At 45.7% G+C, this 71,811-nt stretch overlaps 1 protein-coding gene across 2 annotated transcripts; it reads left to right on the forward strand.

Moving 5' to 3' along the window:
- Window positions 1-593: 593 nt before the first annotated feature.
- Window positions 594-28,936, forward strand: MTURN (maturin, neural progenitor differentiation regulator homolog). 2 transcript variants are annotated; one of them, XM_087429151.1, is made up of 3 exons: window positions 594-1,010; window positions 11,657-11,779; window positions 15,690-22,297. In XM_087429151.1, exons 1-3 carry the CDS (start codon window positions 849-851, stop codon window positions 15,747-15,749), a joined length of 345 nt encoding a protein of 114 aa, XP_087285277.1. In that variant the 5' UTR covers window positions 594-848; the 3' UTR covers window positions 15,750-22,297. The 2 variants fall into 2 exon arrangements, with proteins under 2 accessions (XP_087285277.1, XP_004418925.1); XM_004418868.3 differs by lacking the exon at window positions 15,690-22,297 and adding an exon at window positions 23,596-28,936 and having other exon boundaries at window positions 607-1,010.
- The last annotated feature ends 42,875 nt before the right edge of the window (window positions 28,937-71,811 follow it).

Below are 71,811 nucleotides of genomic sequence, written 5' to 3' on the forward strand. Positions count from 1 at the left end.
CTTTCGTCTTCCTTTCCAAATGGACATTCATATCAGTGTCTAGTAAATGTATTTAGGGGAAACATTTCTTTACACCAATCAGAGGACAGAAAAGAAAAGCTTCTGAAAAGGAAAAGCTCCGTTTTCCTTCGACTTTCTCAGCTCCTCCATTGCAGCCTCAGACAAGGCACAAATTATCTGCAATTCTGTGGGCGTCCCCTGCATTTAAACCGACTTCCATCTCCAGGTAAACGCAAACAGGGACTTCGAGTTGCCCCTGATTCCCTGCAACCCGGGACGCCGCGGATTTCGGCCCCGCGCTGTGACGTCACCGGGCTCGCTGGCCGCGGCGCGGGTCTCAGGCTCCGGTGATTGGCCGGGGCCCATGACGTCACGGGCCGGGGCGGCCGTGGGCTCGCGAGGACACAGGGATGCTCCGGGTTCGTTTGTAAAAAAGGTGTGGGGGGACCGGAGGAGCCCGCGCAGCGCCGGGCCCCCCGCCGCGCCCCGTCCCGCCGCGCCCGCCTCCAACCGCGCCCGGCCCGCCCGCGCCAGCCTCCCGGGCGGCCCGAAAGGGGGCGGGCGGGGAGGCGGGGCGGGGAGGAGCCGGGCGCGGCGCCGCGCCGTCCCTGGGCGCCGCCCGCCCCGTTACACACAGCATGTAAACAGTCCCCGCCGGGAGGAGCCCCGGCACCGGAGGGAGCCCGCGCTGCCCGGCCCCGCCGCCTGCCCCAGAGCCCGCGGAGCCGCGCGCTGCCCGCCCGGGAGGAGGGCGCCCGAGGAAAGAGGAGGGCGGGCGGGCGGCGCAGGGAGCAGGAGGCGGGCGGCGCGAGCAGAGGCTGGGGGAGCGGCGGGCGCGGCGGGCCAGGATGGATTTCCAGCAGCTGGCTGACGTTGCGGAGAAATGGTGCTCCAACACGCCCTTCGAGCTCATCGCCACCGAGGAGACCGAGCGCAGGATGGATTTCTACGCCGACCCCGGCGTCTCCTTCTACGTGCTGTGTCCGGACAACGGCTGCGGGGACAATTTTGTGAGTGCCTGGGGGAGGGAGCGCTGCAGCGCGCGGGAGTGTGGACGCGCGGCCGCCTCCCTGCGCCCGAGCTCCCGCACGCTGGGGAGGCTGTGGGGCGCGAGGTGGGGGGCGTAACCGGCTCGCCGCCGCGCACTCCGCTGCTCCGCCGGGAAGCCCCCGGGCCCGGTGCGGTGGTGTCAGCGCTCCGGGTGGGGCCGGGTGGGCGGCGGGCAGGGGCGCCCTTAGGATCTTGGGAGCCGGGCTGGGGCGGGCTCTTTCGAGGACGTGACCCCGCGGCTAGGGCGCGGTGCTCCGCTTGGAGCATCTCCGGAGTGTCTCCGCGTCGCACCATCACGGACCGGGGCGCACCGACCCTCCTGCAGGATCCGGAGTCCGGAGCTTCCAACACCCAGGCGTCCCGGTCCGGGTGAGGAATCCCGTTCCCTTTCCAATGCGCAGACACAACTCCTCGAGTTGTCCCCGCGCAGGAGAACCTCCCGTCCCCCGTGTTAGTCCCCGCGCTGCCTGTTTGGACACAAAGCCTCTGCCCACACTAAACGATGCCCCATCTCCTGGACCTTCTTTGCGGAATTACACCCCGGATCTTAAAAACGCACGCGCGCGTGCGCGCACACACGCGGGCACGCCTATCCCCCTTTTCCTCCTGTGCTTCCATTGCGCCTCTGTGAGCTTCCAGTGAGGTGTGTGGGGCCCGAGCGGGTTCTGTCCCGCTGAGGCGGTGGCCGGGGCCCTGCCAAGCCCTTAGGTTTTCGCAGATGAGGAATTCTCCCTCCCCACCCCGCCTCGGGCTAGGAGGGACCGGGACCTGGAACTGCGGTGTCCAAATCTTGGACTTTGCATCCTGCGCCCACCTGGGATCTTGGCGCTGGCAGTTTAGGAAGGGGATGCGGAGGGCAGGGGAGTTGAGGGGGGAGGTGCGGAGACTGGGCGAGGATGGCGCTCCATGAAGTGTTTGTAAGGACGGGGAAAAAATAATGGTCCCCAAATGTAAGATGGAGGCGGCCGTAGGCTCGGGTTACCGTGTGGTCGCCGGCTTGAGCCGGGAGCTGGCGCTGCTGCCGCCCGTGCGGACGGAGGTGGGGTGGCGCCGAGGCGCGGCCTGGCGCAGGCTCCTCAGGTGGGGGCTGGGCCGAGGTCCGGGACGCCGCTCGCCCCTGTCACCCATGGGAAGTTCACGAAGGAGTTAGAGACGGCAAGATCGCCTGTCTTGGTCCGGGAGAGGTGAAGGCGTGTGTATGACTTGCCAATAAAGCATGCCCCTCCGGCCACCTCCACCTCACCCCGCAGAGGAGAAGAACCCATCTGGGGCCCAGCTGTGGGATGCTCTAGAAGAGGGACGGCCTTGGGTGACAACCAGATTAGAGTTCTGGCTGTGTGACTCTGGTCACATGCTTTCCCCTGAGCTCAGGTTACACATCAAAAAAATGGGTATAATGCCAGCGCCCAGGTGATGGGATAGAAAAGGCACCTAACAGTCTCCACTCACAGCAAGCGCCCACAAATTTGAGTCAGAGATCTGGAGTTCCCCAGAGTTTAGCGCTTGTCTCTTTTTTTTGAAGAGCCTCCATTTTGTCACCTGTAAAACGAGGTTAATCAGAATGTCTCCATCACAGGTACTTGTGAAGAGCAACTAAGCTATAAATAGATGTAAGAACACTGTTAGCTGTAGTTAAAATAAGGAAATGTGTTGTTATTGAGAGGAGTGGGAGATCATTAAAAAGGGATTTGCTCCACTGTAAAAGTGTGAGAAAGCCCCAGAATATAGTGGAAAGGACACCAGGGTCCAGCTAACTGCGAGGGGGTTTGATTAGGAGTCCCTTCTAGCCCTGGGCTTCCTGAGCCTGTCAGTGGCCTTTCCCCTTGCTTACTATGTGACGTAGATAGATAGGAATCACTCCTGGTTCTGGGTTTTATGGGGGAGAGTTCCACACAGCCTTCCTGCTGGAGACATACCCAAAGAAATTACTCCAAGGAGAATAAGTGGGTGGAGAAAATGCAAAGCTATTCTCTGGCCTTGATTGTGTATATCAAACCATCATTCAGAAACATTCTGTACATCAGGCCTTTTTCAAGGCCACCTGTATGAGTAAAATGCTTGAAAGTAGTCATTCACCCACAATGAAAAGAAATAAATAAGGAAGAAAGAAGATGGTGGGAAAAGTAATTCCTTGGGTAAACTGGAACTTTCTCAAGGTTTCTGGAGGCCATAATGGACAAGATGCCAACCACTGGAGTTTTCTTAGCCCAGACCTCTCCTGGAATCTGTCCCAGGCCAGTTTTGTCAAGCTGCTGTTTGCCTCTACTAAAGGAACTCAGGCACAAAGTAAATGTCCTACCTCTGTTCTTTTCTTTTCCCCCGGAAAATCTGTTAGCATTATAAGAAATTTGAGATGAGTGGAATCCCTGTAATCTGAAGGATTTGTTAACAATAAGAATGTTTACATAGCGTTTCTCAATTTACATAGTGTATTCACATCATTTGTTCATTCAGCAAACATTTATTGAGGACTTACTTTGCACCACGCCAGGGCTACCTGGAATACTGATAGGGTCTCTGCCCTGGAGCTCCTGTGGCCATTCATCCCATCTAAGAGGCAGTGTGCATAGTGGTTAGTAGTGCACAGACTCTGGGGTCAAGCTACTTGGCTTTGGACCCCAGCCCCCTATGTCTTAACTGTATGCCTTGGAGGAAGTTATTTAATCCCTCTGTGCCATGATTTCCACATCTGTAAAATGGGGATGATAATATTAGTACCTTCATAGCAGGCTTGTTTGGAACAGTGCCTAAAATGGGAGTGATGGTATTAGTGACTCTCCAGCAGAGCCCCACACAGCTGTCACTCTGGATCTATTTAAAATATAATCCAGGTTTTGTCTCCACCACTCCCCACCTCACCTAAACTGACTTCCCAGTAACCCCTGTGTCCTCACCCTGGCTTCAAGCCCCCGCATGATCTGTCTCCTGCCACCTCTCTGACCTCGTCTTGGACCATTCTTCCACCTTGCTTACTATGTTCCTGCCACACTGGCCTTCAGACATGCCAAGCTCATTCCTGCCTCAGGGCCTTTGCACTTGCTGTTCCCACTGCCTAGAACAGTCTTCCCCCATATCTTTACATGGCTAGTTCCTTCATACTATTCAGGCCTGGGAGAAACCTTCCTGACCACACACTCCCTCACCTCACCCTCTTTCATTCTTATCATGGCATTCATTAGTACTTGCTAGTCTCTTTATTTTCTGCCTCCCTGACTAGACTATAAGCGTCATGAGAGCAGTGACCTTGTCTGACCTATTCATCACTGTATCCCAGCCCTTGGGACAGTGTCAGACACGTGATGGGTGCTCAGTCCATGTTTGTAAGAATGAATGAATGAATGCATGACAGTCTAGTGTAGAAGACAGATGTTAAATTTCAAGAATGACAGCTTCAAAGAATGATAACAACTAACACTTGTGTGCAGTTTACTATGTATCAACCCTGCTCTAAGCACTTGGCGTATATGAACTCATTTAATCTTTGTTTAGCTTTTTTTTTTTTTTAATTTTTTGTTTATTGCAGTAACATTGGTTTATAACATTGTAAAAATTTCAGGTGTACATCATTGTACTTCTATTTCTGCATGGACTACATCATGTTCACCACCAAAATACTAATTACAACCCATCACCACACACATGTGCCGAATTATCCCTTTTACCCTCCTCCCTCCCCCCTTCCCCTCTGGTAACCACCAATCCACTCTCTGTCCCTATGTGTTTGTTTATTGTTGTTATTATCTACTACTTAATGAAGGAAATCATACGGTATTTGACCTTCTCCCTCTGACTTATTTCACTTTGCATTATACCCTCAATGTCCATCCATGTTGTCACAAATGGCTGGATTTCATCATTTCTTATGGCTGAGTAGTATTCCATTGTGTATATATACCACAGCTTCTTTATCCATTCGTCCCTTGATGGGCACTTAGGTTACTTCCAAGTCTTGGCTATTGTGAATAACGCTGCAATGAACACAGGGGTGCATGTACCTTTGCAAATTGGTGTTTTCAAGTTCTTTGGATAAATACCCAGCAGTGGAATAGCTGAATCATATGGTAGTTCTATCCTTGATTTTTTGAGGAATCTCCATACTGTTTTCCATAGTGGCTGCACTAGTTTGCACTCCCACCAGCAGTGTATGAGAGTTCCCTTTTCTCCACATCCTCTCCAACACATATTGTTTCCTGTCTTGTTAATTATAGCCATTCTGATGGGCGTGAGGTGATATCTCACTGTAGTTTTGATTTGCATTTCCCTGATAGTTAGTGATTTTGAACATCTTTTCATGTGTCTGTTGGCCATCTGTATATCTTCTTTGGAGAAATGTCTGTTCAGGTCTTTTGCCCATTTTTTAATTGGGTTGGTAGTTTTTTTGTTGTTGAGATGCATGAGTTCTTTATATATTTTGGAGATTAAGCCCTTATCAGATGTATGGTTTGCAAATATCTTCTCCCAATTGTTAGGTTGTCTTTTCGTTTTGTTGATGGTTTCCTTTGCTGTGCAGAAGCTTTTTAGTTTGATGTAGTCCCATTTGTTTATTTTTTCTATTGTTTCTCTTGCCCGGTCAGATGTGGTGTTTGAAAAGATGTTGCTAAGACTGATGTGGAAGAGCGAACTGCCTATGTTTTCTTCTAGAAGTTTCATAGTTTCAGGTCTTACATTCAGGTCTTTAATCCATTTGGAGTTAATTTTTGTGCATGGTGTAAGGTAAGGGTCTACTTTCATTTTTTTGCATGTGGCTATCCAGTTTTCCCAACACCATTTGTTGAAGAGACGAACTCATTTAATCTTAGTGATCTCACAAGGTACTCTCTATAATTACCTCCATAACTTTCCCACGGCTAATAAGTGTAGAGCAACTTGAACCATAGTCTGTCCTGAGAACATAGCATCACAGGAGTGACAACTGCAGACCCAGTTCAGACTGTGGGTTCAAGGGCAGCTTCTTACTGGGCCTCACAAAAATTCTGTGAGGTAGGTGTTATTATCCCCATTTCATAGGCGAGGAAACTGAGGCTCAGTGAATTTAAGGCACTCATCCAAGACTGTACCACTAAGCCCAGAGGCCTGTCCTTTTCACCGTGCGGAATGTCCTGCAGGCAGGATCAGGCCAGCAGCTCCAGAGGCCTCAGAACAAGGACTTCTTTTTCTTCCCCTCTGCTCTGGCAGCTCCTGGGTCCCTTGTGCACTGTTTGCCCTTCTCGCTTCCCAGGCCATCCTGTCCATGCCATCCGTTTCCCAGCTGCTGCCCTTATTTGGGCCTCTTTCCGTGGACGGCCTGCGAGGTCAGGTCCTGGGCTAAAATGAAGCTGCCAGTGCCCCATGTGTGCTGGGAGGTCAGGCGCCTGGCTGCCCTGCCTGGCCCTACAGGTGTGACAGGGAGGGAGCTGAGAGCGCACACAGGTGGCTCCCTCCCCTCTTCTGCCAACTCAGAGGCCCTGAGGGCTCCTGTTGGGCTTGAAGAGTCGGTTTTGGCAGCTCTAATGGACCAGACGGGCAGGGGCACGTGTGCTCGTGTGTGTGCACTCCCGGCACGGCAGCGGCAGCTGCCTCTCCTCCTTGTCCTAGGCCAGGAGAAAGCTCTCTACACAGGGCACTGCCCCGCCCTCCCTGTGCCCGGGCACTAACGACTGGAGGAGGGGAAGACTCCCTCACTGTCCTACTTTTTCTGCCAACCCATCAAAAACATGTTTGGATCTTGTATAGTTTAGTCCCTCCTCAGTACAAACACAAAGATAGCAGTTGTCATAGTATTAAAGAAAAAGGTTTTATTTATAGAAGGACTATGTGATTTAGTTCTATATGTGTGTATGCCTATGTATATATTTTTCCCCCATTTTTGTTCTAGGCGTGTCTCTCTTCTTAACCTTGTGATCGAATAACCACCTTTTCATTTTGGAGAAGAAAATATAATGTGTTTAAATGAGATTGCATCATGTTTATACGGTGGTATAGTGGAGAGAGCACTTTCTTGTCTAATTGAAACTCTACCCTCAGTTTCCTCATCTGTCAAGTGGGATAATCATCCCTATGTTACATTATTATTGTGAAGATTAACTGGGGATTAGTGGTGGACGGTAAAGCTTTCCACAATGGCTGTGCCTTATTCATATAGAGAGATTATTTCAGGGAAAAAGATATGTCCTTCACATACCCATGGAGTGGTAATCCTGAGGAGAGAAAGATTCTGCTAATATGAGTTCAGATAACTGGGAATAAACACTTACTGGGTCCCTGCTAAATGCGAGTCCACAGGTTCTCTCCTGTAATCTTTGTACCCATCCTGCGAGTATTATTACTTTCTGTGACTTACAAATGGAGGAGCTGAGGCTCGGGTTGAAAGCATGCACACCTCTGTGGAGTCCTGGCTTTGCCCTTGGCTCCCTGTGTGATCACAGACAAGTTGCTTAACCTCTCTGAGCCTCAGTTTCCTCCTTGGTAAGACAGATCAGTGGTTGACACGAAGAGTGGTTCGTAGGTATGGCCGGCCATGCTCTTCCCACTCTCTGCAGAGATATGTTGGGTGGCATGGGATGGCTTGTAGCTTTTACCTTCTTCTACCATCTCTTCTGTGGACAGCAGGCAGGTTTGGATTAAGCTGCACCAACTTAAAAGGGACTCCTCAATAATGATGACAGCAGATAACCCACATGTCAGTACTACAGTGAGAGTGAGACCCACGGCAATGGCCCTTTGACTCGGATAACTGAGTCCAGGGAGGAGAAACGGGTGTGTTCCTAGCTCCCCTGCCACACCCGCACTCTGCCTGCTCCCCTGCCACCCCCGACTCTGCCTAAGCACCAGGAAGTCATGTGCCATCCCCAAAAGTGTTAAAACAGTAGGAGCACACAGACTGCTCAAAAAGATGTTTGTAGGATTGAATTACCTTAATGATCTAATACCATTTTTGGATAAGCTGGATGTTCTCATCTACACTATAGAAAACTGAAAGGTGCTCGTTTGCCTGTTTGCAGATGACATGGTTATATTGTCTTAGGCTGGGCAAGCTTTGACAATAAACTCTGGCCCAACTTAATAGCAGAAAGAAGGGTTGCAGATGGCCTGTTCTAAATCACAGTTCTCACTGTGGATTTTGAGCTCCTGATAGGCAGGAATCTATAGGAAAGAGTAGGCTGCCCAGGGTAGTTACAGCATGGGCCACTTCACCACCACCCGTGCTGTCCTGAGATTTGGAGTTGGTTTAAGTCAGTAATGACATTAAGACTTTTACATGTAATGCTCACCCCGACGCCCCCGTCCCCAAATATGTAGTTAGTCAAAGTTCTGCTCTGGTTCAGGTTCTCAGAGTGTGGTCCCAGCACCAGCTGCAGGAGCATCACCTGGGAAGTTGTTGGAAAGGCAAACTCGCAGCCCCACCCTGTCAGAGACTCCAGGGATGGGGCCCAGCAGTTGTGTTTTCAAAAGCCTCCAGGTGATCGTGGATGCAGGCTGAAGCTTGAGCACCATTGCCTTGCCCTCCTTCCTGAAGCCCTTCCGTGGCATTTCTCCTATTACAGCAGGTGAGGTCTGCCATCTGCCTTAGCCTAAGTACCCTACTGGAAAGTCAATACATTCTGTACCTGGATTTATATTTGCCAGGGAGTTACATTGTTCAAAGCCACAGGTTCTCTGACTGCTGCTGTAGTTTTTTCATGGCCAGAGTGGGTGTTTGGTTACACATGCTTCAAATACTTTCCAAGTCGAAGTCATTGTGGCCACGCCCTGTGGTGCAGGCCTCTGGGTCTTCATCCCCCATTTGTCTTTGTACGAGACTAGACCCCAGATCCTATTTCCAGGAGCTTCAGCCCAGCCACCAGAGGTTCTCTCTGCCCTCCCCTGGTTTTGGAATGGGCCTCTCTCCTTTTTCTGAGAGGTAACCATCCTGTCCCTCAACCCCTTGCCTGCTAGTTCTGAAGAGCTGGTCTGTTTTGTCTGTGGGCGCTGCCTCTAGAAAGTGATGGAGGCAGATCTGTGTCCCGTTTGTAGCAAGTGGCCAGGCCCGTTAACCTTGCACTGTTTGTCCTAATCTCACTTGGTTTTATCTTTTCTTTCCATTGTTTCCCCTTTGTCCCTATTTTCCCAACTGCAGACTTACTTTTTATTTCATCTTATTTTGTATTCTGTGGATTTTTGCTGACTGCCTTGATTGATTTTGGAAGGAAGCAGTTTCAATAAATAAAACTGAATACTTTTTGTTATGAGATACAATGGATATGAAACAATTAGCATTAATTAAGTGATGTCTTTTAAGTGGCCATGTACACCTAGGTCTGTCTGATTCCAAACCCCCTGCTCCTTCACATATCATATGGGCACAGAGTCAGTAAAAACTTTTAAACCCACAAAACCAACATGACTGGGAATCCAGGGTGAGTTAGACAGCCAGATGAAGGAAATTTAGGCAGACTAGACAGAAGGCCCTTTAGCAGGTGTTAAGTCTTTCCTCAATGTAGTCACAAATCAGCAACTCCAAAAGTGGAGTAATGAAAACTATGGCATGAACAATCTTCTCGTGAGGTTAGAGATGCCCCAGAAACACTGAATTAAAGAAACTGGTTACGAGGCAGTGGTGGATACACTGCAATTCTGTTATTGTTTGAGTGGTAAACTTTCCTTAGTTTACTTTGTAATTTAAAGTTCAAATGCACTTTGAAAAGAATGGGTATACAAGGTTTTCATAGATACCCCTACTTCTGAATTACCTTTAACCCGAGTTGGCTTGGATGGTGGTCTCAGTGAAATCACATTGGGCGTCTGATATGCTCAGCATGTGACCTTAGCCTTGTGGCAGGTGGAAAGCCCAACCCCCCATTCTGCAAATGCAGAAGAGGAAAGAGGGTACTGATGTCACCATTTATTGAAAATCCACTGCGTGCCAGCCAGACACTTAATAAACTTTTTCCTTTTTCTCTAATCTTCACAACAAGTCTAGGGAAGGCAGGCTTAAAGTTTTCTATAATGTGGTGCTAGATGTTAATCCCATCTTTAACTTGGATAAGAATTTGAAATACACTGGAACTTTTTAAAATTTGAGTATGAAAATGGGAACTGAGCAGAACTTACATTAAAATGGGACTTGATCGTTCTTGCTAAATCCCCACTGATTAAGAATCAAGTGCAATAATGGATATAAAAGCACTTTGTACTATTATACTTTTGTACAATGTAAGAGACTATTGCATAAATGGCATTTCAGTGGCTTGACAACTTTAAGGGTCTCTAGTTAATAGGGAATCATGTTTGAGCTATTCACTAAAGTTAGAGAATCTAGAAGTTATCTTTGTCAGGTCAAGGTGGAAGCTACTCTAGAAGTCTCCTGGAATTAGAGCAGCATGTGTCGGAAATGGACCTATACATCTGTGAAACACAGATAATTAGCGTGTGAAGATGGCACATTAGCACCTAGTTAGGTCTCTCTTGGATCTGAGCAGTATTTTAAGACTATAGATCTAGTTCTTGGAAATGCTACCATGAGAAGGAAGGAGGTGAAATGTGTTTACTGAGTGATGGGCATATAACTTTCTGGGGCGATGCCCTAATGGTTTGTATTAATAGAAGGGAACAAGTATGTGCTTGACATGGACCATTTCTCCAAATAGATCCTGTCTCCTGCCTGGTCCCTGCTTCCTGCTCTCGTCTGCCACATGTCTTCCTCTCTCCCATGCCTCTACACTTTTTCACCAGTGTTGAGCTGTCATTGATCAACCCCTCTAAACATTCTTGGTACCTGAGATATACCCTGATGTTATGCTGGTAGCCCAGTGCCCCTCCCTGCTCACATATGCAGAGCAGGGGGCTTCTGCATCTAGATCTCTCAAGCCTGTCTCTTGGGCCTATTCCAGATCCTTGAACATTTATGGCAGAGACTTGTCTAGTCTTAAAGATGTGCTAAAACCCATATCCTCAAGTGAAAAAAAATATTCGTCTAGCCTTAAGAAAAAATAAAACCTAAAACCAATCTCCTCTTGGTGCATGTTAACATTGTGAAGTGATGCTTGGGTATGATGGCTCCCTTAAAGCATTTTAATGGAAGGTGAGATTTCAGGAGTCTTTGTTTCCCAGTGACTTGTAATGACTTTTTTGTGTGTTCTCCTAAGTTCATTTCATTTTGAAGTAAATTTACCCTCACCCCCACTTTCAGGCCAATCTGGGTAAAGAATGTCTTGTTCCAAGTTAGTGGTTACAAACTATGCTTAATTAATCCTTCAGCCAGCAAGTTAAGGATCATACAGGCTCTCAGTTTCTCCTCTCTCCTGTTTTAAAACGACCCTTAGTTTGCACTAGAAGGAGGGCAATGGAAATCATGGGTGGGGGACTACCAACCCCACTGCCCATTTTACTCCATATGAGCAGATCTCATGACCAATTGAGCAGGTAAGATTACGGACCAAAAGCATGGGGATTTTCATAGGGTCTGCATTTTCTCATCCCCGTCAATGCTAACAAATCAAGAGTGAATATATGAATTTTACTCTGGAATGGAGGCCTTCTTCAAATTCATGTAATTAAAAAAAGATAATTCTTGGCTTTCTGTGTCTCACACCAAGTATAATGACTGTGTATCTTTGTTTTCTCCTTCCCCTCGCCTCTGGGCACGTAGCACGTGTGGAGTGAGAGCGAAGACTGCCTGCCTTTCTTGCAGCTAGCACAGGATTACATCTCCTCCTGCGGCAAGAAGACGCTCCATGAAGTCTTGGAAAAAGTCTTCAAGTCTTTCAGACCTGTAGGTGCCTGCTTGGCTTCTAAAGCCGTCTTGTTTTCTACAGTGATTGTGCTTTGAATAACATGGATTGTGAGGAAAGTGGGCAAAACCTGGGATGACTAATTGTTTTTCTCTGGTCTGCCCTGTGGCTTAAAGATAGCAGCTAGTGGAGGGAGGCTGAGGGTGGAGAGGGAGGGGGACTGGGATGTGACACAGCTGTTTGTTGCAGGGAAGATGGTTATTTCTAGCATCACTTGAGTTAAGAATCTGTGATAGGGTGGGAAGCAAACAGAGCCTTTATAAGACCACTGAGTATTCCTGTTCTCGTCCAGCAGATCTAAAACCAGAATACTTGGAGGTGCTTGGGAGGTTCTCTTATAATAGGCAGGCCTATATTTGGGGAATTTCCAGAAGACCATATAAAGGAGTTACCTCCTTTACCCATTTAACCCAAGTTACCCTTTACCCATATATCTGTGGGTATGGAGAAGGATGAAATTGGATATAGGTTCTATTCTTTTCTCTTTTTATAAATTCTCTTGTAGAGAGCTGGCTCACCCTCCCCACCCACCCACCACCGGAGGATTTAGGAAATCTGTATGTCTGTGGCTATGTGACAGTTTCTTTTCATCCTAGCTGAAAAACTTGTAAAATGAAGACTCGCCCCTATTTTGTAGATTACCTATTTCCCTTTATCTTTATTGGAAGATAAAGTCAGATTACCAATGTCATGACACTTCCCCCAAGTTCAATTCCCCACCCACTGTAAATACTCTACATGGTGAGTGATATTTGCTCTAGAATATCTATTTATTTCTTTTTCAAATCTTTTAAAATGATATCTACTTCTCTACTGAAATTTTCAAGCTTGTGTCTTATTTCTCTGAACATAGTAGGTTTGGTTGCGTAATAGACTGTCTGATATTCCAATATTTCAAGGTTTGTAAGTCTGTTTTGTTGTCTTTTGTTTCAACTGCTTCTCACTCCTGGTATCTTGTTTCTTTGTGTGTTGGATTATCTCTATGTGCTGGTTATTGTATTTGAAAATTTATATATAGGAATAAATTGAGGCCTAAGATGATGGTACCTTCCTCCAGAGAGGATTTTTATTTGCTTCTGCTGGGGCTTGAGGGCTCTCTCAGTCTGAGACCATATTCAAACAATTTAAGACTTGTGGCTCTTGGGACTCTCCAGGTGGTGACAAGCCAGGTCTGGTTTCTTCTAGTTCGTCCTTGTCCTGGGAACAGTCTTAGTCTGTTCAGGCTGCTATAATAAAATACCATAGACTGAGTGGCTCATAAACAACAGACATTTATTTCTCACAGTTCTGGAAGCTGAGAAGTCCAAGATCAGGGTGCTAGCAGATTTGGTGTCGGGTGAGGGCCCACTTCCTAGACAGACGGCCATCTTTTCACTGTAACCTCACATGGTGGAAGGAGAGAGATATCTCTAGCGCCTCTTTTATAAGGGCACTAGTCCCATTTATGAGGGCTCTACCTTCAAGACCTAATCACCTCCCAAAGGCCCCACCTCCTAATACTATCACCTCGAGGGTTAGGATTTCAACTTACGAATTTGGGGAGGACACAGACATTCAGACCATAGCAAAGGGGTAGGCCTTTGAGGTCCCAGCTTAAAATGGGGGTGGTTTATCACAGTCTGCCCCTTTGGAAGACCCTGGGTTTGACTTTGATCCCCCTAGCTCTTAGAGTAGGCCAAGAATGCAGTAAAGTTGCTAGCTGTTTTTTCTAGGTCAGCTAATGCCCTCAGGACAAAAGCAGCTTTTTATGTTAGGTTTACTTCTCTAGGTTCTAATTCTTCAATATATTTAAGAAGGCGTTTTTCATATTTAATCCAGCTTTTTTAGTTCTCTGCAGAAGAGTTGGTCCCAATCATTTAATTCTCCATTATAAGAAATGGAATTTCAGTGGCTTTTGTCACTTGTCTTGATTTGTATCATCCATCCAGCCAATTCATTTTTTTGTTGTTAATTATCTAAGCCTGTTTGGCTCATTCAAAATAGTTTTTTGACTTAAAAATATTGGCCTATCCCACTTTCATTCATTAAATATGTATTTACTGAGGACCCACGAGGCACTTGGCACTATTACTGCTCTGTTCTGAGCACTTGAATCAAACAGCTTACATTTTAGTGGCAGGGAAGACGAGATAAATAAGTACAGCATATAGTGTGTTAGTGATGAGTGCCAAGGAGAAAAAAAATAAGTCAGGGAAAGGGGGTAAGAAGTGTCAGAGGTACTGAAAGCTTTGACTCGGGGGGCAGGGAAGGCTTCTCTGAGAAGGTGACATTGGAGTAAAACTTGAAGTAAGGTGTGAGCCACCAGGAGATGTAGGGGAAGATCCAGGTAGAGAGAACAGCAGATACGGAGGCCATGGAGCAGGAGGACACCAGTATTCGAGGACAAGGAGGGCTGGTGTGGGTGGAGGGGGCAGGGGGAACAAGAGAGTCTGGGAATTTCAGGGGCTTGCCGGTCACAGGAGGACCTGGGCTTTTCCTCTGGTGTGATGGGGAGCCACTGGAGGAGTCTGAGCACAAGAGGGATCTGACTTCACATTTTGAAAGGCCCCTCTGCCTTTGGGCTGAGAATAGGCTGTGCGGGGAGGGTGGGAGCAGGGAGACCAGCGAGGAGGAAGCCGTTGCTGTCATCCAGGCGAGAGGCGGTGGGGCTTGGACCCGCGTGGGGACAGTGAAGGTGGAACAAAGGGGTCAGATTCTGGAGGTGCCTTGAAAGTAGACGTAGCTGGGCTTGCTGGTGGATCGGAAGTGGGGGATGAGAAGAAGAGAGAAGACAGGAGGACTCCAGAGTTCCTTGTCTGTGCAACAAAAGGAGTGGTGGTGTCATTTATTGAAGTGGGGAAGGCCACAGGAGGAGAAGTTTGGGGATGATGCTATCAGGAGCTCAGTTTTGAACATGTCAGTGTCTGAAATGCCTGTTGACATCCAAGTAGTGATACCAAGGTAGACAAAATTTTTAAAAGGTAGATTCCCCCAAATCTTAACCAGAAAAAAAATATTAGCAAATGATACGCACATTGCAGCTGGTTTCCTCACAAGGGTTCCTTTTATTAACCTGCCAGCTGGTTCTCTTTGCGTGGGCATCATCTCTGGTGGTGAGCAAAGTACCGTAGAATTGACTTACCTGGAGAAGATGAGTTCCCACCAGAACTTGTTTTGCTGTTTTTCTTTACCATGTGGCTGTACTTCAGCAACCAGAAAGCCATGCATAAACAGAAAAACAAATGCAGTCCAAAACAGTCGAGATGCATAGCTGAAAGCAGTTGGATTAGTTGAATACTGTCTTTCATATCAAGCTGCTGTGTGTCACAGAGACACACAGATTTGATTTAATGTTGTTGGGCTTTCAGGATTCATTTCTAAAGCAGAGCCTTGCATGGTGGGCAGGCAGGATGCTCACAAGGTGAGGAGGCCTTGACCCAGTAGAGCACCCCTTCTGGTGGGGAGGTTTTTGCATGCTGGGCGCCTTCTGGCTGGGCCTCCTCTCTTGAGGAGAGGCTGGTGGGAGGTACCTTCTCAGGGTTAGTGAAGGTGAAGTGCACCCGGCTTTGGGTTTCTCTCCTTCAGAATGTGCCCCAGGTGGATGAGAGGGGGTGGTACAGACCAGGATGAGGACTGCTGGAGATCAATGGAAACTCTTACCCTCTGCATCTTCACCAAAGAGTGTGTTTCTTCCCACTGCCACTGTTGCTCTGTTTGTTTTATATAAAGAGCTTTGGCTTTAGAAATAAGATGCAAGAAGGGGTCTTGTTGCTATTGTAGTTGAAAGTATTTGTTCAAGTAACGCATATACCCAAATGCTGTAAGGTTATCAAGCAGATAGACTTCAGCACATCATTTCCCTGAAAACGTGTGGTAATCTGATCAGTTCATACAGCTGCTTTTTGTTTACAGTTGGGGAAACCACTGGAAGAATATGCCCTCATCTTAGAGCAGCCTCATCCGTGGCTTTGAATCCTTGTTCTTCCTTGGCCAGCCCTTCCCCAGCCCCTGCCCTGTGCAGTCTCTCCAGAAAGATAAGGACCTGTCTGTTGACAGCCGCCTGCTGCCGTTGGGGGCATCAGTGGAGCAGTCAGTTAACTTTGCTGGAGCCTGTGCGCTCCTGCATGCGTGAGCCGAGAGTGGAGTCATCCTCTGGCCTTCCTCAGCGGTCCTGCCCGAAGGCTCTGCACATGTCAGTGCTCTGCGTCTTTTGCCGTACCAGCTCTGTAGACCAGGTGCTGTTTTTCTCTTTCTCTTGTTTGCCTTCCCCCAACTGAAACAATCAATGTCACAGTCCAAGTCCACTCCCCTCGAGAAATCTGTTGTTGGATTTGAAAAGAAAAAAAAAAGTTATTCCTTTTCTTTTTTGCCATCTTACTCCTCCTCTTTTTCCTCTACTTCTGTCACATTTTCAACAAAATGTGTCGATTGTCTGCTCTCTGCCAAAGCAAGGCTTTGGAGAGTGAGGAGCAGGGCTTAGTGCCCAGTTGCTGCCCTCAAGGAGCTGACTTTCTTAGGAGAGACAGCCACAGAAACGTACAGAGAAACTCCATGTTACAAGACAGAACATTTATTTTGGTCCAGACACTCTGCTAGAAACGTGCAGAACAAGCGAAGGAGCTCCGTTCTCTGCTCTGCTTACTCCACTTTGCTGGGTCTTTGAGGAAGCAGTTCCTGAGAGGACATTAGTGAGCGTGTACTACAGGGTGCTGTTTATGGTCTCTCCCCAGTTATGTGGGATCAGGATACCACAGTGATGAGGCATTCAGGCTCTGTGGGCAGGCTACCTGGATTCAAAGCCCAGCTCTGCCACTTGCTGGCTGTGTGACCTCAGCCAAGTTATTTGACGTCTCTGTCTCTCAGTGTCTTCATTTGTAAAATTAGGAGACGTGATGATAGTTACCTTAGGGTTGTCGTGAAAATTAGATGACACATTTCTTGTTGGGTACTTAGTACAGCACGTTACACGTGATAAGCACTGAAAATGCTGGCATTGATATGGACGGGATGAGGACGCTAGGCAAAAGACTGTTGAGAGGTGAGCGGGACTTAGTGAAACCGTTTGTAGGACTCTTAGATTTTTGGTGGAGAGGGAAAACAGTTTGCTAAGTGGTTTCAATGCATGCTTACCAGAAGCATTTGGCTAAGGTCAGGGATCTTAAAGAGGTGTTGTTGGGATATTATAGTAAAAGTTTATCAGCGTTGGTTTTGGCAAAATAACAAACATCCATTCAGTACTCAATCCATCCAACTCACTGTGTTAGATGCTAGTGCTACCAGGAGGACGAATGGATGCTCTCATCCCCCTAGAGGGGCATATGACCAAAGAGCCTCTGGGTGACAGGGTTATGAGTGATATTTATTTTCTTCTATTCTGTATTTTCTATATTTTCTATGGTGTCACAGAGAACATTTATAATCGGAAACTATGTTGTGATTTTTTAAAAAGCTCCGTTGTCTACAATATGTCAGAAGGGCTCAGAATATCAGATGTGAGGAGGTTCATTGAGGCCCGAAGTGCCGGGCAGTGGCTTTGTTGAGGAGGTGGGACTTGAAGAAATGGCAGAGTCTTGATGTGCTCAGAGGGGCAGGAGGGCTGGCCAGGGAGGAAGGCCCATCTTGGCCCCTTAGCTCAGCGTCTTACAGATGTCCTGGGTGGGGGAGGTGGCTCAGCCCTGCCCTGGCCTGTCTGGCTCGTATGCCGTGTGGCCTCTAGCAGGTCATTCAACCTCAGTGTCCCCATCTTTAAAATGGGGGTCATGCCTGTTTCACTGTCCCATGGATTAGTGGGGAGCTTCAAAATCAGACTGAGAACACAAAGGACTGTCAGATCCCAGCCACCCTGCTGAGGGTCCTCTCAATGTCTGGCTCATAACTGCTGTTAGGAAATGCTGATTGGGTAGACACGTACTCTGTGGGTGCAGCTCCCTGCCTAGAGTGACCCACATTCCGCACACTCCAGGGGCTCCTAGCTTGTACCTAGTTTTTTTCCTTCGTGCTGGCACGTCAGATCCCAGTGGTACATGTATGCAGGTGGCAGTGCCCAGCAGGCCATCACTGCCATCCGTGAGCAGGTGGGTTTATCTGTGTCGTGTGAACAATAATGGCGTCAGAGACTTGATAAATGTGAATTGGAGAATTGTTGGAGTCCTACATTTTTCTTGCTCAAGTGGACCTCAGGTGATAGTTCCTGGTCGTCACATGACTGAACTAGGCCATAAAATAGTGGTTATGGATCTCAATAATGGTGATTGTACCATTTATTTTTTCCCCTCAATGTTTTGTATCTTTCATTTAGTGACGACTGACGGACTTTCCCCTGGTTAAAAAACAGTCCACAAGAGGAAAGACCTTACCATTTCCAGTTCAGCTGCAAAACCAAACCTTACCTTTGCCCTTTCAGATTCTCTCAAAACTTTATTTTATTTTCCTGGAGTGCTACTCTTCCTCTCTCACCAGCACCGTGGATGTTAGGGTCATGAGGCATCCGTTGCTGTGATGATCTGTGTGCTATTTTGGTTGATATTGCTTTGATGGCCCTACCTGGAGCAGGAGCCCGTGGTCCCCACGTTTTCTCGCCCTCATTGACCCTGGTCCCCTCCCTGGGGATGCTGTGTGATCCCATGTTTTTTCTCTTGAGAAGCAGAGACACTTCTTCTGGAAAAATGCCCGTAATTCTAGCTCACTGGCATGAGCAAGACGGATAGTTTCATCTGCCATTTATAGCTGGAGAGCCAGGGCTTACACCCCACAGGAAAACTCTTTATGACCCAGAAAAAGTCACTTCTTGGTTCTACTTTTCTAGTCTGGTCAAGAGCCTGGATGAAGAGAAGAATCTACCTGTGGGAAGCTGCCCCTGTGGGTCAGAAAGTCTGATAAGAAAAGATTATGCGCACGTGTGGGTTTTAATAAAAGACATTGAAAGTTGACAATTTAAGTTGATCATGGCCTTTCTTTTTTGCTCATGTTATGAACATTCAAACCCTTGTCTTTTTAGAAGTACCGTGGCCCCTAAACATAAGAGAGCATCTGCTAGTCTTGCCCGTTTGGGTCTTATCTCCATCTTGCCACCTACCTCTTTTTTCCCCTAGTATCAAGAAGACAGACTGACCAGGATCCTGTCAGAGGTTTCTTAGTACCAGTAGCATCATGGATCATTAAGATAAATACTGGCAAATTCCCCAAATGCTTTAGATGTCAATACTCAGAGTGTGGTTCCTGGCCCAGCATATCCCCATCACCTGGAACTTACTAGGATGCAGAATCTCAGGTCCCACCTGAGAACCACTGAGGCAGAATCTACATTTTAGGAAGATCCCTGGGTGAATCATATAGACACTAAAGTGTGAAAAATGATGCTTCAGTGAATCCTCTAGAAGGAGCTTACAGGGACCTCTGAAGCCACAGGGCACTTACTAGAAGCAGGAAAGCCTTGGCTGGTGGACCATGCTCTCCAAGGCATAGACGCCCCCTCCCCTTCTTTTATAAAGACACATCCGCTGTGCTGAGTGAGTGCCACCTTCAGAGACAGCAGATGCTAAGTGCCAACTGAATATGGCCTCAACTAGTTGACATCACTTTCCGAAACACCTGGAGTCAGTCCTACAGATGACCAATACTCCCTGGGGTCTGAAGAACTTTAATTCTCAAGGGTTGGCAGCTCTCCGTTTCCAGTACAAGCCTGTTTGGATGGGTGACCATAGATTATTCAAAGGAAGCTTGGTGGACAGCAAGACTATGGAAATGCCAACACTGTTGTCCAGAGTGAGCATAAAGATTTTCTTTCCAGTCAACTGAGAAAATTTTATTGAAGTAGGAACGAATGATTATAATAATCATGAGTAATTTAAATATGCCAGACAGGACTTTTTGGCCTGTCTCCTTTTCCTTACAATCATGTGTGGGTACAGTGAAAGCAAGGACTCTGGGATTCTTACCAGTCTGTTTGGACTCCAGTCTCTGATATGTCTTCTTGACTGTTAAAAATTTGGATCTAGAAGATAAATTTAGACTTACCCACCATAGATGGGAGTGGAGACAGTGGTGGGAATGCTGCATTGTTACATATCTGTGTAAGATCCTTTGGAATTCCAGGCAAATTCTAGTTCTTGTGCTTTTTCTGTCCTCTTCTGCGTGCTTCCAAATTGTACGTAACTCATAAGCGTAGACATTAGCATTACATATTGTATTTTTACAAAGGTGTATACCCAGTACAAAATATTGAAGCATCCATCTATGGGAACAGCACTGAGAGCTGGGAGGGAATCTCCTGGGTGGTCTGGTGGTTAGGCATATGAAGTCTGCAGTCTGATGGCCTGGGTTGGAGTCCTGGCTTTGCCACCTCCTGGGTAACTCCAGGCAAGTTACTCAGCCTCTCTTGGTCCTACCTGTAAACGGGGGATAATAATAGTACCTACCCCATAGGGTCATTATGAAAACCAAAGGCATTAATATCTGTAAAGCTGCTTAAGACGTTGCCTAGCAGATAGTAACTTAACCAGTATTAACTATTATTATTGAATCTGCAGTACGATGAAATTGGTTGCTTCAGTGGCATGCTGAGTGTAGTCCTGAGAATCAAATGAGGAGGCAGATAGAGTTGAGGTTCATATCTTCTTGCTTCCTGCAGTACTAATGACTGGTGACATGGTCCAAAAGCAAGTGCAGCAGAGGAGAGAGGGAGAAGCAGGGGCTGGCGGCAGTCTACTGATGCGGCCGTAACTGCCCTTGCATAACTGACTGCTTGTGCTTTCAAATGAGAAGCAAAATAACATAACATAACTAGATACATTTACGTAAGGCCTTACAGTTTGCCACCCAGGGCCACATTCCCTTTCTCATTTAATCTCCCTAGTTTCTCTGTGAGATAGAGCAGGTGTCACAGTTCCCGCTTTACAGAGGAGGACGCTGAGGTTCAGCAAAGGCAGTGGCTTGGCAGAGGTGCCCAACAAGAGCCCTGGCTGCTGGATGCCAGTTTCAGTGCCTTTTCCACACATCCTCTCAACGAATCTGCAGACTCTGAGCTGAGATGCCTTAAAAGTCCAGAAGCCATTGAGAACTGCTTCTCTTCTTTCTCCCTTCTGTAAGGGCAGGACCTGATCAGCTCTTGAAATAGCATCCAAACACTTCCTGCCAAAGGGAAGGGCCTCCCATGTGGCTGATGCTCTAGATCTATAACTACGTGCTTTGGATTCACATCGAAGTGAGGTAGGAAGCCAGGAAGAGGAGAGAGGGGAAGCCTGGTTTCATGCTTGGCTTGTTGGATCCCCATCTACAAGCCACGCTAGGTCCAGGAGAGAGAGGGTGTTGAGGGGTACCTGTGGTTTGGGTCCATGTGAATTACCTAAGTGTATTATGAGGAACAACCAATGGCACGTCCTTCTAGGACAAGATGGCAAATATGTAGATATATACCTCAACTGTGCTCTCTTTACCCATGACAGCCGTTGCGAATTAACCATGGTCTTTCCTTCTGAGCCTCAGAATCCTCCTGAACCCAGGGCTCTAGGCAGCCACTACCAGTCCGATTTGTTAAGTGAGGGGCAACCCATTGGCCATTCCTCTCTTAGGTATCCCTTCAGTGCAATGAGGAGTTACATTTATTGTTGAATTAATGCATCTTCTTTTGGCATTTAGTTGATTCTGGAGTTCTTCGTAGTGGCAACAATATTTATATTTTATCACCTATTTAAATATTACCACTCATTTGACACTTTTCACCTTGCTGTGTCATCAAGCAGCTCTTCAAATAAAAATTGAACACCAGGGGCCTGCCCCGTGGCATGGCGGTTAAGTGCATGCACCCTGCTGCTGGCGGCCCGGGTTCAGATCCCGGGTGTGCACCAACGCACCGCTTGTTGGGCCATGCTGAGGCGACATCCCACATAAAGTGGAGGAAGATGGGCACAGATGTTAGCTCAGCGCTAGTCTTCCTTAGCAAAAAGAGGAGGATTGGCATGGATGTTAGCTCAGGGCTGATCTTCCTCACAAAAAAAAAAATTGAACACCAAAATATGAGTCATTGTTCATTGTAACCAATGAAATATTGGGGAGCCTGGAGATTTTCTACTTTAAGTATCAAAACATGGCATCATGTTTTGTGAAAATGCCTTTTCTCTCTCTTTAGAGGCAAACTTGATCTTTTATTCTGTCTGCTAAGATATGGAAGGGAGGCAGTAGTAGGAGAAAGGGGCTTCTCCCTTCTCCCATGCACACAGGTTAGTACAAACTGTCTGGGCAAACTGAGATGCACTCCTCCTGCTCCACCGCTCCAGGTCAGCAGCGTCTCTTGGAGACAGCGGCAGCACTCAGCTCTAAGGGGAAAGCGCATGCCTGCAATTGGCTCTGTCCACCTTGGCAGGCCACATGCATGATATGACTAATAGTGCCTGGCAGGTGATTTTGTCCTGAGCGTGTTCACAGGGCTCCGTGAGACCTACAAGAATGGGGGTTCGAGAACTTCAGAGTAAAGGCGTTATTTTGATCAGGACTCTGCTTGTCCTTTCCTCATTTAAGCATTTGGGAGGGAGTGGGAAGAAGGGATGGTGGGGGCAGGGCACAGGGGAGGCAGTGCAATGTAAACAGAATGGTCCATCTTGTTTTGGTGTCTTAATGCAGTTAGTGTTTGGATCATAGGGCTGGTCGATGAGGTTGCCTGAAAGTGATTAATCAGGGGGCCACCATGTGAGAAAGTGCTTTGGCCCCGTGCAGACTGTAAATCTCGTGGGGGAGCTGTGGGATGGAAGCCCCGCCATCACAAGCAAGGCCCAGGAGCGCCCCAGGCCGTGGCTTCCTGCCACCACTAGAGCTTTTGGTTCGTATTGATCAGGCCTGGCAAATGGCACATAATCCCACTATCTACAAGTATACTGTGAAAATTTGGATCTATTTCACTGAAGTCTTTTTTTCTATGCATGTATATAAGTTTTAAGAAAGTCTGTATCATAATGAAAATGCAATTTTTATCATGTTCTTTTTACACTTATGAGCTTTTTTTTTTTTTTTTTTTTTTTTTGGTGAGGAAGGTTAGCCTTGTGCTAACATCTGTTGCCAATCCTCCTCTTTTTGCTGAGGAAGACTGGCCCTGGGCCCTGAGGAAGCCCATGCCCAGCTTCCTCTACTTTATATGGGACGCCGCCACAGCATGGCTTGATAAGCAGTATGCAGGTCTGCGCCCAGGATCCGAACCTGCAAATCCTGGGCCACCAAAGCAGAGTGCGCGAACTTAACCACTGCACCACCAGACCGACCCCAAGCATATTTTTAATATAATTCAATTGTTCATAAATACTGTTTTAAGTAGATATATGATTCCATCTTATAGATGCACCGTAATTTATTTAACCATTTTGTTGAACATTTTAGTAGTTTCCACATCTTTGTATATGTGTTATAAATAATAGCATCATGTGTTTTTAGGGGAGAAAATAATGAGGAAGTAGATTTTTGACATCTCGATGGGACAGTCGGCACTGATGGTTGTACCGTTGCTGACATCGCCAGGTGTGTGTGTGTGCATAGATATTTTATCTTTGCACATAGGTTGTGTGTGGTGCCATGTTTTGATACTTAAAAGTAGAGAATCTCCAGGCTCCCCAATAAAACCTAGCCCTTTGGGCACCAATCCGTTGAAGGATTAACATTTCCATCTAATAAGTTTATAAACATAATTGTAGGTGTGGTTGACTCCCGTGGGATATCCGGGGCTGCTATGCGAAGTCCTGTTAAGTGCTGTTGAATTTGGATCAGATGCCTTTGGTGGTCTTCCTGCCCCTAGGCCATTTGGCACTCACACCTGCTTCTCTTCTCTCCCCTTTAGTTACTGGGGCTTCCGGATACCGATGATGATGCATTTGAAGAGTACAGTGCAGACGTGGAAGAGGAGGAGCCAGAGGCGGACCACCCCCAGATGGGGGTCAGTCAGCAGTAAACTTCCCAGGGCTCCCGCCTGAGAAGGAGTGTGAGCCCCGTGGTACCTGAGGTGGGGTCGCATGCTCCTGGGTTAGCATTTTGCGTTAGCACTTCGAAACAGGACGTCTGACTCCCAGCACTCAAATTAAAATGAAATACGTTTTTAATGACCACAAAATATCTGGGATGAGCTTTGCTCAGAAGTGACCTGAATCTTACTCCCGTTTCAGTGGGTTTCTATGGAGTTGTCTCGGTAGCCTTTGCCATTTTGAATTTAGAGTCCATTTTGTGGCTGGCCGTTCTCTGTTGAGTTTATGTTAGAGAATTAACATTCGCTGACTTGAATGTAGAGAACTCTGAATGTATGAAGGATATGTTTTGAGTCCTCACAGGTGACATTATTGAGGGGAAGCATGGCAGAGAAGAAATGCAGTCTGCACTTTCTATGTACCTTTAAAAGTGTCCGTAAGTGAAAGGTTTGCTTATAAAGCATGAGTTTTAATATCTAGTCATTCAGCTTCACAAGTGCAAATACAAAGGCAGAAAGGGATAATCACTTAGCTTTGGATGAAGAGCGTAAGAGAGGCAAAGAGAGGCCTTTGTTTAAGTGTTCTGCCATTACTGAGTTACCTGGATATGTAGCAACCAGTTCATGGTTAGGTTTAAACCTTGCTTGCATGTTCAATTATTTTCAAACATGCTAATTCCAAAGCCACTTTTAAAGTCTAATAGTGGAAAATATAAATGGGGTGAAAGACCTAAATTACTGATTTCTTTAAAATGTTTATAAACCGTCCCACATATGAAATGAAACATTTACCTTCTCTCTTTGTCATGAGATGGCAACTTGTTAAATCATGAAAACATCCAGAATCCAAGTGCCCCTTACACGTTGAAGCCATAGATAGATTTAATAGGAAAATACACCAGGACAAATTTTTTAAAAATATGATGGAATCCTTCTTTACTTTCTTAATCTTTTTATCTTTTACAAAACAAGAAAAGGATTCCACTGTATAATTTATTGAAAAATTGTAATCAGGTGTTTCAAGGAACCTAATTACAGTGAATTTTTAAAGCGACACGAACGTGGGAATCTTTTAATCGTGGGTTAGCTTGGTTCGAAGAGGAAGTTTTAATGATCAAAATACTCAGACAACTCACAGAAACAACTGCTATAATAACTGGAAACACTGCTGTCGTCATTTAGCCAACAAATACTTATGAGGGAAATCCCCATAACGCTAACATGGAATTATTGAAAACATTCACTTTCTTGGACCCTTCCGCATCTCTGGTTCTAATAACTTAGGATGCAGAGTGTCTCTTTTACAACACTTAACTAAACGTAGCATCTGGGGTGGGAATGTTTGTACTATGCACGCATGTGCCTGTTAGGTTGTCAAAGTTTTGGATTTGAAAAAAAGCAACCACAGTGGAGGCCACAGAGCTCCTCAGAGTCTTGTACATCTTCCAGGCGTGTCGGTGTAAACCTGATTCTCGAAACCTTTTCTGTTTGATTGGTGCTGTGAGGAGCGCGGCTGCTCTTGGTAGAACAGTGTACTACAGTGTCGAGTCATTGGGTAAAGTGATAGAGTGGTTTCCATCCTGGCTTCAGGACCCACTTTTTTTTTTTCTTTTCTTGGAAAAACATATTAAAGGTTAATTTCAAGTAAAATGAATTTCCCTCTGACTAGGCTGTTAACACAGCAACCCTTGGTGTTTCACCCCGTGGGGTGACATGCTCCGTGCTTTGCTCCCTGGCCCTGTTCTGAGAGGTGCAGTCCCTGAGCAAAGCTGACTGTGAGCTGTCCCTTCTCCTGAAGGTATGGCCCAGGTTTGGGGGAACCTCTGTGTTAACACAATAGGCTGCAAGAGTGACTTCAGCAACTGAAATGAGGAAGCTTTACTAGCTTGCTCTATTCGAAGGTAAACTGGAATTTCATATGTAGAGGCTTAAAATCTAAATTTACATGTGTTTGAAAATGGAATAGACATTAATATAAAATGTATTTTATCAAAAAAGTGTTGCGACTTTGATCAAATACATTTTGGTATTATTATGTTAATGTTCTCTGTTTGTAAAAATTGAGCTGTGCTAGACTCAGCCGTTCAGCAGGCTGAGGAGAAATCTGGTCTTTTTTCCACCCTAGGAGTAAGGACCACATGGAGTATGTTACTTATTTTCATGGCAAACCCCCCAAAGGTGTTAGCCAATCGCATTGTTTCCTGTAAAACTTCTTTTACTCTGGTTGTGTGCCCCCCGCCAGTGCTCGCTCGCACACGCACGCACTCTCCCTGCACTGTGGATTCTGTTTGGGTTGTGCATGGCGTTAGAGCTCTCACTGTGCAGAGCTTCCCCTGGTGGGTCAGGGAGTCAGGCAGCCTCTGGTTTTTGATAGGGAAGTGGTTCCCTGGCTGCACAAGTTCCTGAGTTGCACAAGCATATAACACACTTACCAGGGGGCAGCATGGCACAGTGGGAGGAGCGCTGGCCCAGGAGTTGAGAGAGACCTGAGTTCTAGTCCTGACTGCCAGCGACGGCGTGATCTTGGGCAGGCCACTTAACTAGCCTGAAATAAGGGGTGTTTGCCCTCCCTGCTTAGCCACTATCCTTCCATGACTGCCTTATGGTGTGTGTGTGTGTGAAGAGCAGCAGTCAAGGAAACTGTTCGGGAAATGAGAAGGAAATACATTTTGAATCCTGCTGTCCTTGGGATCCTAGCCCCGGCACTGCCTTAGAACATGTTTCTGTTGGTCTCTGAGTGTCCAGACCCCCTGGGGCCTGATCCCGAGGGGCTGATGAAATTCTCGTCCTTAGATGAGAGGGTAAAGTAAGGCCCCAGCAGATAGAGAAAACCTACTTGTGCCAGTTGTGCATGCTCTGCCTGTGGGAGACATAGCTTCTCTTTGTGCCCTGACAGTCTGGGGCTTTGGAAACGGAATAAGTTTAACTTAACTGAGAGGGGGAGGTTTGCATGAAGAGCTGGAAGAGAGTGCAAGACACATTCTTTTACTTTTTGCCGTGTCATCCAACAGAGAGAAAGAGAAGTAATGGAGTGAGTGTGTGTGTGTGTGTGTGTGTGTGTGTGTGTGTCTAGGTGTGTGAAAGGGGGAATGATTGATTGCTGGTTGATCACTGTGGGCCCGCTGTAAAATCAGGCCTATGATAATGTTACAAAACCTTGATCCTGGGTTTGAGTGAATCACAGAGACATTTTTCTCATGGCTACCTAGTTACTTCCTCTGCCTGATAATCATACTGAGCAGACTTCAGGGAATCGGAGAATGAGTTATGGAGCCAGGAGGGAGGCGAGACCCCACACAAGGCCTGCTGCCACCCTGGACTCAGTTATACTGAGGTGTCCATTCAAGTATCCCTGGCTCATGGCAGCGTGTAGTTCTTTTTTTTTTCCATGACTAGAAAACGGAAAGTCTCTCATTTAGGAATTCCCCTCGGTCCTGGTACCAGAATTAGGTTTCCAGTGTACTTAAGTGAAAACCTCTCTCCTCGCATAGTGACTGTCATTTTTCAAATATAAGCAGAAACCTGTCTCTAGCACAGTTACGTCTCTGAATATTGTTTCTGTTTCATAAGAGCACAAAGTGTATGGAGCTAGGGGAGCTGTGATACCAGAGCAGCATCAGAGATTGTATTTTAGGAACCTGCCTTGCATATTAAAATTCACAAGGTGGGAAAGGGGTATGAACAAATCTGATTTCACGTGGTGTGAGAGGCAGTTAGGAGTAGGCAGGACTTAATCTGGGGTGGGAGAAGATGAGTAAGGGAGAATGGGAGACGTAGGGTTTGATTCTTTAAAAAAAAAAAAAAAAATCCAGGAGGCAGTTACCATATAAGGTACAGGAAAACTGTTTTCATGGCTGTCTTACTAGGTAGGAGCCTGCTTTCCTCAAAGGGACTGCCTGCATGTTGAGAGGCAAGGCCTGTGATAGGAATGGCTTTGTGGCTTTAAAATGCACCCCAGCCAAGGAGAAAATGAGTGTCCTGCAAATCTGGTGGGGCTCTTTTCCTCGATAAACCAGCTGCCAGCCAGAGAAGCTTGTCTTGCCAAAGTAACACCTGGCAGGCAGAACGTGAACCAAACTTGATCTTGCTGTCAGCTGCGGAGGAGGCCATGGGTCAGGAATGCCCCCACAGGCCAGAGCTTCCCGACTCCACCGAGCTTCAGGGTGGTAGAAAGAGCACAATTAAAACTCAAGTGGATCACAGATCCCTCTTCCCCTCTAGTGAGTGTCCAAAGAGATGCCATTGCTGATTACTTAGTCTTCAGATTTCCAGAGAATCCTAAAATTCTTTTGAATTCAAAACTAATCCTCTTTCATAAAGACCCAATCGGTTATCTTGGTTTTGTGATACCAGGTGTGACATGAAAGACTGAAGTCTTTTAGATTTTATACAGAATAATTCTGAAACTTGCCAGAATGCCAGTAGCCTCTGGTGTCCATGGCAACGTGGTGTCCATGGTTAAATATCTATAGCTCATGTTCATTGGGCAAATTGTTAAATAATATGTTGTCTTTGATATTTTTGTTTAAATTTGGATTACAAAAAGAGAGGACCTCTGAGCATTTCATGTTAGAAACCCCATTTAAAGCAGTGTAAGGCTGAATAGGCACAAGAAGTTAAAAACGTGCACCAGGCCACATAAAAGTAAACATTTAATTTGCTGAGAACTGTATTCAAGTTATGTGGTAAAACAAAGAAAGCTGACAGTCTGTTCTTTGTAAAATGGCCTTTCCAAGGTTTTTCTTTTGTTTTTGTTAAGATTCATTTTTTACTTTAAGTACCTTCTGATGGCAAGACAGGTAAAGATACAGAGCGGTACTCTGTACAAGTGTCAGCTTTTTAGAGGAGAAAGTAAATGGTTAAAAACTTGAAACTATCTGTGAACCAGTCTTATTTGTGTATGAGAGCAAATTTTAGCCATCTACACGAGAAGCAAAAGCAAAGAACAGTTTTGGGTTTTCTTTTTAGGCAAGGAATGTTTCATGCAAGTGTGTATGCTTTCTTTGCCTTTATGTTTCCTTTCAAAGAAATCTCTTGTAAATTACAAAACTGTGAAATGGGTTGCCAAAAATTGTTGCTGTTCGGTAGATGATGCTTCAAGCGGTGTAAATCCTCAATTGAACCCTGTCCACATCTGGTCCTTCCTCCCTCCCCTGAGAGTGAGGATCTCATCTAACGATGTAATTACCATACGCTTGCTATTAAAGAGCCTTCGAAACTCTGGTGATGTTTGCCTCTTTTTTACTCGCTCCACCATGTCTGGTCCTAAAAGATACCTAATGTGATATAAACGAGGCACAAGGAATAAGGACCATCAGCTGGCTTTGTGGTTGCGTTGTTGGGGCCCAGTAAGGGAGATGGTTGGGATGCTGCGGGGAGAGGGGAGGAGGGCATTAACATGAACCACTGATATGATTCAAATGTTAATAATTGATGCATTTTGAGACATTAAAATATCCTGATGCTGCAGCTGGTATTTAGTAATTTTCCACTCTTCCTTCGAACTAGTACTTTAGGTTTGTATGCAAGGACCCTATTTTTTTTGTCGTCGTTACGAATCTTTTGTGGCACCAATGAGAAATCTCTGGTCATTCTGTGATGACGTGACACCGTTTCCTCACTACTTTCTTCCCAGTTATTGTTATTCACAAACAATGGCATTTAAGGAATAAATCTGGAAGTTGGTGGTAAGTCCCATTATTGGGTTAAGAGGAAGTTTCTTTCGCTAAATGAGTAAGTCTCCATAGATTATTGATTTAGATTGGAGATTGCCTCAATAGGCACACAAGCAAAACACGTTGTGTGATTGTGTGTATATTGCAAATAACTTAATTTGTGGTTCTTTGTTTTCAACATGGCTGTTGTCAGAGATTGCAATGAGTGGTGATCTGTGTGCAAGCATTCCAGACCTCACCCCGTCTAAGATTCTGACCTTAGCATGGTGGGAGCATATCTGCCCCCCTCCCCCCCAACACATACACGCACACAGCCTTTGTGGAGGGAGAATTCCTTCATTACTGTTATCTGATCACTCTCACAGGTAGACATTTTAAAATGCAGATTGCCTTCTTTGTCTGAGTGCAGGGACTGGTGGTAGAAAGAGCCACATTTCCCCTTTGTAGTGAATCATTCTGAGTCAGCTGGGGAAAAGTTTCCAGCCCAGTCTCCTCCCTGACCAGCTGTGTGACCGTGGGCGTGTCACCTTTCCCTCGGCCCCCATCGTTGTTCCCTCATCTGTAAAAATAAGAGTGTGGACTCATTTCCTAGTTCCCTCCAGGCGCTAGCATTGTGGGGACGAATCTTGGCTAGTGGGAAGCAAAGTTTATAAGGAAAATATTGTCTCAGGAAACCAGGGCTGGGTGACCAATATTGGCAAAACTATTTCTCTGACTTTGAACCCATCTTCCTAGGATCCCTTTTAGAAATAAAGAGCCCAGCCAAAATAGCAGGTGTATATTAGCGCAAAGGCTGACATCTCTGAATACTTTCCCCTGCCTTCCTACACTTCGCTTCTCTTTGTGATCAATCACATGGAACAAAAAGCTACAACAGAATAGGAAGATTTGGGGTGTTTTGCTTAGGGATGTAATGAACAGTCTCATTTCCTTTAGAAATAAGTCTCATTTGCGTAGTAAAGTCGGGCCAGGTGGGATACCCATTGTCCCTCATGTTCATTGTGGACATGAATGGGTTGAAGTAAAACGAAGTAAGCAAACTGCCCCTCTTCGCGGTGTCTGGACCCTGCACCAGGGCTGGAGCAAGCCGGCTCGCTGCCTGTGTGCGGGAGGGTCTGGCAGATCGTTTTGCCCGCTGTCTGCTGAATTGGGGTGAGCAAAACATTCCTTTCTCCCTTGACAAGCCTGGCCATCTGGTACTTTGGAATCTCAAGAAATGCATCCTGAAATAGCTGGCGCTGTACTTTTCCTCTTAGTTCTGTAGTAGGCAAATAGCTTTGAAATACTTTCCCTATCTCTGACCCACCTTTTTCCTTTTTTGGAGCAGAAAACAATGACATTTAGAAAAATCCGGGCAAACTGTAATTAGGCAGCCAAAGGATAAGGTAGGCATTTCCTATTAGGTAACATTTAAAGGGACAGAGATATTTTCTAAGAAAATATGACAACAACACGGGATGTAAAAACCAGCAGTAAAATTGTTGGTCCTTTGGGATGCTTTTTAATTGGCAGCCTCTAGAGGTCAGCACCGTATAAAGAAAGGGCTTTCTGGTTCTGGCTAGTTGCAGTGCCCGTTTCCTTGTAGAGCCTTTGGGAGAGGAGTGACCAGGAGAGGAAGGTGCGGAGGCTTTTGCTTTATGCATGAACCCTAACTTTTGACTTGAGGTTTTTTTCCCCCTTCTCCTCTGTCTTTCCCTACAGCTGCCACAGCCCTGTATCTACACACGGAGCTCAGTAAACATGACTTATGGACCGATCGATGAAGCCTGGCACTTAGCTCGCTCTGAGAGGGGCTGGGGAAACGCCAAAGATGAGACGGATGGCACATTCCATTTTGCTTTGATCAAATTGAAAGGCTGCTCGTTTCTGAGGCGGCCTCAGCCTTTCTGATTATTAGCCAGCAGGCTTTGCTAAACTGGACGACATCCCACCAAACTTCAGGGTGCTGTGGGCAGGGCTGGGACCACAGGTCTCTACTCAGAACCCAAATCCAGCTCCCTGAGGCCCGCACAGATCGGGGTTGGGGGGGGGAGTAGGATTTGAACGTCTGTAGGAGATCTGGCCAGAATTGAGGTAGTTGGGAGCCCATAAGAACTGGTCAACTCTCCTGGGGGCTCCGGAGCACAAGATGAAGCAGCAACAGGCAGTGATGGCCACAGGCTTCACAGACCACTGGAGGCCAAATCCAAAACCAGAGGCAGCTTGGGAGTTCCTAGCAGCGCCCAGAGTTGCCCCAGGGTTTCCTTTTAGCCGAACAAGGAACAGGACGGCCTCTGTTCCTGTCTCTCTCATTGCCCCTTCTGTTCAGGGTTTTTATTGTTCCTGTCTGCTGAGTTAGTCCTAACCCACACCACAGTCAAACAGTGTTGACAGTTGTCCTTCGCTGGGTGATTGGCAGGGCTTGGGACCCACTCACTGAAAAGGGACACGTCACTAGCACAACGGAAGCCCAGACGCCCCTGAAAAACACCCCAACACTCGGCAGCCTGACAGCAGTCTCACTGCTGCCATCAGGATTCAGAATGATGGTTTTTGATCCTGTGGGTGTGGACAAGGTCCAAGGTTACCCTGCTCCCCAGTGTTGGCTGTATTCTTTGTGAGTATGGAACAACCTGATGACTTTTCAGTCGTCGTGTTGTGAAGCAAACGGTGCTGAGTGAATATACCCAACTTCAGTATGCTATTACATACAAAGTTTATTATAACAAACCTTTATAAAGCCCTTCCTAAGTACCAGGGCCTATACTAAAGCTCCTTGTAACTCCTCAAATCCTCCCAACATAAGGTACGTGTTATGATTGATATCCCCCTTTTACAGATGAGGAAACTGAGGAGCAGAAAAATTAAGTACCTTCCATAAGATCACACAGCTAGTAAGTCCTGGGACTGGGATTCAAACCAAGGCAGTTTGGCTTCAGAGCCCTCTTAACTACTTTTCTCTGAATAGTGTCGTCAGGGTTGGTCTTACTTCTTAATGAAATCTCTGGTTCTTTTTGCCCGGCCCTACCCTTAAACTCCATGCAGTGCACGTAGTTGCCTGCGCACAGGATGGACTGAAGAACATGTTTCATCAGCTCCTTACCTTGCCCATGATCAGGTTGGCCATGCGGAGTGGATAACGGAAGCATTTTTTTCCCAGGATCTGTGTTCTTGCAAAGACTTGAAAGTGACTGGAAGAAATGGAGTGACAGATTTGTTGAAATAACTTAGTGACTGGTGATCCACAGACGGGGGCTGGGCTGCAGGAACAACCAGCGTGGCCTCCTTTCTCTACCCTTCTTCCTAGGTCTTGGCCCTAAGCAGCCCTTTATGAGACTATGACAGACTCTTCTAACAACAGAAGAGGCCATTATAGACTCCTCATCCTGCAGGGGCTTTTACCCAAGCTTACCCTGAAATAACCAGGAGCGAAAATTCGCTCTGTAGTCAGGCCAGGGCCTGAGCGCAAGAAGAAGGCTCTCCTTGCCCACACACACCTGATGACATGTAGGAGAGTCGCCATAATGCACGACAGCTTCAGTCTCAGTGTTGTTCCCTGAACCATGCAGACACTTCCAGCCCTTTCCTTTCCTACCCGTATGCTGAGGCAGCAGCGCACACACCTCGAAACCCCTGCCACTGCTGCGTAATTCTTGTGCTTGTCTTTGTACTGTATTGTGTCAAGGGAATGTGTGGAGATTGCAGAACACATTTCAAGGGCAGTTCGCTTTGAAGCTTGTCTGTTTGGATGACCTCTGCCGTGATTACCTCCACAAATGCGGGGAAAGAAAAGCCAGCCATATCAGTATCCTATAGGAAATGCTGGTTCCCCAAACCTGCTTTCCTTGGTTCTGAGATCTGAGTGTCATCACTTGGATCCCTCATGTTTGGGACCCTGTGGGTCTTGGCACATGGGCCCCAGGAGCAAGGCTTTTCCATTTTCCAAATGATGCACAGATGAGAGGAAGGAAAGCAGAAAAGGTGAGTCAAAAACAAACCTTTGTACCACACACATGTACCTATGTGTTTGTTTATTGTTGTTACTATCTACTACTTAATGAAGGAAATCATACGGTATTTGACCTTCTCCCTCTGACTTATTTCACTTTGCCTTATACCCTCAATGTGGTACATGTGTGTGGTGATGGGTTGTAATTAGTATTTTGGTGGTGAACATGATGTAATCTATGCAGAAATAGAAGTACAATGATGTACACCTGAAATTTTTACAATGTTATAAACCAATAAAAAAAAAAAAAAAAAAAACCTTTGGGGGCCGGCCTGGTGGTGCAAGCTGTTAAGTGTGCGCGCTCCGCTGCGGCGGCCCGGAGTTCGCAGGTTAGGCTCCGGGCACGCACCGACGCACCGCTTGTCAAGCCATGCTGTGGCGGCGTCGCATATAAAGTGGAGAAAGATGGGCGTGGATGTTAGCCCAGGGCCAGTCTTCCTCAGCGAAAAAAAGAGGAGGATTGGCAGATGTTAGCTCAGGGCCGATCTTCAAAAAAAAAAAAAAACTCCTTTGGACATATAAATTCTCCAGGGAACTGAAGCTGCACAGGTTCGGAAAAAGGAGGGGACAGTCACGGGGGCAAAGAAAAGTTGGTTTGCTGGATCTGACTCTTGCTTCCTCTATGGCCTTGCTCTTCTAAATCTTTAGTTTCTTCTACTCAGAAATGTTGAGGGCTGCTTTGAGCCTCAGGCTGCAACGGGCTGAAAAAATACAAACTGTTGTGGAAAATCAGCTTTAAAATGGGTCTGGAAAGTGGCCGAGTTTAACCATTTCTGACTCCAGTATTCCCTGTTACCAGACATGTAAATTTAATAACTGAAAAGGGCATGAACTACAGAGTCTCCCCCCAAATCTCACTGTGCAATAAGATTTTGAGTTGAATGCGCCCCTTGTCAGGTGCCCCTACCGAGGGCTGTCTCCAGGTCTGCCTTTCTACCACACCCCACCCTCCCTCCATTCTCTCCTCTCCCACCTTACCTGACATTGAGCACTTTATAATTCAAAGTTCATCAGCTAAATTTAATATGGATATATAATTAAATCCTTTACTAGACAACACTACTACTCCAGAACCACAGCCTTCATATTTGCAAATGGCCTTAGCTTTCAAACTAGGCTCAGAAAAATCCCCGTATGGAAAACGACTATTATGTAACCCATCCCATTTACAAGGTGGCTTGTACGGTTGTTGTTAAAACTGGTGATTTGGCTGAAGAGTGGGTTGGTTGGTGGTAGAGCTAAACTATCCTGATCTCTTTTGACTGCCCCTTCCTTCAAAGACTTTCTGACCCTGGCCAGCTCCCATTGACTCCTGAAACTGCTTACAAGAAGGGCTAAGTGAGCTAATGTGAGGGATTTGGTGTGAAGCTCTTGTCGTGCTAGAGACGCAAACCAGTGCCCTCTCTCATGGCGGGTAGGCAGCATCTTCTCCGTATATACCTGACAAGCTTTTGAAGAAGATCTGAGATCCAGAAGCAAGTCAAAAATGTCTTCTAGCTCGATGCTAATGAACTCATCAAACCCATCTGCACAATCTATCCTCTTCAGAACTCTGGCCAACACTTTGCTTCATGCATGAAAGTGTACTCCCTGGGGTGTACTTCAAACCTTGCTCTGACCCTGCACTCTTCAGCTCTGGAAGAGTGCAGACAAAATTGGCCACATGCTCTTGAAAATTCCGTTTGGAAGCTAGTGTCGGTGACTCTGGATAGAATTTTGCCAGAATAAAACAAATGCTGAGTTGGGTATGCTGCTTGCTGCTTGAGTCCATTGCCCTGGGGACAGTCTTGCCTGCTGCTGAGGGAGAGTTACAGATGTGGAGTGAGGCAGAGCAGCTGCTGGGAAATACAATGACCTTGGTCTTTCAGTCCGTCATCAAGACAATGGCACTTTTGTGAATCTCTAGAAATAGAACTTTTCATCTGGCACCACAGTGTGCTATGCTTTGGAGCAGTGATGTCACAAGGAGGCAGAGACTAGGGAATTCATTCTCTTGGGCAGGGTGACTAATTCTGTTTCCCAACCTCTGAACATTTACTGATGTCATCCATCCATCTTCCCCAAACCACAGCAGCCTGGGGGTGAGGCGAGAGTCACAACTACAGGCATAAAGTCACATTTCTCTGGCTCTGACACTTACTCTGGGGATTCTCAGCCCCCTCAGATTCCTCCCAGATATTCTGGGGTGGTCCTCAGGATGTCTTCTGTGTGGTCCACGAGCTTATCTTTGGTGGCACCTGGTATTCTCCTTTCTGGCTGTAACTCAGCTATCTCTGCTAATGCTGCAGGACTCCAAGGTGGGCCCACTTTTCATCCACCAAAGGTGTCCACTTTGCTGCTGCCACCTGCCAGTGTTGGTCCTGAGGCTGCCAGTGTGAGGCAGTGAGGCCCTGGGTGTGTGGTCCAGGGTGCTGGCACCAGTGAGGGTGCTGCTCCAGTGACAGCTCTTTCAGTTTTTATTCATCTTTTATTCCAGCCACTTGCCAAAGGGGCATGAGTCCAAAAAGTTGGATGTTGCTCTGACAGGCTCAGAATCACTTTTTCATCCAACCTTTCCCAATGTCATCCTTGAACCCGGTTTATGAGCCTGACATGTTTCCCTTGTGTTCTGCCCAAGGAGGCTTCTAGCCCCTCCTGTAACAGGCTCCTGGCAGGTCCACCTCCTCTCCTACCAATCTGTGCAGAAAGGGCAGAAGCTGGGACTTGCCATCCTCTGGAAATAGGGTGAGTAGTTCCCTCAGGTGACCACCCAAGGTGCTGAGTGTTGGTGGTTTAGCGAGAACTGAGGAAGGCTAAAGGTCCCGGGTGATTTAAAGTCTCCCTTCCCATACGGAAGTACTTCAGTGAGGACATGTCATCAGGTGACTCCACACCTGTAAAAGCTATTATGCTTAGAGTTGAACATTAAAAAGTGATTTCTTGACCCTCAGAGTACAAAAGCCTGGGCCACCAATCCAGGCTGTAGATGAGCAAGTCCCAAGGTTTAGGCTCTTAAGAACCACCTGGGGGGCCGGCCCTGTGGCTTGGTGGTTAAGTGCGCGCGCTGCGATGCTGGTGGCCTGGGTTCGGACCCCGGGTGCGCATCGAGGCACCACTTCTCCGTTCATCCTGAGGCCGAGTCCCACATACAGCAACTAGAAGGATGTGCAGCTACGACATACAACTATCCACTGGGGCTTTGGGGGGAAAAAATAAAATAAATAAAATCTTTAAAAAAAAAAAAAAAGAAGAACCACCTGGGGAGCCTGTGAAACGTGCAAGTTCTTGGATGCCCTCCTCCCCCTGCCAGGGCCTGATGGACACAGACAGCTGAGTGTTTACAAATATTCCAGGTGGTCCTGTTGCAAGTGGCCCTTGGATCACACTTTGAGAAACCCTGGGGTTCAGCTGGCCTCCAGACTAGGAATCATTCATGATGTGGAGAGGGAGCCAAGATTCATCATGTGGTTCCTGTGTGCCAGGTGCTGGGCAAAATGCCCTCGTAGTCCTAATACATCTTATTCCACAAAGAGAAAATCCTGACAGAGATGCCACAGTTTTATCTCCATTAAAATCTCATGACTTGGAGAAAAGAAATTCACTTCTCTAGAGTCACATGGTGATAGAACTGGGAATAGAAGCTAGTTCTGCCTGGTTGCAAAGCCCACTCTCTTGTCACAGGACGTCACGTTGCTCCTGTGGCATTTGGGGAACAATAATGAGCAGAGGCCAAGTTGTATTTGGCAACAGTGCTTTATTACAGCTGAGAACTATTACACCACCCTCAGTACATCTGTTGGCCCCAGCAGGAAAGGAATTAGATTATTACAAAGGGACCAAAAAGCCTAAGATTGAATCAGAGGACCCCATGAAATTCACCATACTTTCCATGATATAAGGATACCATCAGGCTGGCCAATTGAAGATTACACTCACCAGAAGAGGACAGAGGGCAGGAGACTGCATCATCTAAATACATCATTATGTATGCATTTCTTTCTTTACTTATTTATTGCCTGTTGGCCTCACAGGATCATAAGCTGCACGAGGGCAGATTCTGTCTGCTTAGCACAGTCCTGGCAGGTAGTAGGCTCTGGAGAAACCTTTGTGGAATGAATGAATGAATGAAAGAATGGGGGGTGAGGAGAAGAAAGCAATGTTACTCTTTCTCCTGGGCATGTGGGGAACCTGCTTTGCTCTGCGATCAGCCTGCTCTTGTTCGTTCATGTGTTGAGTGTCAAGCACTGGAGGTACACAGGCCCCAAGACATAACCTCCAGGGACCTGCCTTTGTCCTTACATCTCAGGGAAACTATTCGTGCCCAAGAGTTGGGAATATTGTTGGTAATTCTCCAAGACTTCTGAGTTTTTCCAGAGAATGGGGACAGGAGTGGGTGGATGGCATAGGTCTCTGTGCCCCTACCCCATGATCCCTGAACGACCTTCCAGGAAGTGTCATCAGTAGATAGGAAAGTCATGAAGCAGACGCAGCCCTAGACACATTGTGGTGGGAAGGCAAAAACAGATGCTGTGGCCTCCCCTGACTTCTGCATGATTTCCACTGTAGAGTAGAGGTTGCCCCAGACACGAGACACCCACTTTTTAGTCACTGGTGCTATTCTCCAAGGCTGCCTGCCTATACAACATCTCTGAGAACACTCAGAAACTGCCCCATTCCAGCAGGACAGCCTGGGAGCAGGAAAATGGCCCGTGTGCCTCCCAGGCAGTGGTGAGAGATCAGTGTGACATTGCTCTATTAAAGTGTCTTAACCAGCTTGGGCTACTATAACAGTTCCATAGACTGAGGGGCTTATAAACAACAGAAATTTATTTCTCATGGTTATGGATGCTGGAAGTCCAAGATCATGGCTCTGGCAGATTCAGTGTCTGGTGAGGATCTGCTTCTTGGTTCGTGTGTCCTCACATGGTAGAAGGGGTGAGGAAACTCTCTGGGGTCTCTTTTATAAGCGCACTAATCCCATTCATCAGGGCTCCACCCTCATGATCTGATGGCGTTCCAAAGGCCACATCTCCAACTACCATCACATTGGGGATTAGATTTCCACATATGAATTTTGTGGAGACACAAACATTCAGTCTATAGCATAAAGCCACCTAGGTTTGCACATCTGGAACTACATACATCCGGCCCCCTGCTATTTGTCCTCAGTCACAGGAACCCTGGAACTCCAAGGCCTGTTTTTCCAACACTCTCTCTTTAAAAGAATCTTCCATGAATCTTCACCACCTGCATCAGGCCCCACAATTTCATGGTCACCGAGGGGTTGGGATGGGTTCCCAAAAACCTCACAGGGCCAGTCCACTAGTGCTGGGCCACTGATTCCATGAAAGCTGTTGGCACAAGCGGCATTTGAGATTCCTCAGAACCCTATTTGTTTCTTGCTTCCATCTTCCTTTCTTTTCCACTCACTTAATTCCAGTTGGTGTTCTTCCTACTCTTGGGTGCACACCTCCCTTCTCATTACTGCGCTGACGTGCTTTCCCATTACAGTCCTGCCCTTCTCCCTCATGACTATTCACATGGGCTTTGGTTACCAGGTACGGTCACCCCAACCATAGACTTCACTCTTGGCTTTCAGACCCTACAGAAGATTGAGTGGCATTTCCCTGCTATTTCCAAAGATGGGAACAGGAATTTTGATTTGAGAGAGCTGTGTTAGAGGCCACTGTGTTAGAAGCCAGGCCACTGGCTGACAGAACTGGGTTCTGATTGCAGCCAGGTTCCACCTGTGGCACCGTCTTTCAGCAGGGTCTGTGTTGACCTCCAGGAGCCCCAAGTCGTGGTTAACGCATTCACAAAGACACAACTGGAATCGCTGTCTATAGGATCAGAGTCTGGAGTGATGAAAGAATCAGGTTCATTTACTTGCCAGTCAAACAAAACCTCTAATCCGCCTGGACTCCCTGTGAAACTTCTTCCTGCAGAAGGGGTCTGACCCTGGTGCTGGTCTGTGATGGCCCCAGGCTATTGGATTGAACAGCTACCTACTGACAGCCCTGCTCCTCTCCTGGGATTATCTTTCCCACCACCATGCTTGCGACTGGTGCTGTGCAGAATGTATAACATGGTGTGGATGCTGTTCAGGCTGCCAGCCTGTGGAAGCCCTGTAAAAGACTTCTATTTATAGGCAAGGTATTCCTCGGGCACTCAGGCTCTCTCGGGCCTGCTGAGAAGTAGGCAGACACTGAAGGGCAGGGCTGTGAACCTCCTCTGCCAAAGAAAGGCGTTGTTCTGCCACTAACAGTGGTAGGGTGGCCCTGGCGTGATGTTAGATGAGTTGACAGCAGCTGCTTGTGTGTTCCCTCTCCTCGTTTACAGCTGAGCTCTGCCAGATCCAGGGAGCAGTCTTGGGTTTGGATTTTGGAGAATGAATTGCACCAAAGCCAAGGACTGTTTAGCTCCAGTTGGCTTAAGTAAGGAAATGGCCATAAGCCATAGGTTGTTACTTAGTTCTGGCTGCCTGTGTCTTTAGAGGCAATGTAATTGCTAAATGCAGTAGAATCGGCAGCCAGGGCCGGCGCAGGGCAACAGTCATGGTGGTTGACCAGGTAGCCTGATGGCCTTCCCCAGGGCCCATCTCCACCCCACCCCAGGCCCAGCCCCATCCCCTGGAGGGAGCTGCAGTAGGCAGCTGGGCTGTTTCAAGTAAAAGCAGGAAGGTCTGCAAGTGCGTGACACTAGTTTCCTTGCGCAGCCTTCAGGTTTTCATTCATGAGTTAACCCTCACCACACCTGGAAGTGCAGAATAACCCAGCTGGTGGTTGAGAGCGTGTGCTTTCGAGAAACAGAGCCAAGCTCAAGTCCCAGCTCAGCCACTTCACCGACTGAGACTTCAAACCAGTCACTTCATTCCCCCACTCCTCAGATTCTCCACCAGTAATTTGGGGTAAATAACCCAATAGGAAAATGAACCAAGGATACAGAGAGGCAATTCACCAAAGAACAAATACAAATGGGCAATAAATACGTGAAAATGTGTTCAAGCTCTCTGGTCACCAGGAAACTGCAAATGAAGACCTCGTGTTTGGCAAATTTTGCAAAGATTGATAATGCCCAGCATTGGCACAGAGGCACTGCAATACACGGTTGGTGGGAATGCGAATTGGTTCAGCCACGTTAAGAGATTGTTAGCCTCTACTAAATGTTTTCTGTGCAAACCCTTCGACTTCACAATCCCACTTCTGGAAATCTATCCTGAAGAAGTAATTGTGCATGTGGATATGGATGTTCGCTGTAGTGTTGCCTGTAGGATTAAACAAAATAAAGGAAAGGAAACAGTCTCACTGTTCATCAATGGCAGAAAGTTAGCAAGTCCTGGGCAGGTGACTGCAGGGAACTCAGCAGGTTCTGATGTGGAAACGGTTCTAATATATGTGGTGGGAGAGGAGTGAGGACAGCAGAACAGAGTGAGGCGACGTTCACTTTTTCCTCTTTTTACTTAAATCTATATTTTCACATCTTTTGCGATATGTGTTGTCAGGTTATTCTTGACTTCTGTCGTCCCAGTTCCCTATGGGGCTGTCAGAGTGAGACCAAGATGTGAAGGCTGCAGCCGGAGCAGAGTTTAGAGGGAGAGTTTGAAATCCAGAGTTCAGGGGCCGGCCCCATGCAGTTAAGTGCACGTGCTCTGCTGATGGCAGCCCAGGTTCGGATCCCCGGCGTGCACCGACGCACCGCTTGTCAAGCCATGCTGTGGTGGCGTCCCACATAAAGTGGAGGAAGATGGGCACAGATGTTAGCCCAGGGCCAGTCTTCCTTAGCAAAAAAAAAAAAAAGAGGAGGATTGGCATGGATGTTAGCTCAGGGCTGATCTTCCTTACCAAAAAAAAAAAATCCAGAGTTCAGATTTGGACATGTTAAGTTTCAGATGCCCATTAGATATCCAAGTAGAGATGCTGAGCAGGCAATTGGGTGGAGAAGTCTGATATAGGGTTTGGGAATCACACACAATCCCTAGGACTTATGGGCAGTGTGGAGGGGAGTTCCATTAATAAGATAGGGTGGGGGCTCAGAGCCAAGTGCAGTGGGCACCCAAGCCCTGGATCCCAGTGCCCTTGACATGAATCGATTTCTGGTGTGTATTTAAACAACTGTAGTGTCATAATTGATTCTTCCCACCCATTGGCATCACTGGCCCCTCATAGAAGGCTCCCTCCATCTCATTCTTAGCGCTGCTTCCTGCTTTTTTTTTTAAACTCTACAGTTCTGTCTGGATGAACTCTTTTGATGGTTTCTGGGGTCCCCAACTTTGCCTTCTCTTGACGTCCTGTCCTTAGATCTCTGTGTTCCAAGCTTCATGGCTGCAGGGAAGACCTTCCACCTCCTGAGTGACTCCGCCCACTCCTCTCACCCCCATTCCTCAATCTCCAGCCCAGGCAGAGCCCAGACCCCTTACTCCCTCAGAAGATCTCAACATATGCACACTTTTTTGCACAGTTTCTCGTTTAATTCCCAAAAGGCAGACATATTATTATCACTTTTATTATTATCCCTGCCATCTTGACAGATGAGAAAATTGAGGTTTAAAGAGGTGAAATAACCTGCCCAAATTCACCCAGATGGGAAGGGTCTTAGTGTTCTATTGCTGTGTGACAAATTGCCACAGACTTAGCATCTTAAAACAACACACATCTATTATCTCACAGTTTCTGTGCTTCAGGAACCTGGGCACATCTTAGCTGGGTGCTCTGCTTCAGAGTCTCTCGTGGGCTTCAATCACAGTGTCAGCCAGGGTTGGGTTTCATCTGAAAGCTCGATTGGGCAAGGACCCGCTTCCAAGGCACTCAGTAGTTGTGGACAGAATTCAGTTCCTTTTGGGCTCTTGGACTGAGGGTCTCAATTCCTTGCTGGCTGTTGGCTGGACGCCACTCTCAGTTCCTTGCCATGTGGGCCTGTGCAACGTGGCTACTTACTTCATCAAGTATGAGTTGAGAAGGCAATAGAGAGTCTGCTGGTAAGACGGAGCCTACAATCTCTTATAACCTAATCTCAGAAGTGATATCCCATCTCCTTTGCTGTATTCTCTTGGCTAGAAGGAAGTTGCTAGGCCAGCCCACTCAAGGGAAGGGACTACACAAGGGCATGAATACTAGGAGGGGGATCATTGGGGCCATCTGAGTCAGCCTGCCACAGGAAGTAATACCTGGGGTTTTAGCTCAGGTCTGTGGTTCTTCTTTCTATGCATGCCTTGATGGTTGTTTCCTGCAATGGCCTGAACAAAAACGTAACAGTGATATTATTTTCCTCATGTGACTCCATCAACTAAAAACTCTTTTAGCCCAGGGTATTGAGTAACCTGATTTTAACAAAGCAAGAAATGGGACTTTCAAATTAACATGCTTTTCCAAAACAGTGTTATTTAAAGCTGAGTAGCTTAAGTGATGAAGGGAGGAGCAAATGGTACCCTGTTATAAAGGCAGCTGATAACAACTGTCATCACCTTTTAAACCAGTGCTGCACCCATAGACCGCGGTAAATAATCCCTGTATGCCCAGCCCAGCAAATTGGCCATTTACTTATTTATTTTTATTTTATTTTATTTTATTTTTGGTGAGGAAGATTGGCCCTGAGCTAACATCCATTGCCAATCTTTGTCTTTCTGCTGCGGAAGATTAGCTCTGAGCTAACATCGGTGCCCATCTTCCTCTATTTTGCATGTGGGATGCTGCCACGGCATGGCTTGATGAGCGGTGCCTAGGTCCGCACCTGGGATCCAAATTTGCGAACTCTGGGCCGTGGAAGTGGAGCATGGGAACTTAACCAGTACACCAATGGGCCAGCCCCAAGTTGGCCATTTGTTGAATGCTGCCACTCTGGAGTAATTGGCGGGTCAGAGGAGCAGGAGAAAACCAGGGATACAGAGAGGCTTCTGTGCTTCAGGAACCTGTCTCACCAGCCTTCTCTGTGAGCCACCTTCTTCCAAGCCACCTGGGTGGACACAGCTTCTAGTCTGTGTGATGGACCAGTCCCTGACTGACAGAACGTCCTTCTGTGGTGACAGCTGGAAGAGATGGTGAGGGTCAGCCCTCTCTTCTCCCCTCCCCCCCACTCCAGGAAAACTTCTGACAGGGACAGTTTCCAAACCGTGGCTTCTTGGCAACTCGGGCTATGGTCTCAGGTATCCCTCTGCTCCCACGCCTGTTTCTCAGGCTGCTGCTGGGTGGGGCTCTCTCCCCACTGCCCCTACTCCTCAGAATGGTCTCTTAGTTTCCACAACCCCCGTTCATCTCATCATCTGGGACCTTCTGTCTCTAGCTTGATCTGGAAGGGTACATTTACTTAATAACTATTTATTAAGAACTCACAATAGGCCAGATATTCTTCCAGGCACAAGATATTCCTTGTATGTGGATATAGATGTACATGGATACCTATGACATAGAAGCTAAGAGCACGGCTTTAAAGTCATCTAGGTGCTGCCGTTTAGTAACAGTGGACTCCACTTTGGCAAGTTACTTAAACTTTCTGAGTCTCAGTTTCTTCTTCTCTAATGTGGAGATCATTATGTCTACCTTGTAGGACTGTGGTGAGAATTAATTGAAATAATTTGTGTGTGGCACTTAGTACCGTGCATAGCACATAATAAATACTTAGCAATACTTCTGTGTGATCAGCACAGGACAGACCATTAGCAGCAGTTCCCCATCCCACCAGCTGTAGGCTTCATGAAGGCTAGGACTACGTCTGCTTGTTCATAGTTGTATCCTCAATACCTGGTACCATGCCTGGCACATGATAAGCGTTTAATAAACATTTGTGGAATGGGTTAATAAATGCATAAATATTACTGTAGTTAATGACAAAATATATATCTAGTGCAACTTTCCAAAGAGCTCAAAGATCTCTCAATATCATCAATTCAGTTTCAAAGTCCACCTTGGATGACAAGTAACAGGTTTAGCCGTTTAGTGAGACATTTGACCAAGGCCTAAAGGAGGAGACTTGCCTTGCCTAAGACCGTCCAGTTCATCTGGCCTGGTTACAGGGTTGGGATTCAGATTCTTGGACTGTCAGCTCACTACTCATACATGTCCAGTATGTTGAGACCAGCCTGACTGATTTCCCAGCCTGACTGATTTAGCAAGTAGGGCAAAGCCCCCTGAGTGGGGACTTTAATTCCTTGTGACCATGACTCATTTTGGAGGAAACCAATCAGTTGTCCCAGGTGGTGGTGCTGAGCACATGGGGAGCAAAAGCCAGCTGCCTTCTGCTTGTTAGTCCACAAGTATGATCTGCACGACCCTGCAGAGTTCATGCAATACCCCCATGGCTGATTTTTCTGCACGGCAAGTTATCTGCTCGAGTGTGACCAGAAGCCGTTCTTGGAGAATGAGAACAAATGTCAGTATCAGGTGATCTAGCTTCTAGGCCCAGCTGCACTTGCTGTGTGACCTTGGACACCTTTACTTAACCTCTGCACTTTCATTCTCTCCTCTGAAAAGGAGGGAAAATAACACCTTGTAAGGATTTAATGATGAGAAAAGGTAGCCAGCACAGTTCCCAAAGAATGCTGGTGGAGTTTGGATCTGAATGCAGGGCCAGAGTGAATCACTGCATGTGGGGACAGGCCTGGGAAAATCTTCTGGTCCCCAACTTATCCCCCATAGTCTGGCCCAATTCCCATTGATATTTTGGGTGAGGCAGTGATTTTCAAGGTTTATCTTGAGCAGAACTCTTGTCAAGCAAACTTAACAAGGAATGGAACTGAAGTATATGAAACTGATCAAGTGGAGCTCACTTGTCAGAGCCCAGCTAGGAGATAACCTAGATCTTTGTGATCTGCCCCTCAACATTTAGCAGTGGCCTCCCATGTACCTCCATGAGCCCCAAAGCTTCCCTGAACTTGGTTTGAGAAGAACTAAACTAAAGTATTCTACATGATCCCTCTCAAAGTAATAATAATATCAACACATTATTATAATATAAATGCTAGATATTATATTATTATATATTCTATTACTGCAGTGGTTCTCAAACTTTAGCTTGCATCAGAATCACCTAGAGATCTTATTAAAACAGAGATTGCTGGGCCCCACAGCCAGACTTACCGATTCAATAGGTTTGGGGTGGGACCAAGAATTCGCAATTCTAATGAATTCCTAGCGATGTGGACTGGAGCCTGGGAATACGCTTTGAGAACTGCCGGTACACTGTGTGCTTTCTGTATGATAGGCACCGTGCTAGGCACTGTGCCAAGAGAGTTTTATTTAATGCTCACAACTATGCTTTGATATCTATATCTGTTATTATACTATTTATATCTCTTATTTACAGATGAGGAAACTAAGGCTTAGAGAGTCAGAGTGACTTGCTTAAGGTGTTACAGCTGTTAAGTGGCAGATTCCAGTCAAGGTCTGACTCCAAATTCCTTGCTGTTAACCGTGACATTGAAATGAAAGTGTGTGATAAGGGATGGGTATGCTTATTCCCGTACACTTATTTGCATTCATTCGCCTAGTACAAATAAGTTAATGAAATGAACTGGCTCTGAGGGAGAGGGTTCCAGCATAGTTAAGTTTGATGGAGACCAGAAAAGCAAGACAAAACAGGAATGCCTGAGGAACAGACCATTGCTTATCATGGTCTGCCCATTTGGAGCATCTGGGCAGCCATACAACTTTTCAGGGTACCTTGGAGATATATGACCAAGAGAGGCAGTACTTGTGACAAAGGATAGAAAACAAATTTCATTTTATTCATTTATTTATTGCTTCATTAATTTACAAAATACTTATTGAATGCCTACTATATGCTGGGTGCTGTTTGGTGCTGGAGATACAATGGGAAGTAAAAATAGACATGGTCCATGACCCCTGGAGCCTGCAGTGCATTCAACATTATTAAGTCTAGTATCAATTTTGCCCAGGTCTTGAAATCTTGAAATTCAGCTTTGGCAATGTGATTCTTTTTATGTTCCAGCTCATTGGTTCTGACTCTGCCAAGTCTTATTGTCTTATATTATTCACTCTGTCTGTTGACCTAGTGAATTTCCATTCTGACTCATGCAGTCCAACCCAATTCTGACGTCATGATCTCAAAAGTCTGCCTTCTCAATAGATATTTTTTTATTGTTGACTATGGACAGGGTTTGGCTGGTGTTTGATAATTGGTAACTTGCAAATATGACTAATAGGCGGAGGTTTTTTTCATTGGTCTGCTCTTATGTTCTTACTCATTTTTGCTAATTACCCAATGTGTCTGATATGCCAGATGGATGCTTAATGAATGGTCTAATGACTGGATCTGAAACACCATATTCAGGTTCAAGAGAACCATGGTCCTGGGAGGGAGGTTCGTGCAGTTCTCTACTCTGCCATCCAGTACCTTTCCTTTTAGAGTCGGTTTGGGATGGTCAAATTAGATCCTGAAGATCAGATGGCACTGTTTGATTCCAAGGAAAATTTCCCCGTATCCTGGGTTTAGCATGGTTTCTGTGAAAACTCTTTTTGGGGAAAACTCTGTCTTGGATTTGCTCACTCTGGCAAATATAAAAAAGGTAATAATAGATATGGTAAGCCTTGACAACTGAAAAGCCAAGTTTCAGGGAATCATGTGAAAGAAAGAAGGAAAAAAAGGAAAGAAAGAAATGCTAGGAAAGAAAGACTAGTAAGAAATCCATGATTGATGTGAAACATGGAGTTTTCATAATGAGCTAAAGAAAACCTCTAGGCTGCCTCCTAGAGACACAATTTCTGCTATCTAATCTACAGATTTATTTGCATTAAAAACAAAACTAAATTTAAGCTTCAAAGGGAAAACTCGACATTCAGGGCAGACATATGGAGTGTTTGCTTTGAACGAGTGGCAACAGCCAGTCTTCTCCTAGAGTTGGCCCAGAGAACATTTTTGAAACACAGATTGGAATGATAGCTGGCACATGGGCCCTATGGAATGTACTAAGTGCTTTCAAAAAGAAAAAATGAAAAGAAGAAGGAGGAGAGGAGAAAGAAGGGGAGGAGCCACTACCCACACATTCAGTTCTTTTGGTTAATGTCAAGTTTTACTCACCAATCCTAACAGACCCACTAGTGATTATTCTTATTTGGGTATTTCCAGTGGAAAACTATGAGTTTGTGAAAAGCCTCAGTAGTTGTGTTATGAAGGACAGTACTTTCATCTGGGCACAAAATTAGCCTGGGCTGAATTATCCCTACTTAGATAATTCTTGCTGCCTACTCATGCCCAGCTCTGCCCTTGCTTTTGGCAGGGTATCCCTCCAGCATGACATTCAGCCCCGGCCCTATCCCCAGGTTGCCTAGCCTGGCCCACATCAGAGCAGGGGCACAGAAGAGGATGGGGATGAGCAGTTGGTATAGCTGAGTGTTTAAGAGCTCAGGATCTGGAGCCAGAAGGACCTGGGTTCAAATCTCAAGTCTGCCTCCTGCTATGTGACCTTGGGCCTCAGTTTCCGAGTAAGCCTTGATAATTAACGTGGGCTTATTATAAAGATTCGATGAGACAGTGTACGCTAAGGGCTTAGCTCAGTGCATGGCACAGGACATGTAATCAGCAAATGGTACCTGTGATTACTGGCAGTCTTGGTCTTAGTATTAGTATGGGTGGTTTAAAAGAGGAAAATCGGTGGGTCAAGAGCAATTCTCAAATGAATTTGTACCAGATTATGAAGTTTGTCAAAATTAGTGTCTAAATCCATTATACAGTGCTGTCCAATAGAACCTTCTGCAATAGTAGAAAAGTCCTATATCTGTGCTGCCCAGTACAGTATAGCCATTGCTGCAGGAACTATTAAACACGTGAAATTTGGCTAGAGGAAGTAAATTTTCAAATTTAATTAATTTAAATTTAAATAGGCATATGTGATCTATAGCTACCATGTTGGGCAGCAGAGCTTTATAAGATTAAAATTGCCAAATCTATGTGAGAAATGGCAAACATTGTGAGAGAACAGTTAAATGTAAATATAAGGAAGCATAGAGCTCATAGGATTGAAAACATCAGAAAGAACCCAATTTTTAATGAATGATGGACATAATTCTTATTACATCCCTTTAGCACAAAAATAAGCAAAATATGAAACATTTCTAAATGTTAGAAGTCAAACAGTCCAGTTTCAAGAGCTATTTGACAAATTGTACTGAAATTGAAGAGCTTGAAATTTGAGTTGGAATTTATAATCACAAAATTTGTGCCATTTGGGAAACAGCCGTGATGAACAACGAGGCAGCATCAGATCTAATCACCACACCCCATCAAGCAGAAGAGAGTTTCCTGAATGTCCTTCTCAAAGTCCATGTTGAACCTAGACAGGGGAGAGACATTTTGGGGGAAAGATAACAGAGGAAGCAGTGCTTATGTAACTCACTGCTGAGTTGGCAGTGAGCTCACTCACTGGCAGCCTAATGAAAAAGCCCATATGGGGAGAAATTAATCAAGTTGGCGTGTTTTCTGTTCCTACTGGCACAACCCAAGATATAGTTATAAATGGTGTTTGTTCAATAATAACTCAAATGTGTCACAGAGATTGTCAGAGAATGTCTAGTGTCTATGGTCAATTTAAATACTAGGAGAATTATAATTTAGAGGGTCAAGGGTCTAAGATGAAAAAAATAATGTTTCAAACAGCACTGGTTTTCCATTAACACTTAATATTTACATGGAGAGCCCACATCGTTGAAGTGACAGTGGCCGTACATTGGGAATGAAGATATCTGGTTTGAGACTGGGTTTCTGCCTGTTACCAGTTGGGATCCTTCAGCAAGTGACTTACGTACTCTGCCTCACAGTTTCCATACGTGTAAAAATGGGGCTGAGGCTAACTATCTCGTAAGATTCTTGTGAGGGTTAAAAGGAAGACAATTCAGAAAACTATAAAGCACTTTGCAGATGAAAAGTGTTACCATCAGCATCATTTATTTTGACTTTCTCAACAATCCTCTGAGGGAGCTAGATAGAGTGAGTTGACCATTTTACAGATGAAGAAACTGAAGCTGAGAGGGCTTACCTGACTTGCCCAAGGTCACACAACTAGGACTATCAGCCTTCTCATCATGGCTATGAAAAGCTGGGTGGAGTTTAGCTGATGAACACAAAGATTTCGTATTTCTTTTGAATCCCTTGTTTTAGAAATGCTTAAAATCATGGGATAATAGAACTGGAACAGTCAAGACTGCCTTTAGATCCAGGCAAGAGAGGCCCCTGCCCAGGGCGCCGTGTGTTAGTTAGAACAAGGGCCTGCAAACTGGACTGAATCCAGCCTGTTTTGGTAAGGAACATTTTATTAGAACGTAGCCACGCTCATTCCTTTACGAATTGTCTTTGGCTGCTTTTATACTATAAGGGCAGAATTGAGTAATTGCAATAGAGACCAAAGCTAGAAATATTTACTTTCTGGCCCTTTGCAGAAAAAGTTTGCCCACTTCTGCTTTCAAGGGCCCCCGTATCACAAACCACACAAAAATAAATGTATTAAAGAACACACGGTCATTCTGTCCCTCCACATCTGATGATCAGCACAGGCAGAGTGTGACCCATACCCCTAAATAGCCGCCATCGTGACCAGCACCCCTCAGGCCCCAGGCCTCAGACCTCCACATCTGCATTGTCCACAAAAGGACTACATCTGGATGCCAGGAAGGTTCAGGGCTTCTGCTGTTCCTGATGCAGGTGAGCACGGCTTTCGGGTGCGAGGAGGATTTGAGCTGCCTAAGTACTTAGATAACAGAAATGACAAATCAATTAATTTGTCAAATCCTTCCTGTCAGATAGCATAAATGTGGTAGATTCTTGCATAACGAAGTATCAGTTCCCAGTGGAGCCAGGCATGCTTGCTTCTCTCTGAGTTTCAATTCCTGGTTCTGGTTCTGGGGGAGCTTGCAGATTGGCACGGTATTTACAACAGATGCACATGGCAACTGGGGAACATTTTGCAGTATTAAATGACTTATATTACTTTTAAACAATTTTTTATATAGGTCTCGATATAACATGAGTGAAGTGTGACACATTTCTTACATTGGCAACTCGATGGACATTGAGCACTAGAATCATGAATAGTTTTATTTTTCTAAAATGATTTTATTTAAATAATTTTGATTTAGGGCCGGCCCCGTGGCTTAGCGGTTAAGTGCGTGCTCTCCGCTGCCGGCGGCCCGGGTTCGGATCCCGGGTGCGCGCCGAGGCACCACTCCTCCAGCCATGCTGAGGCTGCATCCCACATACAGCAACTAGAAGGATGTGCAGCTATGACCTACAACTATGTACTGGGGCTTTGGGGGAAAAATAAATAAATAAAATCTTTAAAAAAAAAAAAAAAAAAAAAAAAAATAAAATAAATAATTTTGATTTAAACTTTTGGCATTAGTGTATTGGAATTTGTATTTTAATTTTAAAGATAAATTTCAAACTTTTAGAAGAAGACAAATACATATTTGAAAATATGAACTTTTAAACAATTTTTTTACATTTTATTTTAATTTACATTATTTGATGAAAATATATTCAAATTTGTGTATACTTTGAATACCATTTTTGTCTTATTTTTATAATCCTTTGAGCATTAATGTCAATGAAATAAGGTCCAGGTTTCTCATTTATGATGGTAGTCACACTTTTTTGGTTTTGGCAATAGCAGAAATAATATGCCTCTCTGATTTTTTTCTTTTTAGACAACAGATGGGAAAGTGACTGAACAGAATCATTAATATGGTTGTTTGTCCCCCATCCCCCAACCTCCTGATGGGAATTCGCTGGTTGAAATTATGTTGATTCCATTCTACCTCCATACCTCTGGGAACCTATTTCTCAGGAAAAAAAGTTCTCTTCCGTTTTGGGACTACACAGTCCTATTTAACTGCCTTCCTGGTGGGTTTGGGTCTCTTTTTCCAGGGCCTAATTTCCTAGGAGGCTACTTCTCAGAGGTTCCTGCAGCCACCAGCACGGAGTTCCTTGAAGCGCCATCTGAGGCTGCCTTTCCATGGAGGAGGAGGGAGGGGCTGCAGGCTGGCCTAGAAACTAGAAACAAGGTGGCCTTTGGCCCCTTTGCCCCACAGACAGCTGCTTCCCCTGGGGTGCCATTAGGACCAGTCATTCAGGCAGCCAACCAAAAGCCTGCTTTTCTTGTAGTGGGGAGAGACATGCTTCCAAATCCACCCAGGGTGCTCCTGGAAAACTGGCACGAGCCGTTTTTAATTAGCCAAGTGGGCTCCAGGGCCAGGGCTCAGCTGTGCGCCCCAGCACTTGGGGGAGCTTCTCCCACACCTGAGAGGAAATAATATACTCATTTGTTAGCTCATTCATTCGTTGAACAGATACTGACTACATGCCTACTGTGTGCCAGGCACGTGCTAGGCTTGGGGACACACCTGTGAACATGGTCAGCGTCTTCCTGGGGTGTAATAAGAATTATATTTGGTCTTTGGTTCCTGGCACTGAGCTTCTGAAACCCTTGGAATTTCGTGATAGGATTGTCTTTTATTTTTCATAATGAGCCCCCTTCCATCACACCTGAGTTTATGCTAATGAGGTGACTCAGAGTGGGCCCCCTAGATAGCATCAGGATGGGGCTGGTCTCCAGAAATACCACGTGATGAGAGGATTGGAGGTTTCAGCCCCACCCACCGACCTGGGGGTGAGGGGCTTGCTGGAGATTGAGCTCTACAAAAACTCTTGCAGCAGGAGATTCTGAGAGCTTCTGGGTTGGTGAGCACATCCACCTACTGGGAGGGTGACACGCCCCAACTCCACAGGGACAGAAGCTGCACTCAAGACCCTTCCAGGCGTCACCCTATGTACTCTTCATCTGGCTGTTCATTTGTATCCTTTATAATAAACCAGTAAACATAAGTAAAGCGTTATTCTCAGTTCTGTGAGCTGTTCTAGCAAGTTATCGAACCTGAAGAGAGGATTGTGGGAACCCTCAATTTATAGCTGGTTGGTCAGAAGTACCGGTGGCCCGGAACTTGCGACTGGCATCTGAAGTGGGGTAGTTTTGTGGGACTGAGCCCTTAGCCTGTGGGTCTGTGCTAACTCTGGGTAGTTCATGTCAGAACTGAACTGAATTGAAGGACACCCAGCTGGTGACCGCAGAGAATTGGTTGTTGTCAGAAAACATCCCGGAGTTCCCTCACCCCGGGTGTAGCAGGGGAGGTACCTAATGAAACAAGTAATTACAATAAGGCGATTAGTGTGATGAGGGAGAAGGATGGGGTGTCCCGGGAGCCTACAGCAGGGACTTATCCTAACTGAGGAGATGGAAAAGGTGTCTCTGAAGAAGGGACATTCAAAGTGAGACCTACAGGATGCATAGGCGTTAGAGCGGGCCTAAATTCGAAGGACACCTGTGCCAGATAAGGCAAACGCCGGGAGAAGCCTAACCTCAGGATGCCCTATAACAACTTCACAGAGCCTCTCGGATGCCCTGTGGGTGTTTCCTCTTCAGAACACTGCTGAGCCGCATTCATTCATTCAACAAATGTTAAGTAAGCACCTCCTATGTGCCGTGTACTGGGTGAGGAGCTGGGAATACGAAGTGAAACCAGACATAGTCCTTGCACTGAAGGAGATGACAGTCCAGCCATGAAGACAAGCGCCATGGATGCACGCTTTCCTCTGCCCAGCATCTTTTTGTGGGGACAGCCCCACTCACAGTCAGTGTGTTCCAAAGGCACTAATTTCACCTCCCCTGGCTCCAGGGATGGACACATGACCAGGCTTATCTCATCAGAGTGTCATGGTGATTGGTTCAGAAATGGACATGTGACCTGAGGTCAGCCATTTAAATCCTTCCCCAGGACTTTTGATGGAACTAAAGAGAAGGCACTCTCCGCATCTGACGTGCAAGGTAAGGACAGTGTAAGACTGGAGATGCTAGCAGCTGCCTTTGCCACCTCATGGGAAAAGCTTGTCTGAAATTAGAGCTAACACAGAGGAGAGAACATCTAAGAAATTGGTGAGAGAAGTCAGAGCAAGAATGTGATTATATCTCTTGAGCCCCTGGATCCAGTAGTACCTCATCCTAGATGGATGGATGTCCTACTTTGCAGTTACATGAACCAACAAACTCCCTTTTTTGTTTCAGTTAATTGAAATTGGGGTTTTCTTCACTTACAAGCAAGAGTTCTGATTAATAGAGCAGACAGGCAGAAAATCTACTTCACAATAATGTGACAAAGGCCATTGTAATAGAGGAGGATGGGGAGGGAGGAGAGCAGGATGGGTGAGTGGCTGGTCCAGCAGATGCTGTTGGTGCCCTGCTTGTATCCCTTGGTCCACCCTGGATGTCTCCTGCAGCTTCGAGGGACCGTTTCCATACACACCATTGGCTTCCTCCTCCAGCACACATGTTTCTCTGTCTAGAGGAGTGTGCTCAGCCCAAGCACAGGACCAGCTAGAAGTGCTGAGGGTTAGGACCCCGAGAAACAACCTTCAACAAGTGAGGGGCTGCGTTTATGGTGTCAGCACCCCAGGCCCCTCACTCTTGTGTACAGCAATTCTGAGGTATGTTTTCTCAGCCCTTCAGAAGGTCGCTGGGAGGCTGGAGCCCTGTTGTCCACAGGTAACCCTCTCAGGAATGCACCCTTTACTGGCTTTCCTCCTTCCCTGTCTCACTTCCCCATCCCCTCACCTAGACTTCCTCCTAGACAGAATATTTGCACCCAAATCCTTTCTCAAGGGTCTACTTTGGGGAACCCAAACCCAGCCAGGTGGGTTTGATTCCCAATTCTGTTGGGAATTTTGATTCCCAATTCTGTTGCTTCCTGTGTGACCTCAGACAACTTATTTAATCTTCTTGTGTTCAGTTTTCCCATCCTTCCATATTGTCTTATCATCATCCCTAGGGTGCTGACATGGTCCAAAAGGGGTGTCAGCCATGCCCATGTCCATGTGTCAAGCTAAAAATTAGGGAGGGATGGAGAGTATGGATATGAGGGGGAAAACAAAATTATTCTCTACCGTAGGAGTGGAAACCACCAACTCCTCTGCCCCAGAGCAGATGAAATATGATTTGGATAATCAAAGACTTGTGACACTATTTCACCCCCCTGGGGTAGATGCTAATTAATGCCCACAATACTTCTAATGGTGAGGAAACCGTCGGGCCATGGGTGCTGTAGATAAGCTAAGTAGGTTTAAAGGAGGAAACATCTGTGTATGTGTGTATATGTGTGGGGTGTGTATGTATGGGATGTGTCTGTGTGTACATGTGCATGTGTGTTTTGTGTGTATTTGTGCGTGTATGTGTATGTGATGTGTGTCTGTGTGTTGTGTGTGTCTATGAGTGTGAGATGCTGTATGTATTTGTGGGTCTCTGGTGTATGTGTTTGTGTTTGTACATATGTGTAGGAATTATGTATTTACCTGTGTATGTATGTCTCTGTGTATGTTGTGTGTGTGTGTGTCTGTCTCTGAGCTTTGTGAGGCTATGCTCTTTTTTCTGTCACTGTTTAGCATGATAAACCAAAATTTGTCACATAGAAGTAATCAGATAATTTAGGATTAAATCGCTGTCTATTCGAACACATCAAGTACAAATCTTAGCCCACAAACACAAATACGCCTGAAATAAAACTTTGTTTTTCTTTGGAAGAAGTCAATTTCTACCATAAAACTCCTTTTCTTGGGTGGAGGAGGCAGAAACTGAATCTTAATAATTCAGTATTCCCTCCTCTCCCCCCACCCCTTACTTTGAGATTGTCTGAGTTCCTGAGAATTTGTGTAGTCCCAATATGTGAGAGTCACATCTGGTCTTCATGGGCATCTGTCCATGTTGGCACTGACCATGACCTGGGCTGGGGGACAGTGAGGGACAAGGAAGCCAGTACCAATTTCCAGGGCCAGAGGTCTGGAAGGGAATCTGGGTCCAACTACGCTGTATTGTACAGACCTGCCTGAATCATCTCTTAGGCTCCCACGTGGAGCCTCTGTGCCCCTGTGGATCGTTGGATTGTCGTGTTGGTTGTTGACTCACCGCTGAGTGACTCCTTGTTCCCTCCTGTCCCTGCTCTCTCTACGTGTGAGTTTAGTGCCACGCTTCGGCACCTGGTAACCCAGCGGCTCTCACAGAGAACTCAGGCAAGTCTGCAGACATCTTCCTTGCCATCTTGCCACTTCCACAAGTCTACACATGGCAATCCCTCCCGCCTTCCGGATCCTTCCATCATCCCTCATCCTGTCTGAATCTCAGTCTGGAGTAGAAAGTAGGGCACAGCCTACCTCTGGGACCCATCAGTGTCCACACATCCCTTCCTCTCTGCCCTCCTTTCCCCGACTGGGAAAATTACAGTTTGGGTGAGGGAGTAGGGCTAGGGGTAAACTTTGTCCCTTCATCGGGTTTTCTTCCAAATCTATTTTTCATGCCCTGAGTTGTTCTTCTTCTTGCCCCCGAGACTTAGGCTTTTGAAAATCAAAAGCTGAGAGCTGACTTTTTAATGTATTTCTCAGCTTTCTGCAGTGTCTCCTCATCTCTGAGGCAAGCTGGGTGTCAGGCTGACTGATGGGGAAAGGACACAGGCGGGACGGATGGAGAGGAGGGGAGAAACGCATCAGGAAACACATCAGACTAGCATGCGACATCACCAGGAAAACCACAATGCTGCAACTGAGTGGGACACCATAGCTTCCTGCACTCAGGATTGGGAAACCTGTTTCACACACCAATGTCTGCTACATATTTTTGCCCTGGAAGCCTGAATAATCCCTGAGACTATTTGAATTTTGTAAAGAAAACTGTGTACATTTTCCCATCTAGTCTGTGGACCTATTTCAAAGTAATAGCAAATACCATGAATATGCCCTCAAATCCAGTATTCATAGGAAATGTGCAGTCCCTGATCTGCCGCTGACCTAAGTGTCAGATGTGCTTCCAGGGCTGCCACCCAGCCCTATGACCAGCCAAGAGTCTATCCCTGCCCAACAGAGCATTGCTGTCTCTAGGAACAAGTGTACACTCAACCCAAGCTGGGAGTTGGCGGCTCCACCCTACAGTTGCCAGCCTCTGCAAGACTATGCATCAAGCTTCCCACTTTCTGGTCCTTGTGGTCTGGTTCTTCTGGTCTACCTGCCAAGCCTCACTTGAAAGCTGTATGGCTAAATATAACTCCTATGGCAGATGGTCAGGGTCACCTTTCAAGAGAAGAAGGGAAAATGTTGGTAGCCAAAGGCCTGCATGCCATTTCTGGGACAAACATATTGTAGGTTGCAAATCCTTGCTCCCTGTGCGTGAAAATGCTATCAATGGACTTCAGGCAGAGACGTCTTTCTTAAAGTGGGTTCTGTGCACAAGTAATAGACAGTATATGAAAATAGGATTCTGTGATCAAATATATTTAGCATGTCAATTCTCAGTCTTTAATATATAACTGTACTTTGTAATGCCTGAGATGGGGGTATAATACGTGATGTTGACTAATTCATTGGTCCCGTGAACACTCTCTGACACAGCTCTTGTGCCTGTTGCTGAGTGGAACACACTTTGAGAAATGCTGTGGCAGTGCACACTTCTCTTGTTACAGTATATTGTTCCGTGATTCTGACCATTGTGGTTTGGGGTTAGAAAAAATATTATTTGGAGAAGCTAAGTGACTAAGAAGCAGCAATTTGGAATCACTATCAAGACAGCATCTCATCATTCCTATAAGCATCCAGATACTAAGAAATCAATGGCTGGATTATTGCCACTGCTCATTTCAGAGCTGGAGTTGTCTGGCTTTGTTACTATTTGTCCAAGGTCCAAGTTGATTCTTTTATTTATGCTTTCTTTTTTGAAACACAAGCAGTCTTCAGTAGCCCTAAAAGATGCTGGGGATCATCTGAAGCATCTCAGAGTCTTTTTGGGTGATAAACCAGTGACATACTCATTATTAAATTAATTTATCTACCTAATGTTTAGCACCTACTATACACTGGGCCCTATAGAACGCACAAAGTTGAATAAGGCAAAGTCCCTATTTAATATCTTCGGTGCCAGCTCTGCCTGATGTCTTCAGCCATTTATATTCTAGAAAATGGTACAGTAACACGTTTATAGATAAAGGAGCCCATCTGGAGGTGAAAGAAGTAAATAGCTGATTCCAGTTTTGGAGCTATGAGGTGAGAAACTGTTCCAAGGCAGCAGAATAAGGAAGGAAAATCATTACTTCACTTCCACTTAATTTTAGTGAACTTCTTAGAAGAGGTAGTATTTTGACAGATCTGAAATAAGGGCATTGGACTGATCTCAAGACGAGTTGTTCAATCATAGTATGAGGATCCAGGCTGGGAAATGCGAGCACAGTGTACGAAAGGAGGCCGCCTCCGCCGACAGCTCAGAAGCAGTAGCACTGGGTGTTCTAAGGGTCTTTGTTCGCTGTTGAAGACAGCACCGCCTATATTTCCTAATTCCCACCATTGCTAACCGTCAAGTCTGTGTTTCATTATAATCTTGGCCCTCAGACAGCATAGTTCATCCTAATATGATGGGGTTTTATGAACAGCAATTAGGCTTTGGACCAAGTTTGTAATAAATCATAAGCTTCATTATGTAGGTGAGGAAAAGGGACCAACTACTAGATGACAGATCTGCTGTGGAGCAAGAGGGCACACTCCATGTGGCCATTTCAGAAAGAGTGAACTGTGAATTTTGACTGACCCATGAGGTGACTTTCTTTGGGGGAAAGTAGTGTGGAAGGAGGACAATAAAATGCAGAGGAGGAAAAGAAGGATCTTTGGGGGTGGATCTTCCCTCCATCCACTACTCCATCCAAATTATGGGAGCCCCCAGAGAAATGTTAGCATGGTGTGATGCTCAATAAATATTAAAGGAGAAAATCAAATTATTTTTCTATTCAAGCCCGGTTAAGGTCTACGTGAAGAACTGGAGAATTTTTCCTCTCACTCAATTGAACAAAAGGCCTATTAATAATGTTAGGATGTGACCTCACTGTGGTTAAAAATATTTGTGTTGCTTGTATGTAAAATGGCAGGGAAGCCATTCAGGACTAGTGTGGGCAACAAGAAGTATAAACATAAGAGAGAAGAGGAAATAAAAATGCAGAGGTAATAATAATCTTGGATTAACACCAGTATTTTCCAAGTAGCCCAAACAACTTCAGACTCAATAGAAGTCCCTTTGCCAAGGACTCTGACACGTTCCATCGATCAGCAGGCTGGCTGCTGTTTCCTAAGGAACGTCTCTAAGATCAGCCCTTTCCCCTTGGTGGTCCATGCCAAAACCTGTCTTGTTCTCAACTCCTATTCCTGTCACCATCATTGTGTGGCCACGGAGCTCGGTCAGGCTGCTCTGTATGCTGCCACTGAGTTCTCATCCACCTCATTTGATTTTGCCACACTCAGGCACTCATTCGTTTTTTCCTCCATCTGTAACTGAGGAAATTACAGATAATTCATTAGATGACTAATTAAGTTAAGCCTAAACAAGGCACTTCAGACTTGTCCTGGTTTGTTTGTGGCCTGCTGAGGCAGATAGGTCCAAAGATTTGGTTTCTTTGAGTGGCCTGGAATCTTTGCGCTCGATTGAGAGCGAGAGGGGGTGCCTGGAGTTGGAGAGTTCCTGGCTAAGAGATAGGAGGTAGGTGGCTGTGCCTCTCTCGGTTCCATGGACAGTTTTGGAACCCTTCTAAGAGAAAAGGGTTAACAACAGAAGCTGGAGAAATTGCTCTTGTAAAGTGACCTGTAATTCTGGGGTAAGATTGTAGGGTGCAGGGGGAAGACCAGATGCCCAAACAATGCTGCTTAGTCCTCTCCCCACCCCACCAGGTGACAATATGTCACAGAACTGGAGAGGGGCCACTTTTCCTGCTTCTGCAGAAAATTCAGCTTCTGTCTGTCTCTGTGAGGCCTGGCAGCTTTGAGAACAGGAGCCTGTGATAAACAACCACAGGCTGACCAGGCACCTGGTGTGGATTTATGAGCAGGCCATTATATGCTCTGTCCAGAGAGAATGAACTAAAAGGTTAAAAAGAAGAAGCCAGTTAGGAGTTTGAGACAGAGACTGCAGGTGCCCACCAATATCTGTGCGCTCTGCCCCTCCCATGGGCACAGCTAGGTGACATTTCCCAACCCCCTTGCATCTAGAGACCGTGTGACTAGTCCTGGCCAATGAATCTGGGTGGGAGTGATGCCACTTCCAGGCCTGGCTCCAAAAACCTTCTGTGAGATCCTCTACACCCTCTCTCTTTGTTCCCCTGCTGGCTGGATGTAGAGGACCTGGTGGAGGACTCTGAATCCCTAGATGATATCAAGAGCTGCAAGATGGAAGGAGCCTGGGTCCCTGAATGACTGCATGGAGCGGTCTCTCATACCACAGCACACCCCATCTTCACTGGACTGTGATGTGACTGAAAATTTAAACTTTGTTGTGTTAAACCACTGTGATTTGGAGCTTGCTTTTTACAATGGTTACCATACTAACTGAAGTCATGATGTTGAGAGAGAGGCCAGGGCTGCCTAGTACCTTCTCAAACGTTTCCCAATGAAGTTGCCAGAAGTGCAGATAAGAATAAACGCATATCCCCAGGTACCAGGGCTCATGATCCAACGGGCTTGCTTTAAGTTTCAATTTCCTCTTAGTCTTCTGAATGGAAAGTTTGTCTTCCTCTCTATAATATATTCATGAAAAAATAATATTTATTAAGATTTAGCCCTCAAGTTGAATTGGCTTTTAAGCTGGCATCCCAAGTAACAGCCATGGTACAGTTTGGCTGCAAAGATCCCTGCCCCCTCCCTTTGCCCCAATTGTTTGCTGAAAAGCCAAGCCATGTCAGGAACCCCCCTGCAGGGTTTCAGTGAGTTAGCTCCTTTCAGATTTCAGATGACTGATTTAGTTCTTTAAAAACAAAAACAACCTTGGTCCCATTTTTTGTTAATGCTGAAGCTATTAAAAATGTTTTAATAAGTTGGTTTGACAAAAAAGAAAGAGGACATTAAAAAAGAAGTCTGGAGATGTTTACTGAAGCCATGTCCCTCTTTGGGGTGGGTCAGTCAAGGTGTAAAAATAGCTAATGTCTTTTTTCCTGCCTTATATTTATACCTCAGTGAACTTTCCTCCTGCTCTGATTTAAGTCACACTGCCCTGAAGGTGACAAGCCAGAATCATAGCCTGGGTCCTGGAGAGGCATCTAGCCAACATTTGATCTTCAAACAGGAATCCGTCAAGACTACCTTAATCAGGGTAAAGGCACCTGAGTCTACTTCTGGACAAATTCTTTATCTTTTCTCAGTGTTCTTATTCACCTGTCTTCAGTGATTTATCTGAGTCAACAGTGACACTGAGAAATTCACTGTCAGAGGCAGAGCAAGCTCACTGAGCTGCCGCCATCAGCCAAGGAGTGAGCATGAAAAGGAGTCGCCCTTGGACCAGCTTCTCCGCATCTCACTGTCTTAATTTTACCCTATGATCTTCAGCATAGACTTAATGACCATTATGTCAACATGGGACCTTCAAAAAAGTTGTTGGAACCAAAAAGAATGGAAAGCAGGGACTCAAAGAGGTATTTATACATCCATATTCATAGCAGCATTATTCATAGTAGCCAAAAGGTGGAAGCAACCTGTGTCTATTGATGGATGAATGAACAAAATGTGGTACATACACACAGTGGATTACTATTCAGCCTTAAAAAGGAAGGAAATTCTGACTCACACTACCACATGGATGAAACTTGAGGACATTATGCTAAGTGAAATAAACCGGTCTCAAAAAGACAAACACTGTATGATTCTTCTTATATGAGGTACTTAGAGAAGTCAAATTCATAGAGACAGAAAGTAGAATGGTGGTTGCCAGGGGCTGGGGGAAGGGAGTGAGGAGTCAGTGTTTAATGGGCACAGAGTTTCAGTTTGGGAAGATGAAAAAGTTGTGGAGATGGATGATGGTGATGGTTGCACAAAAATGTAAATGTACTTGATGCCATGGAACTGTACATTTTAACATGGTTAAGATGGTAAATTTGATGTTATGTATATTTTACCACAATTAAAATTGTTGAAGGGGCTCAACATTGGAAGAATGTGTTGGGAAGAGGTGACGGTCGCTTTGCCCCACCACACCCCCAGATATACCTGGGCAGTTGGAGTAATTTGTTTAGTGAGATGTTTTGTTTACATATAAGCACGCAGTTAGTGATTTATTTTGCTGCTTTAGATTCCTGAGCAAAAGAATAAAACAGCAATTTCCTCCTCTTCCTTCACAGCAAAGAGCCAAGCTTTTGTGTTCTTCATTTCTGTGCCCCCTTCTTCCATGGAGAATGGTCAGCTGTTCTGTGTTTTAAAGGCTGCTGAAAAGACAACCACGACCCAGGTCTTTATTTAGTCGTTCTGGACCCATCTAGGGAGGGTTGGGAGTTACACGAAATGGAGAAGGGTTGGAGCGGGGAGGTAGAGCCTAGGAATTTGAGATGGGGTCTTTGAAGGGCTAGGAGAGGTTGCAGCCTCAATGCTAGGAGGGAGCTTGGGGTTGTGGATTTGGGGTGTGCAGGGCCCCAGTGGAAAGTTATGTTAATACTTGGGACAGGGAGCCACTGATTGCAGCACAGAGTTTCAAGGCGGGGCCTGGGGGCGGTGGGGAGGTGCCCCATATGCTCACACTATGGCAACCAGCATGAAGAAGTGCCCACCAAGGGTGCAGAACTGACACCAGCGGCAGCAGCAGATGGCAAAAGGGGGCACGTACCCAGGACAACCACGGTGGTTTAAGGAGCAGGCCCTACTTTAATTTTTTCAAGCCACATAAGCTTCTTGTTCTTGTGCCAGTCGCTAGAGGGAGGGGAGGGAGCCTGCGCTTGGGGGCAGGGGGAGGAGTAAGTGCTCAGAGCTGGATATGAGTAAATGGGGAAGACACAAAGAAGAGTGTGGCTGCTGACACCTTTACCGCATGCGCTGGAACAGATCCAGCTGTCACAATTGCCCACATTTTACTCCAGATCCAATCTGTGACTCCTATTGTCTTCTTACACTGTGGGACACTTAGGAAGATGTAACAGATGGCCGTGTGTGGCAATAGTGCTCCTTCCCCACTGTCAGGAGTGGTTTTTTTAAAAATTCCTTTTTCTTTCATCCAAAAATAATTTTTCTTTATATCAAAAGCAGTATATTGTTTTGATATTGTAGACAAGTATAAAGAAGACAATTTAAATCTCCCATAATGCAGCAATCACTGAGACAACCACTGTTGACATTTTACTGCATGTCCTTCCCAGTTTAATGTCTTTAGCCAGGTACCTCTTTCAGGTCCCGTGGCCCAAGATGTGCCCCAGGTGTGTAGCCCAGGAGTACATTCCAGGTACTCATTCATACAGTAGCAGACGAGCCAGGAGTGCGGTGAGTGACACAGAGCAGAGAGAAAGCTACCTCTCCCATAAGGGATGTGAATCTACCACCTTCTCCGCAGATGCCTCACCAACCACACACCTAATCCTGATGCATCCAGTTTAGATGACATTGAGCTGGTTCCAAAGGTTTTTTGGAACTTACACGATATTTATCTATAAAAACAAGATTGTAAATGGTGGTTAGATTCCCTTCCCAGGCCAGTTCTCAAAAACCGAGGTGACCAACAACGTAACTATGAGATTGTTGATAACAGAACTGATCACATATTCCTCCCAAGCCCTTCTGAATTCCGGGTCCCTCTGAGTCCCGAATCCCAAACGTCCAAGTCTTGACCCCTCCCCCTTGTCTTGCCTCTAAATTCTGAGGGTGTGTAGATTTCCTAGGCAAATGGCAGTGGAAGGTCAAAAGCAAGGTGAGAGGACTCAGGTGGGAAGGACATGGCATCATTCACACGTCCAGTGCCGTCAACTTGGGAGGCAGGGTTACAATCATGGGCTTTGGAGTCAGTCCTCACCTGGGTTCAAATCCCAGCTCTGCCGTTTATTAGTTGTGTGAGTTTGGGCAGATCACTTAACCTCTTTGAGTCTCAGTTTTCTCATCTATAAAATGGGAATAATAATACATATTTCTAAGGACTTATGTAAAGATCAGATGAGACAGGACATCATTTCTCAGACTTGCGAATGACTGTATCTTACAGATCCCCACTGTTGATTTGAATTATTTAAATTAGGACGTTTCTTAAATATTGACAAATATACTCTCATACAACTATAAAACCAAGGGCAAGTTTAAAAAACACCAACAACAAGCCAACAAAATTAAAATTGATTAATGTGATGGATGATGTTATTTTGCTGAAATTAATTCAGCTTCTTGAAATGTTCGTTTCTAGTGACTGCCAGGACGTGGTTCTTTTGAGCCTGGCACTCCTAGCCCACCACATGCTGTACAGTGATTCGACTCACCTACAACCTTTCTCTAGTTTAGACGTTGTACACTGGAGGACTGGAGGCTGTATATAGCCCAGGGACATGTTTCATTTGCCCCTCACAGTATTCAATTTTTTCAATTAGTTGCTATTATAGAAGAATTAAGATCTAACCCCATGAGGCCCGCATTCCCACCAGGCCACAGAGTCTGGAGCTGAACAGTGGCCCCCTCCAGCCTGAGCCTGGGTATGTCATTTGCCCCCAACTCCACTCCCCCAGATGTACTCATTTGTGAAAGCTGTCAGCCGCTGTTGCATTTGGGTTTGTGACTCCTTCCTATGTGATTTATTGAAGAACATCCTTCTTTCTTCACTAGCCAGTGACAATTAAACAGCACTTCAAGACACCAACAAAGGCTGAAAAACCCAAGTGCAAAAAAGTTGCTGAAATTATGAGCAGTATTCAGTTGTAAGGTGTCCATCCAGATGACCCAGCCAAACATGTTTATGTAAATGTGTTTGAAGATTATTATTGAAGTGAAAATATAAAAAGTTTAAATTCTCCTAGGATATTTTTATTCCTCTGGGATCCTTGAACTCCAGTTTGAGAACCACCAAGATAAGGGTGTCAAGCACTTAGAAGAGTGCCTGGTACAGAGAAAAGACTAATAAAAGGGCAGGAGCCAGGATTTTAATGATGAGGTCTGACAATGGGAAAGTTACCCGAAGGTTCCTACTGACTGCCTGCTTGACTTTGAGTCGTAGGTGATGCTCATGGACATTCGACTTGTGGTTCACCATCCTTTGCAGAACCCCTTCTTTGGGATGTACACCCTGAATTGTCCATCCACTGTGAGATCTCCTTCCCTAAGACTTCTCCTTACAGGCCTTCAGTGCAGGGACCAGAGTAGCAGAGAGGTGGCTCCAGCCCTCTCCCTCTGAAAACACACCAGGCACTTTTGGCTTTTAGGGCCTACTGTGTTCCAGTGGTTAATCTACACTGCTCACGGGAAGCAGATTCATGCACAGAAATGACGTCAAGGGCTTCTGGAAACCAATCACAAGACATTTTTTTTCACAGTTCTTTACAAAAGGAGATAGGGGAGTAAAGGGAGATGTGAGGCTTATTTGATCTGAAGGGTCTTAGAGAAATCAACCAGACAAGAGAAAGGTAGGAGTTTAGGTCCGGAGATCACACATAGGAATGAAAGGATGCCACTGAATGTTATCTAGGGTGGGGACACATGTCTAAATCCCAAATGTCCAATAATAATCAGGGTGAAATTGATCACCACTGAAAGACCAGCCCACTGCCTGGACACTGCCGAGAAGTAAATGGACAAAATCTGAAACTACAGGACATGGAAATCCACTTTCCCTTTGTGGATCAAATCACGACTCTGTGGCAGGCGTACCCCAATCTTTTTATTGTTGGAAGCTCTTAATTCATAGTAAGCCACCTCCGAGTGTGCACCCCTTCAACTTCTTTTGGTTAGCGTACTGTAAACGAGTGGTGATGAGAGTGGGGAATTAAGGGGGAACAGATGGGAAAGAAGTGGTGTCTGGGCCTCACACAAGCGGCTGGAGGAGGCCTGGAGGGAACTCGTGCAGGGAAAGGATAAAAGGCCTTGAAACGCTTTTCTGAGAGTTGGCGAGCAACCCAAAGCCGCACTGAGGACGTTTCTTCCCAATAGGCTTGTGCTGATCCAGCATGATGGAGAGAGACTGCTGAAGGGCAGGACACTGCACAGAGCCCTTGATTTACTCACAGAAGTAAGTAAATTCCTCAAGTAAAAACAAACAGCACACTCCACAGTGACTGTAATCATGACCAGCGCTGCTCCATGGGAGTCCTGCTCCACCATCCATGGCCACTTTTGGTCAATGCAAGGCTGACGAAGGAGTCCTCTCTCTCCAGTGGCCGATCTTGCCTAGAACCAAGTAAGGGACAGTCTTGGGCTGCTCAGGCTGACATGACAAAATACCACAGACTGGGGGGCTTAAACAACAGAAATTTATTTCTCACAGTTCTAGAGGCTGGAAAGTCCAAGATCAAGGTGCGGTTGATTCAGTTTCTGGTGAGAGCCCTCTTCCTGGCTTGCAGATGGCCACCTTCTTGGTGCATCCTCACATGGCACAGAGAGAGAATGAGCTCTCTAGTGTCTCTGATAAGGACACTAATCTTATCATATCAGGGCCCCACCCTTATGATGTTATTTAACCTTAATTACTTTCTTAAAGAGCCCATCTCCAGATACAGCCAAACTGGGGGCTTAGGATTTCAATATATGAATTTGGGGGGGACACAACTCAGTCCATAGCAAGAACTATCCATGTATTATCATTTGAAGTGTCGCAAATACACCCACATCCCCTACAGTCCATCCCGGTGGCCTGATGGACATTAACACCATCTCCACAGATAGATGTAAGGACTTAACACCTTTGTTCACTTAACCAAATCTAGTAGAAGCTTCGTCTACCAGCAGTGGCCAAAGAATGCCTTTATGCTGACCACACAGAGCTTCAGCTTGAGGGGAGAGAGGAAAGAAGCCTTAAGTTTCCTTTAGAGGCTAACATCTCTCGTTTAGCAGATGGATAAACTGAGGCTCAGAAAAGAAATGTTTTGGATTTGTTGGGGACTTAAAGGAACTGCTGGGCCCATCTTCATGAATTTAAACTCTGGACTAGGTCCAGAATGAATTTGTAGAAATATTTAGTTCCATTTGTGTTTAAACCCACGTTAAGTGCTAAGGACAGTATTGAGAATTCACTATGGTGGGCTTATGTCATGGAGCCAGCCATGGGCACCGGACACAGATGTGAAGCCAGAAAACAGTTAGCCATTGATGATTAAGCAGCTAGTAACTATGGGGGATCGGAATTGGCCACCTCAAAATACGTCTCTGCCAGAAAGACACTTTGACCCCCACCCCCACTAACTGATCAAAAGTGTTTGGGATGGGAGGCCTGCCCCCAGAACAGGCCATCACCATAGGTCTCTGGGTATCTGGGAGGGTCCTTGCTAAGCCTGCTCCTAGTTCTGGTTACCCTTTGTAAGAGATGTTTACATTTGTAAAGGAAATCTCCATTTGTAAAGGAAGAAAGGGGGCATGGCCTTACCCAGAAACATATCAGAAGGGAAGGCAAGGACTTAAATCTGCATGATAAACTTACCCATTGTTACCTGTTGGCGTAGTCAATATGCTCTCTGACTCCCACTCATTCCTATAGATAACATCTCCATGGAGCTGGGGTCACCATGGTAATGGGTGTTTGAGCTATTTTTTTCAGGAACTGGAACCCCTTGTCCACTTCAGGCCAGTTGAGACCACCAACCCATCAACTGGGCCCATGCAGACATATGTCTGATGAGCGACCTTTTGATGTCAAGAGGTTAAAACTCCACCCTCAGGGCATGCTAACGCCACCATTCTGTGAACATGCGTCCTCCGAAGAGGCATGAAGCCTGACTACGCTGGCACAGATCATCAATTACCTCATCTCTTCTCTCCTCCAATCATTTCAGACCACCTTGCCCCCTACCCCATAAATATCTCTGAGTCCCTCTTTTCAGGGAAGTGGATTTGAGATTTGTTCTCCCATTTCCTCACTTGGCTGCCTTGTGATTAATAAACCCGCTCTCTCTGCTGCAATCTTGTCGTCTTGGTGATTGGCCTTCTGGGCAGTGGGCAAAAACGGACCTGGTGCAGTAACAGAGGGACCTTCAAACCACCTTCTGACCATGCACAGCTGAATTCCAGAGCCCAGGAGTCTAGAGAAAACACTGCCCTCAGTTCTCATAAACATAAGAAACAATGAGCTTGGGGAATGGAAAATCCTTTAGAGAGAGAAGATATTTAAACCCAGTAAACAATTCCTCAGATTAAAATCAAGCATTTCACCCCTTTTTCCTGCTTTTCTTTACAGGAACAGAAGAGATGGATTTTAAAGCAATTCTGCCTTTGCACAATGGTGGCTTAATGCTTCAGTAAAAACTTCTGCTTTAGTCACTATTAGGGGTTGAATTGTGCCCCCCACAAAGTTATGTTGAAGTCCTGACCCCCAATAGTTCAGAATGTTACCTTATTTGAAAATAGGGTCATTGCAGATGTAATTAGTTAAGATGTGGTCATACTGGAGTAGAGTGGGCCCTTAATCCAATAGGACTCGTCCTTATAGAAAGATGATGTGAAGATACAAAGGAAGGAGGCCGTGTGATGATGGGAGGCATAGATTGGAGTTATGCAGCTGCCAGCCAAGGAAAACCAAGAATTGCCAGCAACACCAGACGCCAGGAGAGAGCCATGGAACTGATTCATCCTCAGAGCCCTCAGAAGGAACCAACCCTGCCAACGCCTTAATTTCAGACTTCTAGCCTCCAGAACTGTGAGAGAATATATTTCTGTTGTTTTAAGCCCCCTAGTTTGTAGTAATTGTTAGGACAGCCTTAGGAAACCAACACAGTCACCTTGCATAGAATTGAAGCCCCCAAAAAAAGGAACTAGGTGTGACTGCCACTGAAAGGTAAGAGATAGAGGGAATAGTCACAGCCCCAAAATGCAAATAGGCGGTTCCAGTGTCACCCATCCCCTATCACCGCCCCTGGTGGCCCTATCACCGCCCCTGGTGGACGCGGCTGATGGATTACAGCCTGCTTTCCCACAGGGCCAGAGCAAGGCCTACCAGTACTTCTCAACACAGCACTCCAGGCTGCCACGAACTCAGAGATCCCTGCCCTCTTCTGGTCACTTCTTCAAGTATACTTTCATCTCCCTTGCACCTCCTTAATCCACAGTCTACTCTTTCTCTAGGTTTCTAGTGAGCACGGGGTAGATTGAACCCCCAGAACAACTGCATGGCTGGCAGAGACCGATGAGAAGCAGGGTCCAGCCCAGGAGCGGGGGATGGCTGCTAGGAGAGGGGAAGGCCAACACCGCCAGGAAACATGGAGCGTATTGATTCACATTCCGTCCAAAGTCTGAGCCGGCCGACGGTGGCAGACAGCATCTAAAGGCAATGCCATGAGTATCGAATAGAGAAGTCTTTGCTCTTCCTTAGCCAATCCAAAATAAAACTGTTTTTTCTTTTAAGGAAAGAAGAAACCTAAATAACACTCCAATCTTCAACAAAGCTGTCTGCAGAAACACACCGTTCCTGCAGTGTGAGCTTTGAAGGATGTGTTTCCATTTTCAGCAGGCTCTTCCACGGCATAGTGTGAAAACTTGTGTTTACTCCAGTGCTCTTTCTGTGCAGCAGGTAGACGACGGCATGGTGCTTGCCCTGCCAGCGTTTTCCTGCCTCTCCTGTCACTACCTTTCCACTGACACCAGCTCAAATGAACTTTAAACAGAGCTGTGTCTGTCCTTACGCCCACTTAGCCTGCTGCTGTCTGTCTGTTGTGACGTTTCTGTCTGTCCTCAGATCTTTGGAATAAACTGACCCTGTATTTTATCAGACCTTACGCCCCCTCATCTGTTATCTGCATGCCCTTCACACTGACTTGCTGCGTTCAACTTTTTAACCAAGTGTTTACAGCTGGGGCCACATTCCACCCCTTCACTTCCTACCATTCTGGAATTTGCATTGCATTAATATGCAAATTGAACCAAATGGAACACTTCCTCATTCAGTTGAGAATTCACAGTTCTAGGGCTGAAAATGGGCGGGTTTATTTTTTAATAGATTTTTATAACACCAAGTGTTGCTGCTGTGTTGGAAAGCAGGAACTTTCCCAGATGTTTGCCTGCCTTCTTTCCTTCCTGTCTCTTTCTCTTTTGCCCTTGACGGGGATCAGGACACGCTCCCCCCAAATATGGCACCTTGGCACAGTGACTATTTTAAGTTGAAAGAGTTTAACAAAACGGCAGAAAGGTCACTCTGACCTTCCCCCAACCCTTCTTCCCTGAAACAGGTCATGAACCCTCATGTGAGAGGTGCCCCCCTATACCCGGAGGAAAGGAGCATCCTTATTAGATGAGTCCCAACAAACAGGCCTTGCTAAGTTTTCCCCAGTTCACTAGGCTTACCTCATCATATTAACCTGTCACATTCCTCCACGACTTTGCACTCTTCATCAAACCTGGCATAAAAATACTCAGGTCTAACTGTTTCTTTGGATCTTCATTTCCTTATGAAGCCTCTTCTGTCACATAAAACTTACATTAAATAAATTTGTTTGCTTTTCTCCTGTTAATTTGTCTTTGTCCGTTTAATTTTCAGACCCAGCCAGGGACCCTAAGAGGGTCGAGGAAAACTTTTTCCTCCTCTGCACCCTCTCTCCATTTCTTCCTTCATTTCTTATTTATTTATTTTGTTGTGGTAAAATATCCATAACATAAAATTTACCATTTAAACCATTTTTAAAGGTACAGTTTAGCGGCATTAAGTACATTCATCAGCAAGTTAATTTTGTAGATATCAATAAACTGATTCTAAATCAGCTTTATACGGAGAGGCAAAAGACCCAGAATAGCCGATACAATATTAAAGTAGAATAAGTAGGAGGGCGACACTACTAGACTTCGGGAATCACTATAAAACTATGGTAATGAAGACAGCAAGGTATTGGTGAAAGAACAGACAAATAGATCAGTGGAACAGAATAGAGAGCCCAGAAGTAGGCCCACATAAATACTATCAATTGATCTTTGACAAAGGAGCACAGGCAATACAATGTGGAAAAGATAGTCTCTTCAACACGTGGTGCTGGAAGAACTGGGCATCCACATGCAAAAATATGAATCTAGACACAGACTTTATACCCTTCACCAAAGTTCACTCACAATTGATCATAGACCTAAATGTAAAATGCAAACTTATGAAACTTCTAGAAGATAACATAGGAGAAAATCTAGATGACATGGGGCATAGGGATGACTTTTTAAATACAAAACCAATGTCACCATCTATGAAAGAAATCATTGGTAAGCTGGACTTTATTAAAATTAAAAACTTATGCTCTGCAAAATACACTATTAAGAGATTGAGAAGACAACCCTTACAACTGGAAGGAAATATTTGCAAAAGACATGTCTGTTAAAGGACTATTATTCCAAATATATAAAGAACTCTTAAAACTCAAAAATAAGAAAACAACCCAGTTAAAAACTGAGCAGAGGGGCCAGCCCAGTGGCGTAGCGGTTAAGTTCTCGCGCTCCGCTTCAGCGGCCCGAGGTTCACAGGTTCAGATCCCGGGCGCAGACTGATGCACGGTTTATCAAGCCATGCTGTGGCAGCATCCCATATAAAGTAGAGGAAGATGGGCATGGATGTTAGCCCAGGGCCAATCTTCCTCAGCAAAAAGAGGAGGATTGGCAACAGATGTTAGCTCAAGGCTAGTCTTCCTCACACACACACACACACACAAAAAGCAGAAAAACCTGAAAAGACACCTCACCAAAGAAGACATACAGATGGCAAATAAGCCTATGAAAAGATGCTCCACATCTTATGTCATTAGGGAAACACAGATTAAAACAATGAGATGCCACTACTCACCTATTAGAACGGCCAAAATCTGGAATGCTGACAACACCAAATGCTGTTGAGGAAATGGAGCAACAGAACTCTCATTCGTTGCTGGTGAGAATGCAAAAATGGTACAGCCACCATAGAAGATTATTAGGCAGTTTCTTGTATAACAAAACATACTCTTATCATATGATCCAACAATCGCACTTCTTGGTTTTAACCCAAATGAGCTGAAAATTTTTGTCCATGCAAAAACTTACATACAGATCTTTATACCAGCTTTATTCATAATTGCCAAAACTTAGAAGCAAGCAAGATGTCCTTCAGTATGTGAATGGATAAATAAACTGTGGTACATCCAGACCATGGCATATTATTCAGTGCTAAAAAGAAATGAGTTTTCAAGGCATGAAAAGACATGGAGGAAATTTAATGGCATTTTACTACGTGAAAGAAGCCAATCTGATAAGGCTATATGTATACTGTATGATTCCAACTATATGAGATTCTGGAAAAGGCAAAACTATGGAGACAGTAAAAAGATCGGTGGTTGCCAGGGGCTAGTGGGGAGGGAGAAATGAATTGGCAAATCACGGAGGATCTTTAGGGCAGTGAAATTATTCTGTATGATACTATAATGGTAGACACACGTGATTATACATTTGTCAAAACCCATAAAATGTACAACACCAAGAGTGAACCCTAATATTAACTATGGACTTTGGTTAGTAAAGATGTGTCAATGT

The sequence above is a fragment of the Ceratotherium simum genome, chromosome 1 (assembly GCF_057802395.1).
Source record: "Ceratotherium simum simum isolate JZ-2026a chromosome 1, ASM5780239v1, whole genome shotgun sequence".
Lineage (NCBI taxonomy): Eukaryota > Metazoa > Chordata > Mammalia > Perissodactyla > Rhinocerotidae > Ceratotherium > Ceratotherium simum.

What these genes read in the sequence shown, in the direction of transcription:
- MTURN (XM_004418868.3), top strand. Translation starts at nt 849, where the DNA reads ATGGATTTCCAGCAGCTGGCTGACGTTGCGGAGAAATGGTGCTCCAAC. An exon ending in ACGGCTGCGGGGACAATTTT is followed by an intron (nt 1,011 to 11,656) that starts GTGAGTGCCTGG and finishes CTGGGCACGTAG; the next exon opens with CACGTGTGGAGTGAGAGCGA. An exon ending in TCTTCAAGTCTTTCAGACCT is followed by an intron (nt 11,780 to 23,595) that starts GTAGGTGCCTGC and finishes TCTCCCCTTTAG; the next exon opens with TTACTGGGGCTTCCGGATAC.